The sequence below is a fragment of the Lontra canadensis genome, unplaced genomic scaffold (genome assembly GCF_010015895.1).
Source record: "Lontra canadensis isolate GAN:19392208 unplaced genomic scaffold, GSC_riverotter_1.0 scaffold109, whole genome shotgun sequence".
NCBI classification, from domain to species: Eukaryota; Metazoa; Chordata; class Mammalia; order Carnivora; family Mustelidae; genus Lontra; species Lontra canadensis.
In genome coordinates, this window is record NW_022631103.1 from 1,076,970 (window position 1) to 1,149,058 (window position 72,089).

At 39.3% G+C, this 72,089-nt stretch overlaps 1 long non-coding RNA gene across 1 annotated transcript; it reads right to left on the bottom strand.

Annotated features, from left to right (window-relative positions):
- Positions 1 to 24,719: 24,719 nt before the first annotated feature.
- Positions 24,720 to 41,805, bottom strand: LOC116856391. The gene is made up of 3 exons (XR_004380572.1): positions 41,738 to 41,805; positions 26,850 to 26,916; positions 24,720 to 25,392 (listed from the first exon to the last, which is right to left on the bottom strand). It is a non-coding gene; the product is annotated as an uncharacterized LOC116856391 (long non-coding RNA).
- Positions 41,806 to 72,089: the final 30,284 nt, after the last annotated feature.

Sequence of the window (72,089 nt, forward strand, 5' to 3'; positions counted from 1 at the left end):
CCCACTGAGCCACCCAGGTGCCCCAACTCTGTGTGTATTTTAAAAGTGGGTTTCATGCATCATACCTTCGGTGTGGTTTTTAAAAAGTCATAGCCATCCATACCCAAGGCAACCTAGGATTTCTCCCGGGAGTTTTATAGTTCTGCATTTTACCTTTAGGTCCTGATAGATTTTAAGTAATTTTTGTGAAAGGCATATGGTCTGTGTCTAGAATGTTGGGATTTATTCTGTAATTGGCTAAGGTTACTTTAGAGAAGCTTTATTTTTTCAGGTTTATTTTTGTTTTTTAACTTCGTTAGCATGGGTCTAAGTTATTCTTTTCCTTAGACTTGACTTTGTTCTCGAAGATTTGCCTCTTCTTGGCTAATAAGTAAATGCCAAGGGGATTTACTGCCCCTGTCTCTCCATTCTGGCTGTTTGGTACTTAAAGATAGCTGTATGTGAGCTCGGAGAATCTCTCAGTGTACACACTCCCAGTTGTCCTTTGCCTTTACTCAAGAAATTCATCCTACACACCAGTGGTTTCGTATTGAGAATACAAAGAAAGGAACCCTGGGTGGTTTTCTCTGCGTCTCTGAAGGAGTGTTCCTTCTGCTTAGCTCTCTTCTCTCCGGGACTCTTTTGTGCAACTTGTAATTATCTCTGTTGGATCAGTTCTTTCATAGCTGCTAAATAGAAAACATTTTTTTAAATTATTTTGTTCATTTTTCTGGTTGTTTGCTCTGAGAAAATAAGTCTGTTTCCAGTTACTCCATCGGAGCCAGTAGATACTCAGAAATGCCAAGCTTCTGAATGTTAGACAATCTGGGTGAAAAATACTATCTCCCTGTGGCTTTATTTTGCATTCTCTGATTATTAATGAGATTTTTCTAAGTTTACGGGTCATTGGTGCTGCTTTTACTCATATCTTTGGCATATTTTAAAAATTGGGTTGTCTTTTTTTGTCATTTTATATTAATACTTTGAATATTCTGTGACTGATTCCTTACCAGTTATATCATTGCATATATTGGCTCCTAATAGCTTGTTAATCTTCTTACTTTACAATGTATTTTGTTTAATAGAAATTTTATTTTGGCTTAAATGTTGATAACTATGTGAATTTCTGTTTTTCTTATTTAATAATTCTTTGGTTTCTTCAAAAGTTTTAGAGTTTAACTTCTCATATTTATGGCTTCAATCCACTTATAATAATTTCTGTGGGTATATGGTGTAATGTAAGAAATAAATTTTTTTCCTGTAAATATGTACAATTACATCCTTTCCATTTACTGGGATAATTCTTTTTACTCTATAGATCTACAGTACTATACTTGTCATATATCAGGTTTCCATATGTACATGGTTCTGTTTCTAGGCTCTGTATTCTTTTTTGGGTCTGTTTATGTGGACCTGTGCTAATTCCACATGGTTTTAATACCAAAGTCTTTATATCTGGTAGAGTAGGACTCAGCACTTTGTTTTATTCTTTCAAATTTTTTCTTAGCTATTCTTGGTCCTTTAAGTTCAGGGAAAAGTACTGTTAAGATTTGAATTTTTAAATTAATTATGAAGAATTGGCATCTTTATTGGGCCTATCTAACTAGGATGATGATACTTACCTTCATTTATTTCATTTTTTTACATCCTTCTACAATTCTATATAATTTTCCTAATAAAGGGCATAGGTATCTTTTCATTACCCTTATTTCTATAAAGTTAAAGTTTTAGCTAAAATTTTCTATAAAGTAGGGGCACCTGGGTGGCTCAGTGGGCTAAGCCTCTGCCTTCGGCTCAGGTCATGATCTCAGGGTCCTGGGATCGAGCCCCCATTGGGCTCTCTGCTCAGTGGGGAGCCTGTTTCCCTCTCTTTCTCTCTGCCTGCCTCTCTACCTACTTGTGATCTCTCTCTGTATCAAATAAATAAAATCTTAAAAAAAGTTTTCTATAAAGTTAAATTTCTATAAAGTTAAAGTTTTATTCACTATTTAAATGGGATCTCATCTTTCTATTACATTTTTCTGATGTTACATGTGCATAGACATGTATTGGGGGTGGTTTTCTATGTATCTTTTATCTGCCCACTTTGCTTTATTATTTAATTAGATCTAATAGAGTGTCTATAGCTCTCTTGAGCTTTTTTTCCTAAGATAATTATATGGTCTACAAATAAGGACAGTCATCTCCCTTTCTTTATGATTTCTTTTTATTTTTTTCTTTTTATCTTTAAATCTCACTGTGTAAGACTCTTACTACATCATCGACTGGAAGCAGAAACAGTTCTATTGTTTCATCATCCAGCATGACCCTTGGTAAGTTTTGATAGATACTTCCATCAGATCAAGGAAGTGCCTTCCTAATCAAAGTATTAGGATTTCTTCTCATCTTGAGTAAGTGCTGAACACTTTAAAATGTTTATTCTACACCTATTGAGATGGTTGTGTATTTTTGCTTATATCAGTGTAATATAATATATTGTAGATTTTCTGATGGTGAAAAGTACCTGCTTCCTGAGTAAACATTACTTGCTCATAATATCTTTTAAAAAAAATTAAAACCTCAGCTTAAATTCACACGTGATTATTTATTTAGTGGTTTTGCATCTGGACCTGTTTTTGTTTTATAGTAGGGAGATCATTTTGATTGCAATCCATCTTTCTTTAATAGCTATTGGTTAATTTAGATTTCTATTTTTTCTTGAGTCAATTTTGGTCATTTCTATTTTCCCTGAAATTTAGCTTTCTCAACCAGGCTTGCAAATGTACTCACATAAAATTATTCCTTAAATCACTTTATTCTTTATGCTAAATTATGTTTACCAGAGATAGTTGGGCATTTTTATAGTGGTTCGAGGATACATTGATTCATAAAGGTGGTATTAGACTCCTAACCCTAGGAAACAAACTGAGGGTTGCTGGAAGGGAGGTGGACGGGGAGATGGGTGATGGCATTAAGGAAGGCACTTGATTTAATAAGAACACGGTGTTATATGCAACTGATGAGTCACTAAATTCTACCTCTGAAATAATATACTACATATTAATTAACTGAACTTAAATTTTTTTAAAAGTGATATTAGAAGGAATTTACCACCACCCTTTCCCCACAGCACAGTTGCTAAACCCAGTGACATCTTCACACAGATTGTTACTAAAATTTCCATCCCATGGAAGCATGGCCTCATGATCTAATGGTAGAGAGGTATGCATTATTTTCTCCTTCTAACAGATAAAGAATCTGAGGCTTAAGGAGTTTAAGAGAGCTGCACACTATTTAAAAGATATTTAGTGAGGGAAACTGGGTGGCTCAGTCGGTTAAGCGTCTGCCTTCGGCTCAGGTCATGATCCCAGAGTCCTGGGATCAAGTCCTGCATTGGGCTCCCTGCTCAGCGGGAAACCTGCTTGTCCCTCTCCCACACCCCCTGCTTGTGTTCCCTCTCTCGCTCTCTCTCTGTCAATTAAATAAATAAATAGAATCTTAAAAAAATAGAAGATATTTAGTGAGAAGTTTGGCTTTCTAAAAAGCCACAGTTCAGGCTCTTTGCATTACCGTGTCCTTTCTCAGTGTGTGGTCTGACGGTCCACGTGCCACAGACACTTCAGGCATTAGATTCAAAATTCTCATTCCCAAGCCCCGCTTCAGGTATACTGAAGTCTGGGGCCTTGGGACCTGGCAATCAGTCCTGTAAACACTTTCCATAGATGATTTTGACCCGATAAATTTGGAGAACCTCTGTACCCATAGTGGCTTTCTTATGAAGTCACTTGACAAAGTAGAATCCTTAACAAGTCATTTACAACTGAATTTCCATCCCTCATGGCTGGCTTTCCTGGTTCAGGAAATTATAACCAAACTTCTCATGCACTTACTCCATTTAAAAGAAAAAAAAAATGATACTGCTGACTTCAGTGTAAATATTCAAACAGGGCATGTTGGCAACTGGCTGAGAGCCCCAGATGCACACAGGGCACGAAAGAAAGGAGCTGCACAAACATGGGGTCATGGAAATAGTAGCAAAGGAAGTGAAGCAAGAAAACAGATGTGAGAATGGGACGATTGCAGAGCCCTGTATTACGAGAAATATTATACGAAAGTTCCAAGTAAAAGGTCTTTAAAAGTCTTTCTAGGTTCTTTATCAGCCAAGAGATTTTTCTCTTTTATCTGTGGCTTGGTTTTGGTCTCTCCTTTGCTTGTGTTTTCTTCCTGGGCTCTTGGCCGTTTTTGCATGTGGATTTTCCGGAAAAGGATTAAAGAGCCATCTCTCTTCTTCATTCTTTACCTTTATTGACAACTGCCACCCTCTGTGCTCCTTCAGTTAGTACTGACTCACTATCTCCTTCACCCACTTAGCAAAGAGATACTACATGCTGGCCAGTGTCCTGGGTGCGGTAGGCCTTGCCCTTGGGGACGGAAAAATCTACTGGGGAAAACTTAGAAATTGGCACAATCAAAAGTTGAAAAAGGTGTCTCTCTAGCTGAGAGCACGACATCCTACAAAGGACTGGAGAGAAGAACAGAGGTGAAGAATTTAGACTACGAGGCCGCATGGATAAGAATCATGTCTCTCTCTTTTTTTTTTAAGATTTTATTTATTTATTTGACAGACAAGAGATCACAAGTAGGCAGAGAGAGAGGAGGAAGCAGGCTTCCCACTGAGCAGAGAGCCTGATGCAGGGCTCGATCCCAGGACCCTGGGATCATGACCTGAGCTGAAGGCAGAGGCTTTAACCCACTGAGCCACCCAGGAGCCCCAAGAATCATGTCTCTACCACATCTGTCATGAGATTGGATGAGTGGATATATGTAAAGTACTCTGAGTAGTTCAAGGCCTGCAGTTCTTTATAAAGGTTAGCCGTTGCAGTTGTCATTCTTAGGCAAGGGCTCAAGGAGGGCCTCCTCCAAGCCTTCCCCAAAGAATCACACAAGCAATAGCTCAGAGGCAGGCGCACGAGGGAGTGTGAGGTCCAAGCAGTGACAAACAGTGCTGTGTGATCGCAGTGCGCAGGAGCAGGGAGGGCTCATGGTGTCATGCCTGTGTGTCCATGAATGTGGCCTGGTGCTGAGAAAGGCTCGTACTGGGGTACCATGGTATCAGGATGCTTGGTTGGGGACTGATGGGGCAGGGCCACAAATGACATCTGGAGAGGTAGTGGCTCACAGCAGATTCACAGCACCCACCTGGAACAAGTGGCCTGGGTGTGGATCCCAGCTGTTCCGCTCACAGCTGAGTGGGCTTGGGCAGCTCCTTAGCTCTGAGACTGGCTTCCTTTATCAGGAAAATGTAGAAACTCCTAGAGCACCTCCCACATTGGGCAGTGGCGAGCGAGTGCATTCACAGGGGACAGAAGTCTCTGTCTCTCACATAGAAGGCTGCATTTACAAGTTCATCATCATTATTACAAGTTTGACCCTGAGGACAGAGGCACAAAAAAGAAATCTACAGGGTATTGGAACAGGAGGTAGTCTGACCAGACCTTTTTCTCAGGAATTTTATTCCCAAAATTAATGAAACCATAATAAACAAACTAACATACCAAACATAATAAATGAACAAATAAAATGGCTCTTTTCCTAAAGTGGGAGAGGGAAAAAAAATTACTGAGTCCTCCTAGAGGCCAGAAATGTGCACTCCTGTCACAGAGTCTACTGAGTGTAGAATTTCAGGTCTGCATGTAGTCCCCTGAGGTGACACAAAGGTGCCACACCCGGAGCGGGGAAGGCGGCCGTCCCACAGGCTCTGGCACACTCAGGGACAGGGTTAGTTCTGGGAAGCATACAGGAAGAGGTGGAGACTGCCCAGCTGTCTCAGAGGACAGCATTCTGGCTGGTGAGGAGATTGGAAGCTATTTCACCAGAAGGGCAGCGAGGGAACGGGACGGGATGTAGGACTGAGAGGGGAGGCTGGCGGTAGAGGCTGGTTCTAGGGACATGCTGGCTGCCATAAACTCAGGAAAGGCTGTCCTGGAAAAAAGTGAGTAGACCGGTCTATGTGGTTCCAAGGGATGGGAAATAAACAATGATGGATGACAATGACAGGTTTTTTGTTTGTTTGTTTTCCAGTTCAGTTTAAGTTTTTATTTTAATTCCTGTTAGTTAATTTACAGTGTAATATTAGTTTCGAGTATACAATATAGTGATTCAGTACTGCCACACAACACCTGGTGCTCATCAAGACACATGCCCTCCTTAATCCCCATCACCTGCTTAACCCTCCCACCACTCACCTCCATTCTGGTAACCGCACCTTTTTCTCTATAGTTAACAGTCTGTTTCTTGGTCTGGCTCTATCTCTTATTTTTTCCTTTTCCTTGTTTATTTTGTTTCTTAAATCCCACATATACATAAAATCATAATGGTATTTGTCTTTCTCCGACTGACTTATTTCATTTAGCGTTATATTCTCCGTAAATGGAAGCTAATGTGGCTGGAGAGTGGAAAGTAGTAGATGCCAAAGCCAGAGGGGTCACAAGGGTTTGAGAACATACAGCCTAATGGGGTTATATGCAGTTTATGGGGGTTCTGAGTTCGACTCAGGGAGAAATGGGAGTGACTGGAGGGTCTTGAGCAGAGGAGGACATGATGTGATTCACATTCTTAAAGGACCACTCTGGTGGTAATGTGGAGAATATAGCTGGAAGCCATATATATGCCAGGTCTATCCAAACTATTACATAAATTCCCAACTCCTAGCTCCCTACCAGGGCCACCCTTCCATTTTACATGGTATGGTTTTCTTTTGTCTTGTTTTAAACAAGTTTACCAATGTATAACTGATATAAAATACACCACATGTAAAGTGTACAAACCAGTAAGTTTTGACATGGGTCTATACCTGTGACGCTATCTCCATATTCAAGATAGTGAGATATCCATTACTTCCACAGTTTCTCATATGGTGTGTCTTCATTTTACTCATTGCATGCCCCAGGGACTCTTTCAAAAGTGGGATGGGGTGTAAGGGGTATGGATTAAAAGCAATGGCCATGTGTTCTATATTCCTGGCAAGAACCTGGACACCATCCCACATAACTGTGATGGTGTGGGTCTCCTTCCTCCTGTACGTACTTTAGGAATATCTGAAAGGGCATTTGTAGGGCCAATTTCAACTCTTTCAAAACTTCCATTGCGTTTTGCAAGGTACGGCCACAGTTGTGAGCAGAGAGAGTGACCTGTGTTTTATGTGGCAAATATTTCTTACCAAGACTGTTTGAACGAAGCACACCCAGCCTTTTGTAGCTATTTTGGTCCTGCTATAGGGAAAGTCAGCTATTTGGTTTGGAAATGCCTCTGTTTCTGACAGACAAGTATAAGCCAGATAAATTGGATGAAAAGATGTGGCAGAAAGAGGAACATTTGCCTCTAAGGAATAAAGACATTCCAACTTCTACATCCTCACCCTTGGCTATAGTTCTGCCCTTGAGGCTAATTAAGAAATATGGATGTGTTGTTTTTCACTTCCTTAATTCTACCTTTGATTCTCCTCCCTCTTTACCCCTCATCCCTGAGGAGCAATGTATTTTCTTACTAGGTGAGGGGAAATTCCTGAAGAACTTCATAATATGCCTTGCCAGGATTATCCACCACACCTTGGAATTTCCTGCCACCCTGTGCACTGCCTCTCCACATTCTTTCTCACCCCTGCCAGATAATGGCTTTTTCTCCCCTTACTCTGCACCGAGTGCACAAGACTCTCAGGACTTCCATCATTACCCAAAGAGTTAGACAAGAGTCAATTTCTCAAGTCCAGATCCACCTACCCATCTCTATATTTATTTGTAAATTTTTTGTTCAATAATTATTTACAGAGCATCTCCTGTATCAGGCAGGGTCCCAGGAGAAAACACGGGGCATGTACAAACTGAGTGATCTGAGAAGAATTTAACACGGACGTTCAAAATGTGAGCTAGTGAGTATAGGGAACCTAGGAGAAATCAGCATAGAATTCTGGCTGCAGTAACAACAGGATTCATTACCTCCCCTAGACTTAAAGGGGTAAGAGGGAGAGTTAATAGAACTGAAAAGTGACAGGGAGAGGGGGAGACACACTAGATGGAAACCTTGGCCTCTGATCAAGGGATGACACCAGACTACACCATCCTGGCCAGGAAGTAGCCTGGGAAGGAAACACCCTGACCTGTCTCTCCTCCTTCTCATCTTCTAATCTTCTACCATGTTCACTCTTAACAAAATTCATGCAGAAACAGAGCAAAAGGAAGTCTATTGATACCACTCATACAGGTGGGCCTTCCAGGAGACAGAGCCTGATAGAGAGTAGATCTGGAGGGCAAACTCCTGCACACCTGCTTTGTGACAAATAAAATATACTGAACTGCTTACCAAACAAATATAGTTAGGTGTCTTGCGGGAACAACAAACACAAGTGGTGGAAAATGGAATTGCTTTATTCCCACGAAGTTGCTCTTCTCCTTCTATTACCAATCTTGTTGCCACCATCTGCAGGATCTCTCAAATCAGAAGCGCATGAAATCTGGGCTTCATTCCGTGCACTTCCTTTCTCTCATGCTCCTGCCCTTCCGCCTTTGGTTATATCACTGATTTTACCCCTAAAATATTTTAGACCCATATTCTTCTCTATATCCCTACTATTGTTGTCCCCAAACAGCCTTTTATCTTGTTTATTACACAAGCAACCTACCACTCTCTGCATCTTCCCCCACATTGCCAACACAGTGACTTTTTGAAAACATCATTCTTTTCACTTATTGATCTTGTTTCTCCCACTGCAATATAAGCTCCCCTGGGGTAGGAGTTATATGTTTTTTTTGTTTACTGCTGTGTTCTCAGTGTGTATGTATGGCATTGGGTGGACACTCAAATATTTGCTGAATTTGAATATATGCCATGCTAGTCCTCTGCCCAAAATCTCAGTGACTCTCATTGCATATGGAGTTATACAGTCATTATTAGTATTAGCAATTATTATTTACTGAGTACAGTGACATGGTTAATTCTTGCAACCATGAAGTAGGTACTGTTATTATCTCTAGTTTATATCTGAGGAGACTGAAGATCAGAGGGATTCATGTGGTTAAATAAGGGAAAAATTCAAAGGACCTAGAGGACACCAGACCCATCAGATGGAAAAAGCCTGAATCTCTGAATCACTGTGCAGCGGGGGCTGCCAGCCAAACTCTTTAATTAAATGGTTGCATGAGAAAGAAATGTGCCTACTATACCAAATCTCTCATATTTGACTACTGATTTTTATAATAGTTAATCTATCATGACTCATGTAACTATTATTCAAGAAGGATTTAAGTGTCAAAAATCTATAAGGAAAATAACATTAAGAAAGGTAGCCAACAAGTCTAGCATATGGGGGTCAATTTTCTTTGGTTTAAATAAAAATAACTCAGAGGGATTAATAAGATTTCCAAAGAGGTAAAAGAAGAAATTATATTCATATAAATAATAAAAAATTATTTAAAAAAAACTAGAAAGGTATGCAAGATGGGATATGAAAAGAATTTTGAAATTCATACTTGGAAAATAAAGCTATTGATCCATTAATCTACCCAAGGACACCTTGGCTGCTTCCAAGTTTGGGCACTTATGAATAAAGTTGCTGTGAACATCCATGTGGTTTTTGAGCACATATAAGTTTTCAAATCCTCTGGGTAAAAACCAAGGAGCACAATTATTGGATCATATGGTAAGAATGGGCTTCGTTTTGTAAGATAACTGCCCAGCTGTTTTCCAAATGTCTGTGACAAGTTGCATTTCTACCAGCAGTGAACAAGACTGCCTGTTGCTCCATGTCCTTGTCAGCATTTGGTATTGCCAGTGTTCAAGATTTTGGCTGTTCTAACAGGTGTATAGTGGTATCTCATTGTTAGTTTAATTTACATTTTCCTGATGACATACGAAGTGGAGCATCTTTTTATATGCTTATTTCCCATCTGTACATCTTCTTTAAGGAGACTTCTGTTCGAGTGTTTGGCCCATCTTTAAGTTGAGATGTTTTGTTTTCTTACTGTTGAATATTTAGAGTTCTTGATATATTATGGGTAAACCATTTTTTGTCAGATGTGTCTCCTACAAATATTTTCTCTGTGGTTTGTCTTCTCACTCTCTTGCCAATGTCTTTTGCAGAGCAGAAGTTTTTAATTTTAATCAAGTACAGTTTATTATTTCTGTTAAAAAGTGAAATTCAACTCAGTAAGTTTTAAAATCTTATTGACAACATTCAATGATTCATGAATCAGGTGACATCCAACCTACCAGACAGAAAGAAATTCTAAGATACCGTACAAAACGAAAGACTTTTATAGGCAGAAGCAAGCAGGAAGAAAGAACTTATGTTAGGCAAAGAGTGGCTTGTTTGGGACGCCTGAGTGGCTCAATCCGTTAAGTGTCTGACTCTTGATTTCAGCTCAGGTCATGATCTCAGGGTCGTGGGATGGAGCCTGACATTGGGCTGTATGCTCAGCAGGGAGACTGCTTGAGATTCTCTTCCTCTCCCTTCCCTTGCACTTGCACATTTTTCTCTCTCAAATAAATAAATACATTTTTATTTTAAAAATGTGGATTATTTATTTCAGGATTACTTTTCTTTAAGGGCTGGCAGGGGTCTATTAGGAAGATTACTCATTGGTTGATTCTTGATGGACTAGTTTAAGATTCCATTTCTGGAAGAGCTGAAACTGTTTCAGTTTTGGTTTGCTGATGTGGGGCTTAGCAGAAGTCCTTTTGGGGCCTGTTGTCTTGACTTTAATAATTCTTTCATGGATCATGCCTTTGGTGTTGTATCTAAATATAGCTATTGAAATTGCTTTATAAATCCTCACTAGATGGGTGAAATGTTTCTTTGGACACATTGAATATAGTGATGACAAGTACATTAGGAATATAATTCACAATATAAATATATGAAACTTAGAAACCTGCTTGATATATTGGCAAGTCTTCAATATATCCTATATATGTCTTATAGGAGTATATATGTTCCATAAAAGTCCCAAAAGACGTCACTAAAACAAATCCCGCAGAAAAACACTTAAGATATATTGGAGGAAAAATTTCCACCAAGACCTGAGTCTCATTCTTAAAGTGAGCTCCAATGCTAGTACTATAAATACAAATAGGTCCATACCTAGATGTATCAGAGCTAAAGAAAAAAAATATTTAAAGCTAGCAGAATAAAAGAAATTATCTACAGAAAAGGCAATCATTCTGATGGCAGACTTGTCATCAGCAACAAAGAACGAAGACAACAGAGTACTATGGTCAACTTGCTGAGGGAAAACAATAGTCTTGAAAACAAGGTACACATAAACTACAAAACTATTGTCCAAAAGTAAAGGGGAAAACATAATTTCAGGCATAGGGAGACTAAGGTCCTTACTGAAAGAAGTAGTAAAAAATATAGTTGAGCAAGAGGAAAAGATTTATTCTCAAATAAATGCAAGAATAGCATAACAAGATTGGCAAGATATTTTTTGGAAAACAAAACAAAACAAAGGTGGACACAAAAGAAGTCATGAATTACTGGAGAACTATCATGAAGTCGGCAGTTCTCTCAAAATTAATCTGAAATATATTATTATACTGATTAAAATTTCCATAGCTTTTTGAAAATGAAATTTGACAAGATGACTATAAAATCTACATGGAAGAATGAAAGCAGAGGACAGCCAAGATCATTTGAAGAAGAAGAAGATTGTGTTTGTCCTCTCTGTTCTTAAAAACCTACTTTAAACTGTGGTCATTAAACTAGTGTAGCACGTGCCCAGGAATAGACATGCATGTTCATAGAACAACTGAGAAAGCTCAGAAGCAGATACCATAATCGATGGAGCCACATATGTAACACAGATGGGGCTTCATATCAGCGGGAAAAGAATGTTTGTCTGTTATGCTTTTCTTTGTATATGCATTTGATCCTGGAGAAACGTAATAGGAAGTCTGAGTCTTGTTATAGACCCGGCTGTCCTTTCTTATCAATATTTAACAATAATCTGACATGGATTTCTGCTTCTCTCATTCCTTGTTTCAGCTCGCAGTTGATTGGGAACTCAGAAATGGGAGAAGGAAACTATGATTAAGTACGAATTTAAATCCTATCTGCAAAATGGGGATAATGGTATGACTACTTCAATGAGCGCTGTGAGATTTAAATGAGTTAATACGTGCTAATGCTGAGAGCAGTCTTGGCTTGGAAAATGTTAGCTACCAGCATTACCATCCCACCCTCCCTTGCTTGTCAAAGTACTTTGTTGTAGGTGCAGAGAGTCCTGATCAGATCTCAAGGACCCCAGTCACTGAGCCCCTTAAAAACAATTTAGAAGAAGATGTAAATTCTAATGGAACCCATGTCTTTTCCTACCACCCAATTTACATATTTCGAGACAGATTGCCGGGACTATGTCACCATAACATATCTAGATAGTGTAACAAATTGCACAGCTGGGACACTGTGCTCATTAGGGTCAAAAAGTTTCTTTCCTACACCAAGTTGCATATACTCATGAAACTCTACTGAAGCACTCTCCATCCCTACATAGTGTGTAGACCATCAAAATTTCCTTCCCACATTTGTCACTTCACTGAACTACATGTATTTTACATGTATTTTGATGGTGTTGAGAATAATTTTCATTATTTCACTTATCACGTTACTTCATTTGACGTCATTAGGAATAATGAAGTAACTGAAGCCTTCTGAGAAATCAATCGGAAGAAATTACTTTGACTCTGCCCTTCTCCCTGAAGGTCAGGATTGTTAGGATGGTATCTATTAACTATTATCCTGATGCTTAGGAGCAAGTCTAGGCTTGAGAGCATTATTCAAGTTGATCTACAGCTCACTGCACTACATACTATACAGTGCTTTGTTTCCTTAGTAACATCAATGTTTTGTGTTTTTCAAAAGCAACATATTCAGTATTCCTTAGCAGACTGACTTCTTGGACAGTTTGTTCTCAACAAGTGAACTGATTGGAAATCGATCACAGGGTATATCCAGTTATGTATATTTTTGAATGTCTGAAATATCCATGAAAGAGGTTACGAAGATACATAAGGCCCAGTCTCTGATTTGGGGTGCCACAAAAATCTAGTGAAAGAAAAAGAGAAATGCACTGAAGGGTTAAAATTAATCCAGAGGAGGAAATGATTCCATTTTCAAGAGACATCAGCAAGTCTTCGCAGAGATTTCTGACATGATGACAGGGTTTTAAAGAGTGAATAGAAGTTCATTAACAGACTTAGTAAAAAAAGACATATCAGTAGTATTAAATTATGAAATAATACACTATTTCTGAAAATTAAAAGTGTTCACAAATTCACTATACTAACCATAAATATATCTATGAATATTAAGCATATATATGGTCCATATATTCATTGGAATATTACGCAGCCACCCAAAAGGATGAATACCCAACTTTTATATCAACATGGATGGGACTGGAAGAGATTATGTTAAGTGAAATAAGTCAAACAGAGAGTCAATTATCATATGGTTTCACCTACTTGTGGAGCATAAGGAATAACACAGAGGACATTAGGAGAAGGAAAGGAAAAGTGAATTGAGGGAAACTGGAGGGGGAGATGAAGCATGAGAGACTGTGGACTCTAAGAAACAAACTGAGAGTTTTGGAGGGGAGGGCAGTGGGGGGATGGGTTATCCTAGTGGTGGGTATTAAGGAGGGCATGAATTGCATGGAGCACTGGGTGTGGTGCATAAACAATGAATCTTGGAACACTGAAAAAATAAAATAAAATAAATAAATAAAAATAAAAAATAAAAATAAAAAAATACCGTATCCATAACTTGTACTCATTAACTTGAACAAAAAAATTAGCCAAAATTCAGCAGCTAAAAGCAAGGGTCATTTATTATTGCTTTTGTTTCTGCAAGTCTATTGGAAGTCTGCTGACAACCATCTGGGTTTAGGCAGGGAAATTCTGCTCTCTCTTCATCCTTCTATACCAGTAGGCTGCCTGAACTTGTCCTTCTCATTGTAATGGCAGGCATATAAGAAGGCAAGTGGGAACACTAACGCTTTTTCAAATCTAGGCTCAGCACTGGTACACTCTCATTTCCAGGGTTTGTCATTGTTCCAGGCAGGTTACATGGCAAATCTCAAGTCAAGGGGGAGGGAAGTACACTCCGCCCTTGATGTGGCCATCCCAAGGACGCGCCTGCTGGGATGGGAGTAGAATCAGTGCTATTAGTAGAATCTACTTGATATTTCCATCAGAGATTTGCCCCAGCTTACAACAAAAAGCATGGAAGGGGGGTCTATTACGGAAAGACCCATCTATGGAGAGACCATTTACAATAAAATCCCAGGAAACTGTCCTAATCAGGCATGGCATGAGTTCTGAGATTCCTGACAGTCAAAAAGGAAAAAGAAAAAGGAAAAGGAAAATTTTCTTTGCAAAAGGGCAAAGAAAATGAGACGTCTGAGAAAAGGAAGACCAGCAATTTGCAAGGAAAATGAAATACATGCACTCATATCTAACTCACCAACATATTTACTCTATATGCATGCATGCCCATACATTCTATATGGTTAGAAAATGGACTCTTACGTATCACATGATAAATTCTTCATCTAAGTAATCTGTGCGTGTCCATCATTCATTCTCTTCCTCTCCCCGTATGCTGTGCAACCTTTGTGTGTAATGTCCTTTTTAACTAGGGGACGCAACCGTCCCATTTTACCTCCAAGGAATATCTTATTTTTCAACCAAGAAAGACCAGACAAGATAACCAGGCAGATTTTTTTCCATCTGTGTCCAGTGTCTGACTGGACAACAAAGAAGTCTGGTACTTAAGCCAAATTGTCTGCAACATTTCACTTGCTTTGCTTGCTGTTAGTTGCCAGGTTGAAAAAGTAAAAGCAAAACAAAACAGTCTTTACCAAAATCTGGGCCTTTTATTCCCCCACTTAATAAATATTTGAATCTATCTGTTGCCTCACATCCTGTGTGAGTTGGTAGGAGAACCAGTTTGTCTGTTTTATACAGAAACAAATATTTAGATATGTGCCTTCAGGCGGATGTCCGAAACAATGGGGATGCCTCATACATATACACTGTTTTTAATTTTCTCAGACAAGTGGCAACAAGGTTTTGGGTCTGTGACAGCCTCTGATTGTATTCTAGTTAGTAACTCTGTGTGAACCTGAAACATCAGTTAATATATTTGTTTTTTGTTTTGTTTTGTTTTTAAAGATTTTATTTATTTATTTGACAGACAGAGATCACAAGTAGGCAGAGAAGCAGGCAGTGGGAGTGGGGAAGCAGGATCCCTGCCGAGCAGAGAGCCCAATGCGGGGCTCGATCCCAGGACAGGACCCCAGGACCACGACCCGAGCTGAAGGCAGAGGCTTCAATCCACTGAGCCACCCAGGCGCCCCAGTTAATGTATTTGAATCTCAGTTTCTTCATTTGTAAAAATGATGACAAGTGTATCTGCCTCAAAGCATAGTTATGAGGATTTACACTGAGATAGTGTGTGTGTGTGTCTGTGTGTGTACATGTGCACCAGGTCCAGGGTAGTAGTACATATTAGGTATCCAGTAGATGTTGGAACCCTTTTCCTATGATGTTAGGGGGACTATGCCTGATTCGCTAAGCTCATGTTATACGATGCACCAAACAGATTAAGTTAAATAAATAAGAAAACTGAGCTACAAAGTAATCAGGTGAGTTTCCAGTGGTCACACAGAAGGAAACCAGAAACCACACTTCCTGGGTCTCAATCCCTGGTTTATTCTGTTGTTATACTCTTCCTGCATGCCCCTGCTCATCCATTATTTATTTGCCCCCACTGTATACTGAACACTCTGCTAGGCACTGCACATTTAAATACGTAAAAGAGACTTGCCCTCAACCAGCTTATGGTCTAGAGGGTTTCAAAGAGAGAAAAACAATGATATTACCTTATAAGAGAGCTGATAACAGAGGATATGGTCAAAGATCAAGGAGAAAAGAATTCCAGTGATGTTGAGACAATAACTTCTTTCCTTCCTCGACTCTCCCACAAACTGCATTTTATCATTCAGTCTCAGAGCAGACCCACACCCATACTTGTTACTATATCCCCACTCAGGCCCCTCCTCTGAGCTCCACACACACATATCAATCCACCTTTCTGATGTCTCAAAGCCCTCGAAACTCACACCAAAAAGCCAATCTGTGATCTCTCCCTGTATCTCCTTCCCGGGCTCCCCAGCTCAGTGAGCTCACCCCCGCCCATCCAGGCGTGCAGGTCAGAAACTCAGGAGCCAATCTCGGACATGTTCCCTCCCCCTCGCCCCACATCATGCCCATCCTGCCAGTTGTCTGTCAATTCCACCTCTCATGTGCTCTTCCAGCAACCCATTCTCTTTCTACTCACACTGCCACCAATGGTCCCACTACCTTTATTTCTTGTCTGAAGGATTGTTAGAACTTTACTGTTATTACACTGATATCTGATCTTACCCTGATCCGCTCTGCACACTGCAGTTTGAAAAAACCTTCTGGAAACAGAAATTCGATACAATGCCTCCCTTCTTAGAACATTTGCATGTCTTCCCACTTGTGTTGCCTACGGACTTGATTCCTCATCACAGCCCATGAGACCCTGTGTGATCTGGCCTTTTCCAGACTTCCTAACTGCACCTTCCCACAGTTAGCGTTCCACGCTTCCCATGTTAGTTCTGCTGCTTATCTTTCCGCTTGCTGCTTCTTATTAAAATGATGTATTATGTTATTCGTCTTGGGAACAAGTTTCAGGGAAAAGTGAAAATTAAGACTTTCTGCCTCCCCTCCCTTCCAGGTGTTCTCTCTTTGGCTCCTCAGAAGCTCATTCAGTTGGGGTGGCTCGGGGTGCCAGTGTGGGTACTGGGGGTGACCCAACCTGGCAAGCTTAATGGAGTGTGCACCTTGTGCTGCATTTGTCTACAGAGAGGCAGGTGGCAGGCAGAGGCTTGTTAGAGTAATGTCCAGCTGTTTCTCTTTAAGGAGGATGGCCTTAACCAGCGAAGCTTAATGGCGCAATATCTGTTTGGGTCTGGTCTCAACTCCCCATGTACTACATCAAGCAAACTCTTTGGATCTCTTCCTGAGTTTTTCCTGAATAGGGGACCTAAGACATCTTCATGCTGAGGTACTGATTATCTGTAACAGGGCTCTTTATGTTATTTTAGAGAAAATCCATACCCTTTGCTCATGCTGTTTTTCATGTTTGTTTCAAACACTGAACCGCTAAGGATGCTTTGCTCGCTTCCAAAATGCGAACCGGGGATAGGCAGGTAAAAAGTTACTAACTAGCAAGGCTTGATTCTGAGTGCAGAATCCAACTGACTTTTGGTAGTCTCTGTACTCAAGGCCAGTGGCCTCATTATTTTCCTTTGAGGGCTTAGTGTGTGGTTCTCTGTCTCCCTGTTTTTGGTATGTCAGGAGGAAGCATTTTAAGACTCCTTGAGTCAGGAAGGCTAAGTTCCTGAATGGGGTCCAAGATCAAATCAGTTTCCCCCATTGGGTAGATACCTGCACAGGATTAAATTTCCCATGCAGCAGCATGAACCATCCTCCTGGTTGCCTTGGTTCACCACCTTACTGTTTAACCAGTTCACGCTGACTGTCTCGGGGGTTGCAGCTCTGTCCGACAGCCAAGTTCATATTATTTCCATCATAGCACATTCCATTCTATTCTTCAGGAGGAAGTGCTTTAGGTGATGCCCAGTGAGAATTTAGTAATTGTGTTTCTCCCTGAATCTGCCATGGTTTTAAGGATTGGTTTTTTCCCTCTAGCTAGCAAATTTGGGATCTCTCATTTCCTGCCTTTCCAAATACTATAGAATCTTCATGATCTAGTTCCTTTTTTACAGCTAAATAGGGTCTCTCTGCTATTTTGAAATTTCACAGCCTTTGCAGTTTGTTCATTCCTATGTTACTTTGTTCCAACAAGGAGTTAGTGTCACTTAATCACAACTGTATAATTGTCTAGCTTCTTGGATGGTCGTTTTGGAGGTGTCAATAGTTTCTTTTCATTTAATAAAGTCACAGATTAATGATGACTTCCTTGAATACAGGAACTAGCCCTTTCCTTTTATTGAATCTTCAGGTTATATCCAAAAACCTGGGCATGGAGTTGGTGTTTTATAAAAGTTTGTTGCTTGTTCTCACTTCAAGTGGAAAAACACCCATCAAATCAGAGTCCAAAAACATGCAAAGTAATGCAAGCTGGAAGGAGGCAGAGTGGTTCGTGGTAAGCATGTCTACATGTCTACAAAATGTACAGAGGGGTTAAGAGGGGTTAAGAACATGGATTTTAGAGCTGTACAGACCCAAGTGCAAATCCCGCTTTTGCTACTGGATAATTATGTGATGTGGTAAGTTAATAACATTTCTAAGCCCTTGTCTCTCATCTGTAAAATGCAGAGAATATCTATCTTATTATAGATTGTTGTGAAAACTGAATGAGAGAACACAGGAAGTATAGGCACAATACCTAGTTCATAGCAAATACTCAACAAAGGATACATACCCACTGTTAATTAATAGTAGCAGTGTCAATATCAGTACCATTGGTAGTGTTAAGGTCAATCCTGAAAGAGCATTGCCTTTGACCTCAAGGTCTAATTATGACAGTTATTAGTTATTGTTGTCCAGGTCAGGTAAGGCCCTCTGGGAAGCGGATGACAAAACAGAATGTTCGAGACACTTGCTGGGGAGAATGCTACAAAGGATAAAGATGGAGGGCATAGGAGAGGGTAGGTGAGGCCGGTCTGACACTGTGAAAGGAGAGCGGGAAGGCAGGAGCATCCGGTAGGAAGAGCCTCCGCAGATCTGAGTACAGTTCCGAGGAAACCCTGATCTGGCCAGTGCAGGGCCTTAGAGTAGAAGTTGGAGGAACCTCACGTTGGGCAGGAGGACACAGGCTCTAGTGGCATTGCTGTCCCCAGCCACAGCCTGCGAACAGCCCAGGTGGAGGGTGGCCTCCGCACCAATGCTGGTATCTGTCTGAAGATGCAACGGCATTGTCATTTGTGCTATGTAGAGCGGGTTTTCTGTAACAGAGATCAGGACAGTGCAGCTCCATGCCCTCTGCTTGGTCTCAGACTCATTAGTCCACCTGTTAGAGTCACCTTGTCATCTGTGACATGAAGAACACAATAAATACTCCTGGAGATAGTGCAAGATTTCACTGAGATGATTTACATGGAAGATCTGGACCATAGTCAGGTGTTGTGAAAAGGTCCATTCTTTTCCTTTTGCCCTAGTTTTATCTTCTGACTTTAACTTCCTATCCCTTAAAGATAGATTCCCAATCTTTTCTGACCCCTCCTACGCATCAAGGCTGTAGCTAGTAGCTCCACATTTTAAAATCCTTCCTTTTGTCTCGGTCATCCAATCTTTGGCCAAATATCCTAGAATTAAATTATCTAGATAATGACTCTGGCCATTTTGTTCCATATCTAGATTTTTAAAAATCTCCAAAGGGAGGAAAAAAAAAGAACAGAGAAATGAAAAGCAATTCATATTTAGCATTAAGTTTCTTTTTCCTTGAGGGAATAAAGCTTGCTTTTCTTTGAGATTAAATACTTTATGGGAACACTGTGTCTTGAATGCTTCATCCTATTCAAGTCATCGGGGCATTCCAGAACTAGAATTATTTAGATCAGAGAAGATGAGCTGAGTGGGGAAGATTGCTATCTTGAGACTACTGGAGTTCTCAAAAAGAAACCCTTCTGAATCCTAGCCCACCAATACACCACACAAAGGGGCAGAGGTTGAAATAATTACATATTGCACAGAGAAATTGAAAAACATAAAACATCAATAATGGAGTCCTACAGAGGATTTTTTTATAAGTTGTGGCAAGCGGAGATATAAATACACATAGTTTTTAAATGACTCTTTCTATGCCCAATCTTTTTTGTAAATTGCACTTGGTAAAAAACACATTTTGCTTTTGCTTCTGCTTGATTCCAACAAATCACAAAGGCATGGTGCAGGCTCAAAACCTTTTCATGAAGATCACTCTCCCAGCCTCAAACGCCACCAGTTTAATTTGGTTATTTTCCAAAGATTTCACAATGTTGTATGGTTGTATTTAGGTGCCTTGATATACAATGAAAATAAACAGTTTAATATTATTCTCTCCAATAAAGCACCTTTGTTCCATGTCTGGCTTAGCGAGACCAACCTTGTCTGTACCTGTTCATTCTGGATTTTTATTTGAATCAAGGGGTATTGAGATCCATTCTGTGATAAGGAAGAGAACACCTAGCTTTCTGTGATGGCATGGTGAGGCTCTAAATGGTCAGATTTCCTGTTAAAGACCTTCAAAAGTGACACACTGCTTACCAAAAAAGTCAGGGTTTTTTGGCATAGGCTTCTATTCTAAATAGTGATATATTTCAAGATCCTAAAAATGGTAATAAATAATCTAATAATCATCCATGTATCTACAACTGAGCCTTGCAAAATCTTAACATTTTCCTATAATTGCATCAAATATTTTAAAAATTGACACTGAAAGTTAGATCTAGGCACTTAGACCCTGCCCCCTTACAGCCCTTCAAAGGAACTAGAGTCCTGATTTTGATGTACATGGTTTCCACATATGTTTTCTATACTTCTGCTATATATGAAATATATCTAGAAACAATTCATGGCATTTCTCAGGTTTTAAAATGCATATAAATGTTATCTTTTATATATCCAGCTGAAATCAATGTTTGCATGTGGCATGAGAGAGATACACTTGTGATTTTTTCTTTCCAAATGAATAGCTAACATTCCTGTCCTTCTCCATGTATGTGCTACAATTCATCCTATCTCCTTCTACCAATTTGTTCAGGTTTTTTGTTTTTGTTTTTATTTCTTCTTGGGCCAGTTGCAGTACGTTATACTCATGTAGGAAATCATCCATTTCTTCTAAGTTTTCAAATTCTTTGATGTAAAGTTTTCTGGAATTGCTTTAATATTTTTTATGTCTCTCTTACTTTCGTAGTTCAGGTCATTTCTTAACTCTTAAAGACTGTTATGAACATTGCCTGCATCTTTTCTTTCATAAACAGCTTCTCTGGAGGTTTTTCTCTTAAATTCATGTTTTAAAATTGAGTAACAGTTTTAACAATCCTCTATAATATAGCTTTGTTTTCTATGCATTTAACTTTTTGTTTTTACATGGCTCATTTCTACCTTTGGGTTTTAAAATTTTTTTAATTTTCTGATTTGTTAGGTTTAAGTTTAGCATTCTAATATTCAGGCTGATTTTATAACATAGCATTTAATGTTATGAATTTTTCTGCAATTACTGCATTAGCCAATTTTCATCAGTGTTGATATTATCAATCACAAAGTTTATATTCTTGGATTGGGTAGTAGAAGATGGGGGACAGAAAGAAATGAATCAATACGTAAAATACATTTTGTAAGAGATCAGTGTTGTGGAGAAAAATGAGTAAGAAATGGGAATGAGGAATGGTAGGGAGGGGACTTTGTGATTTTAAATGGAATTATTAAGCTAGGCCTCACATACAAGGTGATATCTATGCAAAGATCCAAGGGAGGGGAAGGAGGGACCTAGGCAGATATCTATGGGAAGAGCATCCAACCAGAGGAGATGGCAAGGTCAAGAGTTCTGGGGGCAGAAGGGGCAGTTGACCAAAGCCTTTGAAGAGGAGCTTGGACAAAGGTCCAGCTGGAGCAGAGCAGACAGAGCAGAGGGTCAAAGGGGGACATGTTCAAACAGTGAACAGGGCATGTGAAACCGGGTTGTACGGTCCTTGTACGTACTTTCACCATTAATGGGACTGGAAGACAGGGGAAGGTTTTAAGCAGAGGATTGAGATGGTCTGATCCAGCTTCTACTTTTTCAGGTTCAGATGTTGACAGCAGACCAGGCACAGGCAGCAGCAGGAAGGTCGGGCAGGAGGCTATTGAAATAATCCTGGTGAAGGATGAGAGTGAGTTGGATTGTGGTGGTAGAGGTGAGTGAAATTAGGAGGAAACACCAAACAATTGTAACTATAAGTTTCCAACTATAACCTCTGCTTGCCATTTCTGTTTCTGTTATTAGTTTGCATTCCATCTGCCATGACTCTTATTAAATTTCTTCAGTGTATCTCTCTCCATATGATGTCCTTAATCATTTCTTTGGGTCTATCTTCCAATTCACTAATTTTTCTTCAGCTTATTCTAGGCTACTATTTATACTACATGTGGATTTTAATATCAGTTAACTATATTTTTAACTTACAAATTCTTTCTCAGATACATTTTCAACGATGTCTTACTCTTCTCCATATCTGCAGTTTCTTTTTTTTAATGTTTTTAATCATCTTAAATATACTTATTTCATAGTTCCTATTATCTGAAGTTCTTGAAGGTCTACTTCTGTTGTTTATTGGTCTACTACCTCTCCCTATGGATTACTCCATGAATTATGTAATTTTTCCTTGTGAGCTAATCTTCAGTGGGGCTTCAGCTTGGAAAAATATTTTGTAAACTTGTTCTGCCAGAATGGTTTTGTGCTTGCTCTCCCCAGAACTACCAAAATAATAGCTGTCAGGAATCCCTTTTCTGTTAATTTCTCAGCTTGTAATTTTCCAGATCTCTCCTGGAGTATCTATTTAACCTCCAAACTCAAGCATGGCGGGTATTTGGTAAGAAATCACCAGAGATGATGATTTTGTTTTATGTTCAGGATGATGCACAGATCTTATTTGTGAATTCCTCTCACAGTAGATAGATTCCTTTAAGCCCTATACTTTATTTCCATAGTCCTTGGGAGGCTCTTACTTTGTAGTGGATATCAGGTATACAACCATCTTTCCACAGTGCTCCAGGGCTAATGCCTCATTCATTGTTTGCTTAAGCACATCAAAGTCAAGACCTTTGTTAGAAACAGGGTCAGCTATGAGCTTTCTGGTGAATTTTGCAGTTTTAGGGTTCTTACAGATTTCCCTTCTTGTCAACTCAGTTATTTATTTAAACAATGTTGGTTGTCCAATGTGACACATTGGCAAAAATGAAGTCTGGTCCTCCATAATCTGTTATTAGTTTACATTTCTGGGTTCACATTCCGTGTATCACCCACAGTAGCTACTTAAGTTAGTTACTTTGCTTCTTCTCTCTTCTCTCTTCTTCTCCTGGATTTCTTCCCTTGTTAATCTCTTATGTCCATATATGACTCATACATTAAAGCCCTGCTTGAATGTCACTTCCTTAAGGAAGCCTTCCCTCATCTGCCAGAGGAAAGTTATCTTCTCTCCCACAGGTTCTTATCTGGGTCTCTTATTTAGCACCTGTTGACTCCCACATCTATTGTGCCTATTACTATACTCTTACTTTTCCCCCACCCTGAGTAATGAACTGGAAACTTTTGATCCAGGATAAGATGTGTGGTTAATCCATTTTGTATATATCCCAGATGCAGCACTATAGTCTTTCAGAGTTTGAGTGCTTATTAAACAAAATTAAATTTAAGCAGAGTCTCAAACAGAAGCTATAATGTAAACATTCTAGGATGGGATTAGTATACACCGAGTGAATGCATATTAGGTATCTGTAAATCCATTATAATCTTAAGACCTAATAAAAGTAAAAATAGTCTAAATGGTTGAATCTGTCACATTTCAGGCACTTTGTTAGTGTTTTAGTTATACGGTCTCTAATTCTTATGATAATTCTGAAAAACAGATGAGGTTAAGGTAGTTCCTCAAGATCACAGATGGAGAATTGAGGTTTGGATATAGATCTATCTGGTTTCCAAAGACAACAAAAGGCAAATGCACATAAATACTAACATAGAAAAGCTATTTGCTTTACTGAAGATAAAGGATTGTTTATTCTGTGTAGATGACCAGAAATCATGGGCTGATGTTGGTGGAATTGGGACAACACTCATTGTGAAAGCCCACCTCTGGGATCACCTCCTCCAGGAAGCACTGGCTCCCCATACTTGCTTAGTTTCCTCCTACTGAGCTTCCACAGTCCTCCATGTATTTATCTTAATTGTTATGCTTTAATTAGTTGGTTTCAACAGTCTGTTTATGGGACTGTGTCCCCATTAGGCAATGACTGACTTGAAAACGGGAAATTTATTTTTTTTACTCTGTTTTTCTAATTTATTCCCGTAAGATATGAATAGTGTTCTTACCAAATTTTTTACATGCCCTATCCTAGTCTTGGAGGCTCACAATACAAATTAATAAAGGGTTTTTAAGAAGTTCCACAGAAAAGAGATTCATTTAGCCTTAACTAAAGAAGCATTTCCCAACCTCACTTGACCACAAGATCTTTTTTCTCGGAACACTCATCAATTTATTATGCGTCTAATGCTCCAGAAAATAAATCTTGAGGAATAGTGTTCTTCCCTGACTTTCTTGAATGTTCCCTTTCTCCTCATTTTTGGGATGACAGGTAGATAATGACAGTGACAGATACTGGAACCCACTAATTTTATTATATAAGAGAAATCCCCCTCATACCAATTGCTAAAAGAAAGTATGCTATGTAAACATGGGGATGTTAAAGAAAACTCAACTGTTAGCAAGAGAATGGACTTGGCATTTCTGCCTTGGAGGGAACCATACTCATTCCAGGGATGTGGGAGGGGGCCTTTCCTTAAACCCAAATCTGCTCTTTGCTTTTATTTCTCCTTTAGAACAGAAGTCCATGCTTCTGTTCCTTCAGAAGCATGGACTTCTTTGTCCATTCTTTCTGTTGGAGCACATAAATCCGAGTGGCAGCTCTAATATTGAGAAATACAAAACAAGGGAAAGAGTTCAACAGTTTTCTCAGTGCTAATGACAGCCAAGGGCTGAGCCCTGTGTGTTATAAATGACAGGGCTGTCCAGGGGGTGGGAAGAAAATCCTGTGTAGGCAGTTTTTATCCCTTTTTATATTTTTTGGTTTTAAGGAGTAGAATCTTTTGGTAGCAGAAGCAGTTGCAATCAGCCTCACCTGTTTTTTTGGATCTCACAGCTCCTTGGGGACAAAGGGAAGGGAAGATGACCTGGAGAAGCAGAGGGGCAGTGATGCCAAGTCCTCAGCAGCCTTGCTTTCCAAAAGATGTACTGTGCAGAGGTGCCTTACTTTTTATAACCACTTTGGTGTCTCTCGCCCCATGAAATGACTCCTGAAAAGTCTCTTTTTCTGTGGCCATAAATGCCTCTACTATGATCCTCAGGAAAACACTCGTAAAACACACTCATGTGAGGAATTCAACCTTATTTGTCTCCTGGGTCCCTGGTATACTACAGACACAGGCACAGACCTATATTTATTACCAAGACATTTGGGTGTAGTGGCCTCCCAAGATTCTCGGTGCTCACTGCAATTATAAAACACTTGCTAAGGTAGAGGAATGAAGATGTTTTTATTCCTTGAAGCTGTTGTTTCTGTCTTGCTGACTCTGCTTGGTAAGTGGGTAGATTCCTAAATCAAAAATGAAAGTTAATTCTAAAATATTGCTGGTGAACATTTTCATAAAGGAGCATGACTATTGCTAAGGACCTGTCATGGAGCAGCATTATGTCTTTTTGTTCCGCTAAATTCTCATGATGCCCCATAAGGTAGTAGTTATTCCTTTTTTACATATTAGAAAAATAGATATCAGAGATCAGGAGGTCACAGAGCTCCAGAATAATGGAGCTGACCCTTGAAACCAGGTCTGCAATATCTCCGACAGTATAATAGGAAGTATGGGAGAGGTGGGGCAGTTTTAGGTCATTGCCTTGGAGGTAACACCTGCATAAAGATGTGAAGGACAGGAGCTCATGGTCTGTGTGGGAAGGTGCTACCAAAGGACATGGGATCAGGGAGGCATGAAAATCTGGGGCCATTAATGCAACTCATCTCCTATACTGAGCCTATAAGCAAGGACTGAGGGAAGAGAAGCAGACTAGGGGAGGAGGCAGGGTCCAGACAACACAGGGCCTTGGGGGGCATGCTAACATGGTCTTGTATCATTTTAAGGCCAAGAAGAAAGCCCTGACAGGTGAATTGGACTAGCTGGTACCAGTGGAAGTGGAGACCAATGGGCAGAGTTGAGATATGTGTCTGTTGAACAGACAGAAGGATGTGCTGATGTTTTAGATGTGGGGACTCAAGGATCATGGCTGGGTCTCTGAGTTTATGGTGAATGATAGTACCCTTCCCAGAGAGAGTGAGAAGAATGGGGAGAACAGGGCCTTCAGGGGCAGGAATCACGAGTACTATCTGGAGAACTGACTTAGCAGTGTCCACATGAGGAAAGCAGAAACTACTAACTTTTCACCCAAAGAGGAATTTGTTGCTGGAAAATGGTTGCATTATAATGAGGTGCTTTTGCTTTTTGTGGGCTCTTTCCTCCATTCATTTTTTTCTTTCTGATTAAAAGATAATAATTAAAATATCTCCAGGACCCCTAAAACTGTTGTGCGCTCAAGGTACTGTGCCTACCATGACCATGGGGTAAGTTGATTGTGCTAATGGTCCTGAAGGGACTGGAGAGCAAAAGGGAATGGGATAGTGCATAGAGATGGGGAAGCTGTTGCCCCCAGCGGGTGGGAACTCACCAGCCACTCACCCACTAACTGTGAGGGAACCACCAGCTTCTGATGCCTCGCAAGGGCCCTCATTACTCTCCTAAATGCTACAGCAACCTCTACTATTGATGGTGTGTAAACCATCCTTACAGAAACTGTTGGGATCATGGCAGCTGCCACTAAGCGGAAGACATCAAGGTGGCCATGGCCAGAGGTGCTGCCAGGAGTGCAAGTGTTTTTCATTGCTTTCCCTTCCTCATTGCATTGGAGGCTTCAGAGTCTGGGAGTTGTCACTTGCAGGCCTCCAGTCCTCGCAGGACAGGAGAACATAAGAGAGCAAACGCACGGTCAGTAATCAACAAATACCTGGCGCGTGCCTGCGAAGTCTGAGATGTCTGCGGAACATTCTACCGGAACTGTCAAGTGAGATCACCTGGAAGGGAGCGTAGAGAAAGAAGAGTCAGCGAACTGAGTCTAAGAATAAGATCACCATTTCCATCAGACCAGGAACGAGACACAGACAAACTGGAAGGGTAGAAAAGGCAGAGGATCAGCTGTGTTAAATCCTGGTAACGGGGGGGGGGGGGGGGGGGGGGGGAGGAGGGCGAATGCATCAAGGTGCCACTGGAATTCACATCACGAGCATCATGGGTAACCTTGACGAAGGTAGTTTCAACGAAATGCTGTGCAAGGACACCAAAAGAACTTTGTGTGTCCTGATTATTTTATGAAAACCCTCATGATGTGTGGATGATTACCCCACATATCCCCTGAGCCCTGGGATAAAATTCCAAACTCAGGTTTCTGACAAGGCCAGTTAGTTCTCTTTCTACTATTTCAAAAATTCATAAAATAATCACCCTCCTTCCTTTGCAAACAATGACATGGCAAAACAGAATGTTCTGATCCTCTCTTGCAGAAATTCTGGCCACGTGCAACTTGGCCCACATGGAGTCTCAAATTAAAAAACATACTTGGATACAAAATTCCACAGCCACTAGGAGTTCTCCTCGAGAGGCACTGTGAGTGTGTGCAGATGGAAACCAGAAGTGGGTATGGTCTTCTCATTACCACCTCCCCCAACACTTATTTTATCATCCTTCCTTTAAAGACCAGGGAAGATTTTGTGTTCTGATCCCTTTATTTTCAGGCAACTGCAGGGAACTTTAGATCACATCTGTCAGCTAAAAATTCCAAGAAAGCTGCCTGTATGCTAGTCAGGCTTCAGAAGATGAAAGGTCAAGTAATAACTGGTGAGGGAGAGGAGCTGCAAAAGAAGAAAATGAAAATCTGCTGAAAAACGGGGAGTTACTGTAGAAGGCTACGGAGCTGAGAAGGGCCCAGGAGAACGTTCCCAGCTGATTCCAAAATGTCCGTGAAATCACTGCCGGGAATGAGCAGCACCAGCAGAAATATTAAGAGAGAGAGAGGAAGATTCCAAGGAAGAATGACGTTCTGAGGCTTTCAGTTATCTGGGGGGAAAACCAGGTACATTCCTTCTGCCAGGTCCTAAATGTGTCTGTGGCCTGGGTTTTGCAAACGGTCTCCTAATTCATCTCCCTGCTTGAGGCACAGGGCCTCCCCCTCCCCCGCAGGACTCTGCACAAGAATAAATGTGGGGCCCTTTCGCATGGGAATCATCAGGCCTTGTGGGAGGGAGGAGAAGGAAAGGAAGGGGCTGATCGAGGCTTCACTACATAGACGCGGTAAACTATGTTAGGGTTCTGCCATCAGAGTCCTCGTACTCCTAACCTGGGTCCTCCACCCCTCACTGGCCGGGTGCCTTGGAAGAAGTTGCTGACCTTTCTGCACACCCGTTTTTCTCATCTGAAGACAATGTGATAAAGAGCGGCAACCTCTGGAGGTCGGTGTGATTTTTAGAAAAGCTACTGTGGGTAAAGTATCTGGACTTGTACCTGGTACATGGGGTATGCGCCAGCAAGGGTAAACAAACAGTGAAAGGTAACAATGCTTTGAAGCACAGTCCAAACCACGTGTGTCCAGCCTCTCTGTTGAGAGCCCGCATTGGGAATTTTACCAACGTCCCACTTTGATAGATCGATATATGTATTTCATGTATTTGCACAACGCACACCCACACCCCCCCCACACACATATATAACCACATGCAACATGTGCATGGGCAGTCTATTTAGAAGCTTAATGAAGGTAAGATACTACTAAAGGGAGTTTGTTACAGTTACATGGAAACAGCCAAAGGCCTATGCTCCCTTCCCTGTCTCCCCTGATTATTCTGGTTGGAGAAGGGACGTGTTTTGTCCTCTTCACTGAGGACTTCTCTGCGGGAAGGAGCTGAGGCATGCCTAGCAGGAATTTGGAGCAGAGGCCACGCATGGAGGCTGCACCCCAAGCTGGAACGTGCAGCTTCATCTCCTAGAGAGGCAGAAAAATGCATCGCATCATCCAGTAAGGATGGAGATGACTTGCTTTGGGATCCACAGTTGCTGAATGGCAAAGCCTGCACTAAGACAGTGGTCGTCTGCCTCTGAGGCAAAGTGGCATTCTGATGACGGCCCGAGCTTCCACTGATCTCTTCAGGGTCTCCTTCTCCTCTCACTTCTCCCACCTTCACGACTGGCTTCTTCATTTCATCTCTCATTTTGTGGTTGATCCTTTCTCTTCTAGGTTGTGATAAGATGAAAGTTTTGTGGCTGAGATCAAGATGTCTGCAAGTGCAGTTTCTCCCAAGGGGCCGCCCTCCTCGGCTTATGGATGGTTACCTTCTTGCTGGGTCCCCTTCTATGGCCTTCCCTCTGTGCACCTGCATCCCTCCTGTCCCTCTCTGTGCCCCAGTTTTCTCCTCCTATAAGGACACTGGTCATATTGGGTCAGGATCTATTCTGTTGACCTCTTTTTAAACTTAATCACTTCGTTAAAGATGTTATTTCCAAACACAGTCACATTGTGAGGTACAAGAGGTTGGGGCTTCAACAAATGAGTTTGTTGTCCCATAATACTGACTCATGGGGTTTGTGTGCCTACTGGGCATTGTACCCTTTGCCAAACCTTAGAATCCTACTGGACACCGCAATGCTGACATCAGTTTTGGGGCATTACAAGCTTGACAACAGAGGAACTGCTGAGAATGCATTTTCAAAGAGATAGGACGTGGTCAATGTAGCAAAACGTTGAGACTGTGACCTACCTCAGGCTAGTACTTTGGAGTCCAACAGATGACAAGTAGCACTGTGCTTTCTTTGAATATTTACGATAACCTGAGATGCCCTTAGGACTGCTCTGGCACCCAGGGTAACCAGGAATCCAGTTTGAGAACTCTATCACATTTGGTCTTCCCAATAATTCAGAGTTACATATAACTCGATTGTACTATTTGTGAAAAGAGGAAATGGGTGCTAAGACTAGATCTGTAATTTCACTAAGGAAACACAGATAATAAATAGGAAACCTAGGTCCATCTGCCTCCAAAGCTCAGTTTTCTCTCTATTGCTGGGACAGGTAGAGTTGATCAGCATATGACATCCGGTCCCACCTCCTTTCAACCACCATACTTCCCCTGTGCTGCTGAAAGCTCAATGAAAAACCACTCTTTCCAGATTCCCTTGTGGCAAAGGTTCAAGACGTAAAGTAGGGCTTGCAAATCAAATGTGTTCACAAGAAATTTTAAGAGGGGAGTAAAACAGAGGTCATCACCAGGGCTGAGACGTGGGCACTTTCTCCTCTGGTATCAATCCAGCAACTTGTCTCTAGGCTTGACCATCAAGATCATTAAAGCATTGAGCAGACTCAGAGTCCTTTTGCTCAACTGCCACATTTCTGGAGGTCAAGGTGGTGACAGCAATGGGAGCTTCCTTGGACTGCAGCCACTGAGACATGCTCTTGAACTCAGTTGTTTCAGTAGCTAGCCTCAAATTCCTCACTCTTTGATTGGACAGTAATAGCAGCTCTGGGGTGTGGGGGAAGAGGTGTGATTCTTGTGATGCTCTGGGGCATTCCTAGATATACAGCTACTGTCCACACTTCCAGCCTTTTTAATACTTTAGAAAGCCCTGAATTCCCTGTTAAAAGGTCTTTAAAAATCCTTGAGTGATATATGTTTCCTACACATATGTCTGAGTGATATCATTGTATTGCACTATGTTAATAACTTATAGAGAAAAGCCACTATGTTTGTACTAAAAAAAATAGAAAGCATAAAAGAGCATTCCAGCCATCATGGCCTGTATGCTTAGAAGGCTCAGATGGGAGGAAATTTAGGAACACCTCAAAAAGTTAGGAAATTAAATTCTATGTAAAATCCAGTGGTTATAAAAGAACATTGCTAGGAAATTGATGGGCTACCACTTATGCTTTTAGGATTCATTCAGTTTAAATAGATAGTTTCAAGAATAAACTTTGCCATATTCACACCACGAGCTTTGTGTGTGTGTGTGGTTGGGGGGGGTGATACACAGATGCAAACATCAGACACGCACACTCATATACATACATATACCCAGATGGTGGAGTCTGTCTTTGAAACTTATGTTACCAAGAAATAGAGGCTCCATTTCAACACAAATAAAATAGATTAATAAATCAAATTTGGCTGAGTATCAAGAGAATGCATTCGTCCCAATAATCCCAAAGTCAGAGAACTCCCCGAGGTTCTATATGGACTTGAATTTGGGAAGTTATCCTTCCTATGCAACTGTTCCCAACAAAATGAATTGGGTTGTGTCTTGGTAATTGCTCCCACCAAAGAATGGGGCAGCCTCTCTTTAATATCCGATCTAAATGTCATTCAACCTAAGTTTGCCTTGTAAATCAGAGAAGGGAGGCAGGGACCTGTCTGCTCTGGGTCAATGGTGTCAGTTGGGGCCTTGGCAGGAAAATGGAAAGCACACTCAAAGGGGTAATTGAAGAGAGTTTAATGAAAGGCCTATTTACAGTTAAGGTCAGGGTTAAGGGAACCAATGTGGGCTGGAGTTCCCTTAACTGGAGTAGTAATTAGCTGTAGCTTCTGCTAGCGTACCCTCTCTCCCTGCCCATCCAGAGCTAAAGGCCATCACCCACTCTAGGTCCTGGAAGGACAGGGGAGAAAACAATTACTGGGCTACAGAGAGAGTCATGGGCTACAGCCATAGGAAGAGAAAAGTGACTACTGATAAGCCAGCAGGGCAATGGAACTGGCAAAGATAAATATGAACAAATGTCCCCAAAGCCCATTCTACATGGGAAAAGTTTCAGGTTTTGTAGTAAACAAACAAACAAAACTAACAAAACAGGATTCAAGATGACATACTCATCAAATGTTCTGGGTCATGTTACTTAAAATTCCAAAATTGTCATCGCAGCTTAAAATAGGAATAATAATACCAAGGGTGTCCTAAGGATCAAAAGGAAGAACAGAGCTTAAAGTGATGTAAAAACTATAAAACACAATAAAGCCTACTTATTTTTATCACCATTACCATCCTGATCATCTTCAGAAGACGCTCAGTGATTTCAGAAGAATATCTGAACAAGCCATCTTAGGACAAAGATACGATATTCCTTCATTCCAGAATATTTCATAGTTTGGTCTCTGTGGGCCACCCCTATTTAAATATCAGGGACACAAGGAACTAAGTACAGTGAGGACATTTTCAGAGAATAAATAGAACACTTTACCCTTAAAAGAACTTAAGGAAACATAAGTGACACGGCTTTTTAGTCTTCGCTTTCAGTAGCTTCACGCAGAAACTTGGAAAGATGTGTATTCAGAGGGTCTTTCTGTCTAAGGTGGCAGCAAACCAGCCACCACTCTCCACTCAGGTACCCATGACAGACATTGCAAAACCCAGATATAACATTAGAGTACAGAGCAAACATCAGAACCTTCTTCAGCATAGCATGCCAGGCGGCCACTAGTAAAGAAGTGGTCGGAGGTAGCCCATAGATGCATCACATTCACTATCACTGAACATTCAACTGGTCAGCAGTGTGTTGAAATCAAGTGAACACCCAGGTATTGGTTCATACCTCTCAACTTATAAAGGATTCCAGTAAATAAAAGAAAGTTCAGAAGAGAGCAGTTGATTTAGCAGAAGGACTCAGGAATGTTTTCCTGAAATTGAGAAGACTTAGAGGGGCCAAGAGGAAACTTTTCATTTATCTGCAAGATTTGTATTAAAAAGGGGCAGCTAGGTTCCTGGGGCTCAGAGGAAAGAACTAGAGCCAATGGGGAGAAGCATCTGAGAGGAGTGTCTATCAGCTATTTAGCATTCAGAGCTAACCAATGATGGTGTGACCTTTAAGTTCAGTTGAACTTGGGTGAACCTGTATTAGGTGGTTTTCAAATAAAGTAATTCTTGATTTAGGAGAGTGGGTAGGCTAGAGGACTACTAATATCCATTCCAGGTGTAGATTTCCAGAGGTCTAGGCCATTCCGGGTGTTTGGTGGTGCACACCAGCTCTCAGAGGGCAGCTTAAAGGAGAGCTATACTCACTCGCTTGGGACTCTTCTGATGGGTATAGCATTGGCAAAGCCCCATACAGTCCATTTGCCAGCTTTATTTTATAACGTGTCAGCCAGAACTCTCCTAGCCAATATTTTGTGCCCCCAAAAGGAAATCTCATGATGCAGTAAATTATTGATGATGCTGCCAAAAAGGAATTTCACTCTCGGATCAAATTTGGATTAAACGTAGTAAATCCACAGCATTAGTTTTTAATAACCAAAAAGTTCTGTCGATGTGTGTGAAGAGAATAAAATTCCCCCTTTTAAAGGTTTAAAGGTTTGATGTAACACTTGAAAGCTGAGATGCAATCAATCATTAACAATGTTTAATATTCTCTACCTTCTAGAAATACAATACGGTCAAGGTGCTGAGGTGTGAAAACTGGCCAAAGTTCAAATCTCATATTAGATGAAAATCACTTTTGAAGTATCATTTTCTTGCCCACATTTCAGTTTAGCTATTTCTTCACTATATCACCTTTATTCATCGCTACTTAGTTAAATGAAAAGACCTCGCCTGATCCTTGGGTCTCTAGGCACAAGCAGGGGGAAAGAGGACACGGTGAAACACATACAAGAAAAGAAAGATTAGAGCTCCCACTTTCTGTATAAAATGACCCAACAGAAAAATGGGATTAAGAGGTCTCCATACGGAAGGACTAGTTATCTAGTTATCTATGTAAATATGAGCAAACAAATTTCTGCAATGCTGCCACCTTTTTTGGGACAAGCTTGAGGCCCTGGATTCTGTCTTATTTATCTGTTTTCTTAACTCAGCCCAGGGCTCAGAACATAATGGGGATCAATAGATAACACAGTGAATTGCATAAAATACAAACTCCCAAATCCTCCCTTCTCTGTGCTCCCAGAGTATTCAACGTATGGGATGTGTCTTGTTCATTTTTCTTCTTTCTTATGTGTGTGTCTCCTGTGACCACCTGTGAGGTTCTTGACAGCCCAAAGCATGACACCTTATGTCATTGTTTCCCAGTGTCTCATTCAGTGCCTGCTGGGCACTCCTTTAATATTTGTTTCCTCGGTGAGATCACACATATATACTCAAATAGGCTTTACCAAAGAACAGAAGTGTATGACAAAGAATAATGGATTTCAAAGAGGCCGGGGTCCTACATTGGCCATTTATGAACTCCAGAAACATGGATAACTATTTATCTTCATTTATAAAAGAGGGAGAATAGTCATTTAAATATATGATGCTGGGCGCCTGGGTCGCTCAGTGGGTTAAAGCCTCTGCCTTCGGCTCAGGTCATGATCCCAGGGTCCTGGGATGGATCCCCGCATCGGTGTGGGGGAGGGGGAGGGGTCTCTGCTCAGCAGGGAACCTGCTTCCTCCTCTCTCTCTGCCTGGCTCTCTGCCCACTTGTCATCTCTGTCTGTCAAATAAATAAATAAAATCTTTTTAAAAATATATGATGCTTGTCATTTACAAAGTACTTTCATACATACGTTAATTCTATTTAGTGTTTATCTTGCCAGGTATACCCAAATGTATAACAGCAACAATTAAGAGTGCCACACACTCTTACATTGAAAATATCACTTAATCTTTTCTGCCCCATCCTGATGGCCATATACTTGCTAGCACACCTTTCCTGCAGATGTGGGAACTGTTGTGGCCCATCGTCCTTTCAGAGCAGACCTAATGCCAGACTTGACCTTCTCCTCTCACCCGCCTCACACTTTGTAGATCTTTTCTCTCATTAGTTGTCAGTTTTATCTATCCTATCTGCCTGAACCTCCCACCTCCATTTCCTTGCCATGACCCATTGGCTCATTGATGGAATTTCAGACCTCTCAAATGGGTTATGATCTAGCTTTCCCCTAAGTTACTCCTTTCATGATCTGTTGATAGACTCCACTTGTAGAAATTATAAGCAAGAGGTGCCTCTCCAAACTTCTGGGACATTGAGATTTCCTTAGAAGCATGGTGAGGTGGGCATCATTGCCCCGTTCTTCCAATGAGGAAACCAAGGCTTGGGACAGTAAAGCACCTTGTTCAAAGACACAGAGCTAGTGAGTGGCAGATCCAGAATTGGAACCCAGGTGCTCTGAGATCAAATCCTGTGCCATTTCCCAAGTACATGTTTCTTGCTCATATAGTGAACTGTGTTACTGTGTTCTATGCATTTAGTACTTCAGTAGTAAAAACAATGCATCATCCTGGTAACTTAGTGGTGGTAAAAGTTCTTTTCTGTACTACATTCTCATTTCTAAATGTGCCAGAATGAAGTGAACTCTTATTTCTCAGGAAGAGCACAGGAGAATTCATCTCCCTACACTATGGAGGCAGCGTGATATGTATAGAGAGAAAAGGCTTAAGAAGCAGACCAGACAAATCACAGTATACTAGCTTGATGACCTTGAGCAAGTTATTAACTCCCTGGGGGCATTTTCTTATGTAGAAAATGAGAATAATATGCGTCCAATTATATGTCGTAGTTCTCTGGGTGGTAAGGAATGAAAACCATATTTTTAAACACCTTGGCAAATCAACAAATCTAACTCACGATCTTTTCTGTTTCCTAAATGACTATCTCCTTCTACCGCCAATAAAGAATACTTTTAAAGAAAGAACTGACTCTGCCATAAAGTCCTAAATCTTTCAATTACAGAGTTCCAAAGAAGACAGAATTCTGCTTTGTTTGGGGGTTGACACCTTCATTAAGATGACATTTTTTGGGAAGAGTTGAGATGAAATCAAGGACCAGTCTAATTCCTTTTTGTGGATTCATTATTCAAGGAAGAGTAGAATCCACTAGCTGCCAAAGCCCTGAGTAGAAGCATAATTTCAAAAGCTAAACCGTCTTACCACATAAGAGCAATACAATTGTAACCTCAGAGTTATTCAACCTCAGATGGAGAGAAATGACATAGAAATATGAGTTACATAAGTGAGGAACCCAAGCCAGCTTGCAATATTTTCCAAGAATTTCTTTATAAAAGCCATGGAAAATATATTGAACAGCTATTTTGGCCTTAACAGTGTGTGTGGCAGAGTACCTCACAAAATCTTCTGACGAGTTTTTGCTGCTATGTTATTGTAAGATCTGTGTTTTATAAATTTTTCATAGTCAATTGATTCAGAAAGACCCTCCGACATGATCCTAGGCAATACCCCACTCAGCTCAAGCACCTCATCCTCAGTCCCTATGGGCTGCTTGAGGAAGACAAGGAGGGGGGAAAGAATGGTGGTGGACAGTTCTGGAACATTCTACCTCACAGGGTCCTAGTAATATTGAATGAGTTTACACTAGAACTCTTTATTCACCCAAATGTTAACTTCTCCAGGAAAACCAGCATTGAATTCAGTTACAGTATCACCTGTCGAGGTTGTGTTTCTTTGTAAGTTCTTTCTCCTCTGCCTATCTGTGAGTCTGTGTCTTTGGACTGGACACCACCCTGCCCCTTTTCTCCCCTCATTCTTCTTTACAAGCCATTCATAGTCACTGTTTCAGCCTTCAACTCTCCTTAGATAATTTTTAAATCTGCAGCTCAGGGGTGCCTGGGTGGCTCAGTCTATTAAGCATCTGACTCTTCATTTCGGCTCAGGTCATGATCTCAGGGTTGTGAGATCAAGCCCCACAATAGGCTGACACTGGGCATGGAACCTGCTTAAAATTCTCTATCTTGGGACACCTGGGTGGCTCAGTCAGTTACATGTCTGCCTTTGGCTCAAGTCATGATCCTGGGGTCCTGGGATTGAGTTCCAATTCGAGGTCCCTGCTCAGCCAGGAGCCTGCTTCTCCCTCTGCCTGCTGCTCTCCCTGCTGGATTTAAGATTTAAATAATCTTAAAAAAAAAAAAAAAGATTCTCTCCCTTTCCTCTGCCCCATCTCCTCTCTCAAATAAATAAATAGATAGATAGATAGATAATGAATAAGTAAAGTAAATCTGCAGTTCAGAACTCTCGAGTGCCCAATGTCATAGATCGGATTTCTGAACATGTCCTCCTGACACTGAACAGAAAACTTCAAAAACTGAATCCAAAACTGAACTCCTCAATTTACCACCAACTCTTTTCTCCCCTTGACAATTAGTCAAATAAAAATATAATAAACCACTAATGTTTACTTACAGTATTTTTTAAACACACCTCAGTTAGGGTCAAAAGTAGAGATTTAAAATGTAATTTAAGTTAATAAGAATTCTCAAAAAGTATCTGTACTACACTCAAAATCAGAACAATTTACAGCATGATTGTTTTCCTTTTTTTAAACATAAACTTTGGGAAGTATAACTTCTGTGCAAGTGGCCTCCTTTCCCAGAATGTAATGGAATAACAAGGCACCTAGTTATTCTCCTCTCTTTGATGACCTGAGATCTAGGAGAGAATAAGTGTGAAAAATTGGTATTCACGCACTGGATGGTAGAGCGCACAGGACAGAGAGAAGGGAAACAAACCTGTGAATGTGCAGCTTACCACCTAGAGTTGAAGTGCAAGTGGGGAAAGCTCAAATAGGTCAGAAAATGGCACACAAGGTAGCTATAATTTGAGGGACACAGCACCAGGGTGAAGAAAGGTACACCCAGAGACAGCTTCAGAGAGCTGCAGAGAGGTCCTTTGAATTCTTGGCTGAGTACCATTGTACGCATGCACAAAAGGAAATTACCCAGAGTCAGGAAAGAATCATACAGAGGACCGACATAGTGTATGGGCCAACCAAACAGAAATGGAAAGGCATTATAATAATTGGGGTACCAGATCAAGTTCTCAGAAGGGTGGGGTGCCTGGGTGGCTCAGTGGGTTAAAGCCTCTGCCTTCAGCTCATGTCATGATCCCAGGGTCCTGGGATTGAGCCCCATGTTGGGCTCTCTGCTCAGCAGGGAGCTTGCTTCCTCCTCTCTCTCTGCCTGCTTCTCTGCCTACTTGTGATCTCTGTCAAATAAATAAGTAAAATAAAAAAAAAAAGTTCTCAGAAGGGTATCACCACAGCAGTGGGGCTGAACTAGCCCTACACATAAAGCTACTCTGGACATGTTTTAACAAAGCTTAAAAGCAAACACTGAAAGGATTCAGTTGTTCCAAATAACTGCATGCAAGAAAAAATCCAACACTACAGCAAGAAATGTAACAAAACTCAGCACCTAACAACGTAAAATCACAGTCTGGCATCCAATATCATATTAACAGAATAGTAGAAACCATAATCAGGGGGCAATTAATCAATAGAGACAGACCCTTACATGACAGAGATCATGAAACCAGCAGACAATAATATTAAACATGTTCCATATTGTCAAGAAGACAGCAAACCCATAAACAGGATGATAAGAAAAAATACAAGATATAAGAATAAGACTCAAATGGAATTTCTAGAAATAAAATCATATACCTAATTTTTAAAAAATAGATTATATCCTAAAGAAGAATTAATGTGAAGATATAACAATTACAATTGCCTAAAATTTGGGACACCTGGGTGGTTCCGTCCATTGAGCAGCAGACTTTTAATTTAGGCTCAGGTCACAATTTCAGGGTCCTGGGATCAAGCCCCACATTGGGTTCTGCACTCAGTGGGGAGTCTGCTTGAGATTCTCTTTCTCCCTCTTCCTTCACCCTCTTCCTCTGCTCACAAACTCTCTCTTTCTTAACTAAATAAAGCTTTTTTTAAAAATGCCCAAAATGAAGAGGAAAAATAAATGACCAGAGCATCAAGAGAGAACAAAGAAAATAACCTTTAAAATGAAAGATATTGCCGGAATGTTTCAAACTAACAAAGCAGTGTGAAATTCATTTCCAGCAGATCTGCACTGTAAGATATGTTAAAAAGATATTCTTGAGGCAGAAGGAAAATGTTACTAGATAGAGATTCAGACCTAAATTTTAAAAAATGAGCCCCAGAAATCATAAATATATAAGACCGTTTTTTCCTGTTTGTTAATGTCTTATAAACAATTAACTTTATAAAATTTTTAAAAAAGCATTAAATAGTGTTATTTAGAGCATAGGTAAAGTAAAATGTATGACCATTCTAGCCCAAAGTAGAGGAAGGGGAAATTGAAGTATGCTGCTCTAAGTTTCTTACAGAGCACATAAAATGGCATAATAATAATCTGAAGGTGAACTGTAGTAAGTTAGACAAGAATGCATCAAGAAGAAATATCAGCGCCCCCCCCAAAAATGCATGCATATAACAACAGAGCTTTGAAATATATGAAGCAAAAACAGAATTGAAAGTAGGAACATAAGAATCCACAAGTGCAGTTGAGAGTTTCAAAACTCTGCTCTCAGCGTGATAGAACACATAGATAGAAAATCACCAGGGAATAAGAATTTAAAAAAAGAAAGAAAGTCACCAAGCCTATGAAAGACTTGAACAACACTCTCAACCCACTTGACCTCAGTGAAATTTATTGGACACTCCACCCCAACAGCAGAACGCAAGTTCTGCAACAAGATTGATCATATCCTGGGCTACATATCAAGTCTTAATAAATTTAATCAAACATATGTTATCTGACCACAGGAATTTAAACTAGAGACAAATGTCAAGAAGATATTGAAGAATCTCCAAATATGTAGAAATTAAATAACCCACTTCTAAATAATCCATGAATGAATGAAGAGATTCAAAGTCAAATTAGAAACTATGTTGAACTGAATGAAAATAAAGACACAACACATCAAAATTTGAATACAGATAAAGCAGTTCTTAGAGGAAATTTATAGCACTAAATACACTATAAAATAGGGGTCTCAAAATGATGTAAGGTTCTATTTAAGAAGCTAGAAGAACAAATTAAATTACATGCCATTAAATGCACTCATTTTAAATGTACAGCTCAGTAATTTATAATAAAGGTATATAATCCATGTATAGACCACCATAATCACCCCCAAAGTATCCTTGAAGTTAGATTATCACTACTACCAGCATCACTAATACCATCTGCTCTCAGTCATTATAGATGACATTTCCCTATTGTGGAATTTCATAAAGTGCATTAATATGGTATGTACCTCTTGTATTTCTGGTTTCTTTTTTTTTTTTTAGCAAGTTTTTGAGATTCAACCTTGCTGTTGTGTTCCAGTGATTTGTTCCCTTTTACTGCTGAGTGATTTCCCATTATGGGACTATATCACATGTGTTTATCTATTCGCCTATTGATGTGTATTTTGATTGTTAGACTGCAGATTTTGATTACTACAGCTAAAACTGCTAAGAACATTTGGGAACAAATGAGTCTGGGACTTCATCTGAAACTATACATTTGCTTGGCTTCCCCTCCTTCCTTATCCTGGTTCTTCTGTTCCTTTACTGGTATCTTCAGGGATACTTTATTAATTAATCATTTGTGCCAGCATCCTTGGCACAGAAGCTACTTTTTTTTTTAATTTCTTTTCAGCGTAACAGTATTCATTGTTTTTGCACCACACCCAGTGCAGAATCTACTTCTGAAAGAACCTAAGCTAAGACATCACCTGAGGCAAATGTATTTCCGTATGATGCTTGTCTTAAGAACCTCCCTGCCACTCCTCATCGCCTCCAGACTGATAAGAGATCAAGTCGCTTGCACAGTCCAAGCAGGGAATTACAGTCTTTGCTCCAGGAAATAGCTTCTTGCTACTAACATTCACAGGAACCAGGGAGCATGCATAGAGGAGGACCTTGAGGTTTGGGATCTGAGAAAGTAGACTATAAAACCGGATAGGTGAGAATTTATTGACTCAAGACTCAACATTCTTGCAAGAATATATGGAGTTGCTCCCAGTTCACTGGCTTGAACCTGACAAAGGACAATAATGAGATGGAGATGCAAGAATTGCTTTAGCATACCATAAGGAAAATGATCAGGCAGTAAGGGAGTTGAGAATATTAAAATGGATTTATTAGGTGAGAACAGAATTTCTACTATCTGTGTTCCCAAGGAGGGCCCCAAGGACATTCCCCTTACTAAGACAATCTACACTATACAAAAGCTATTGGCATTTTTTTAGAAGCTCAGTGGCGACTACCTACTATAGGCCAGAGTAGACAGGGGAGGTGCTTCTGGAATGGTAGAGGCCAGGAAACTGTATTTAACCATCAGAGATGAAGTGACCATAATTACCAAAATGGACAGCAAGCCTAGAGTTGCCAGTAGGATGCTCTGGCTTACAAAGATCCGGAGCAATAGATAATACATCTTGAAATTCCTAAGGGTGAAATAGGCAAACAACAGACCAGGATGATGCTCAAATTGTATAATTAAAAAAAAAAAAAAAAAAAGAGGCTGGAAAGCGAAAATCTGATTTCATTTGCTGCTGTGGGAAATTATGGTCCCCGACCTCATTTCCAGATCTAAGATAGTTCACAGAACCAGCCCCTATTGACAGAAGAGATCCTCTACAAATCACAAATATATATATATAGACCACCATATATATATATATATGACAAATAGTCTGGTGATTTGTTCATAAACATGTGCCATTTTTTCTGGATAGAGGGTATTGAGAAAGGAGAATACCTAGAACATTCAAGGGATATTGGGTCAGAGGTCAGAGGTGACACACCTGGATAGCAGGTAGCCTCGATTTTCCCAAAAAGCAGGGCTTGAGACAGGGATTGCTTATATGTAGTTTACTGGCAGAAGAAATATCAAAAAATCAGAGTAGGGTCAATGGGAATAATGGAGCAGAAAAGGAGGGGAAAAAAACAATCCAATGGTATGTTAACAAGTTGGTCCCTAATGGGGGCAACTATGGCTTGATCTTGCTAGAGATCCTCTGAAGAATAATTTAGGATGAATCTCCAAACTGTCCACTGAAGAATGAAAGAGGAATATTTACCTGCCAGTTCTCCTCCCCCATTTGTCAAGGGTCACCTTACTGCTTTAGTCCCCCAACACTTCCTTGTTTGTTCTTTGCATCAGAATGGCTGGTGCCCTTTTATCTGCAAGTATCCCAAAAGGCAGGTCTGAGAATCCCCTGGGCAGAAAGCAAGAGATACTCAGTGCTGCTTTAGCAGTAGGGACTAAACCTTGTTTCATTAACTCTCTTTCAAAGCCTCAGAGATTGTGGCTGGCTACCTTTCTGAAGGAGACTCCATAAAAGAATGGATTTGCATTTCCTCTGTCTTGGGGATGAAATGAAGGCATTACTGGCCTCCATATTGCAGAATATGGGAGGCAGATATAAGGCAGGCAGTAGTGGATCTTATTTACAAGGGGGGGACCATATCAGACATCTCTGATATACTACTTCAAATCCCCTTGACCTTGTTTATCTCTTATTCCAGTAAGCACTGTTCTGGGTAATCTCAGACTGACTTATTGCCAGTGCAATCTGACAGAGCCTCATGTCAAATCTGCACCACACACCCCTCCTTCTCTGAAGTTTCCCTCTTGATCCTGAGGCATGAAATGTGCTGGGGCTAAGCACAGAATCCACATAGGCAAAACCCAGAAGTGAGGCAAAGTTAACACTTCTCAGGGTGAAACTTGAGCAAACTGCAGAGAGAGAGGTGGATAAATTCTTCTCCTTCTCTCTCCATATTGTGGGTAATATGGAAATGCATCACATATGATCCTCAATCAGTCCTGTGGGATCAAACAATTAATAACCCCTAGCTGTGACCCACCCAATAACACATCTTTTGGTTATCTCTCTCTGCTTTTCTTCCCAGTGTGAAAGAGCTGTTCCTACCAAATCACTCATATATAAGCCACCATATCTTAAGCTCTGAATGTTAGGGAATCCAGGTTAATCAAGGGGGTGACAAAATCATCATTATTTCAAGACAATGATTATCTATCCAGAAAACCAAAGAGACACAACAATGAAAAAACTCTAGTAACAGGACTCAGTACTTTGGCTCACAATAAAAATACACAAAAATGAACAGCTGTTCTATCTGTGCATAATAACTTTAAAAAATTGAAGAGGAAATTTACTAAACCAAATGAGGACACAATGACTACATTCTGATCCATAAAAGATATGAATTATTGAAAAGACATGCAATGTTCTAAGATGGAAAGACTTAAAAGATATAAATATGTCAATTCTCCACAAACTATTCTGTACATTTAATGAAATTCCAATGAAAATTCTCATTCTTTAGCCTAACAACTTAAAAAATAGCCAAAAGATAGCTGAGAGAATAAAATCATGAAAATAGCCAGAGATATTTTTAAGAAGAATAGTAAGAGATGCCTAACTCTAATTGATATGCAAGTTTGCTATAATGCTATGATTTTAAAATTGTGCATAACAACTTTAGATAGTCCAGGAAACTGGCTCCAGTTGAGACAGATGTAATATATGTTAAAAGTGGCATAACGTATCAGTGAGGATATGTTAGGATATTAGTGGATAGTTTGTAATAATAATAGCACAATTGGTTAGTCACTTGGGAAAAAAATTACATCTTCCCCTCCTTCATAGAGAAATAAGTTCCAGATGGAAGAACAAAATCTTAGTTTGGTGTGTGTTCCTCCATAAATTTTTGACATTTGCTTATTTATTTGTCTATTTTACATTAAGGATTCCTTGTCTATAATGTTCTGCAGTGTGCTTTCTTCATTTTTTATTAGTTACCTCTAGTGTTTGGAGAAGGGGATGGGTTTGAGAGTGAAGATAAAAGGAAAGTTGATATAAGTTAATTGGTTCATTTAAGAAACAGCGGAGGACTTGCCTCATGCCAGGCACTGTCCCTGGTGCTGAGGATACAGCCGCGAACATCCACCTTAACTCTGCCCTCATGGAGCATACCTTCTAGTGGTGACGAGCAAGGCCATAAACAAAATACATGAGTAAAATATAGGTCACATGGTAGAAAATGCTGCAGAGGAAAATAAAGCAGAAGAAGGGACAAAGAAGGAAGACTTTGCTGAGCATGTGACCTTTGAGAAAAGATGTGACAGAGGCAAGGGAAAGTGCCATGTGGATATGGGGAATATTCCCAGGCAGTGGAACAGTGAGCACAAGTCCTGAGGAGGGAGTGGGCCTGGCTTGTTCAGTGCCCTGGCTTGGGTGCTGTTCCTTGGAGAAAGTGTAGCAGAGAATAAGGTCAGCAAGATAAGGCATACCTTGCAGGGCCTTATAGGGCATTTGAGGACTGTGGTGTTTCCTCTAAATGACAGAGCAAGCTGTTGGAAGGTTTAAAGGGCATGACATGACCTAACTTAGTTTTCTTAACAAGATGACTCTGTGGTTACTAAGCCAAGAATAGCAGGAAGGGAAACCACAGAGGGGACTCCTACAAACCAGGATGGAGATGATGGTGTTTGGGACCAGCATGGTGGCAGGGCAGGTAGCATAAAGCAGTTGGCTTCTGGATATATTTTGAAGGAAGAGCAGAAAGATTTGTTGATTAGTTCAACAAGGACTATACAGACAAGAGCATCACTAAGGCTCTGAGGGCTTCATTATGAGCAGTGTGCAAGGTGGATTTGCCTTTACCTGAAATGGGGAGGCTGATAGGAGAGGTGGGTGGTAGCAGAGATGGCAGGGCCTAGTTTTGGGTGTGGTTACATTTGAGATGCTTGTTAGATGTCCAGATAGATATCAAATAATCAGATGGATGTATGACCCTGGAATCTGAGAAACAGGTCAGGAATGGACATAAGAATTTGGAAGTCATCGGGTCACATTTTAAGCCATGAGACTGAATGAGATAACCGAGGGAATGAGAGCATGTTTCAGTGATTCTGATCATAAATATTCAAATTTTTACAATAAAATTATATTATATATTTGTATAATTGTTCAAAACTGGTAAAGCACTGAAAGAAAATAAATGCAAAAATTTATACAACTGACTGTAGAGTAAAACATTGAGTTTGATACCAAAGACAGATCATGAAAGAAATCATTAACAGATATGAGTACAATGATCATTTTTTCAATGTTCTAGCTATCACACATGGTATATGTAAAAATAAGAAACCAACAGGTTATCAGCAAAATCAGTGCCAATATGTATGATGTACAAATTACTAATCCTAATATGTAAATATTTTCTTGCAAATCAGTAAGAATAAGATAAATACTCCAATGGGGAAAAATAAGTATAGATCTGAACACAAAATTCATAAAAGGGGAAAAAAAAAACAGAAGCCATCAGCAAGTATACAGGAAACATATAAACTAAAATAACATTTTCAACTAAATTGGCCAAAAAGAATTTTTATGCACTCCCACCTACTTTGGGCAGGGGAGCTAAGATGTGTGTGTTCTTTATACTTTTACTGTAAATTGATATTAAATTTCGTGAGACTAACGTGGCAGTCTCAAAGACCCTTACTACACACATTCTCTGACTAGAGTGTCTACCTCTTGCAATTTATCCGAAAGAAATGGTCTTGTTTATGGGTCATGATTCATATAAAAAGAAGTGAACTGTGATATTTTAAAATAGTAAAATGGCAAATCATAGAAACTTAGATGACTAATATTAGATATAACTAAGTAAATGTTATTACATCCATGTGATGTACTCTCATAGACATGAAAAACATGTTGTAGAATGATTACAAAAATATTCGCATGAGTACATTTTATTTGTCCAATAAACAGATAGCAAAATAAAGGGCAGAGTAACTTTCAACCTTAAAATATATATACGTATATTCTCAAGAGAACAATCCAAAAGAAGATATTTGAAAATACCACATTCAGTTTTGTCTGGGTAGTGGAATCACAAGTGATTTTATTTTTTCCTTTCTGCTTTATTGTATTTTCTCGATGTTTTACCAAAATAAATGTTTTCCTAACTTTGTGTGGTTGAAAAATGAAATCTATATAAGGAATAAAAGACGGTCCAACAGTCCTGGTTGCCATCCAATATTATATAATCCTGGAGTGCTTCAAAACCACCCAGTTCCGTGCTGACAGCTTGTCCAGATGTCTGGGATGAGAGTCACAGGACATCTTTGTCCTAGCGAATCCGATGGCTGGGCACACAAACCACCTGCTCTTTATTTTATTTATCTGTACTTTGACAAGGCAATTTTCCCTGTCATCGTCCTTATGCTTTTCTGTTATGAATTCAAGGCACTCTACTACGTACTTAACATGCTTTATGACATCCATGCAAATATCCTCCAAGTTGAGTGTTAATATTTCATTTGACTAATGAGGAAACCAAAGTACAAAGACTTTGAGTAAGTTGCTCAGTGTAATTGGCAAGTAGGGAGCAGAGCCAAATTTCGAAGGCTGATGTCTCTACCTCCAAAACGTCACACTATCTACTAAAATTTTTATTCTACAGAGTGAGTGGACTGAAAAACGATTTAAGCGATAAAAGGACATCAATTAAAACACAATGAGTCTTGTCATGAAACAGTTTGTCCCTTTTCAATTATATTCCTAACCTCGTTACATCAAGAAAACGTGCTCAGTTTTCTAAGAGCCTATCCACAAAACCTATTTAACATTTGCTGATTCTCCTTTGTCTAATACTAAGAGAGCAGATCTACTGCTTGGAGCCTAGTCAGAATTTAATAATATTGTTTTGTCTTACTGCATTTAGTTCTACTTCTTTTTAGAACAAGAATGCTGCTTTTTCCATTTAGAGTTGTAATACAAATTTTCTTTTTTAAATAAATTTAAATTATTCATAAGTAGATTTAAAGAAAATATTCAGTCATTACCCATACGAATACAGCTTGGAAAATAATTGAAACACTATGTGCTGCCTCTTGCCACAACTGTAGAAGTTTGAAAAAGGATATAGTTAACTTCTTTCCAACCCTTATCATGATGGCTTGGTATCTTCTGCATGATTCCACTTAATCCTCACCATTGTTCCGTGAGATTGGCATTAATACACCCAGCTTACCAATTTGGAAATGGAGGCATTGCGTGGTGATGTAGTTCAAGGACCCAGCTAATAAGTGGTGAACCTGAAATTTGAACTCTATGTTTTGTGTCTGCAAGGACTCAGTTTTAGACAATATCATCCAGAGGGAGCTAGCTAATTGGTCTGCTCTTTGCAATTCGGATACAAGTGGTAAGCCAGGAGCATGCAGTAAATCCAAGAGAAGTTCGGTGTAGGGGAGACTGCTGTGGTCTGGTGTTGACAATAAAGCTCTGCCAAGTGGATATGGCTGATATGTGCTTCCAAGAACAGGCTGGGCCCTGGGAAGAGATTCAGGTGCATTTCAGATGGAGCAACTGAGGTGACTTCTCTACCACTAAGGCTAATGTCTGAAACACAGTGCCTGACCACCCTACTGCTTTGTCCCTGCAAATGCCCAGGGAGGGGAAACATTTGAAGCTTCTGTCAATATTTCACATCTTACTGTGATTTTTCCATATTTTGCTGAAAGTAGGTTGGAATAACAGAAAACATTCCAAGATCTGGGAGGTCCTCAAAGCATAAACACCACCAAATCAGCAGTGTGGAAGCAATGAAGCTGATGTTCGAATTTGTTCCCATTTTGGTAACTGTCAATTCCAAACCTGTGTGCCTATGTAAAGGGCTTTTTTTTTTCTTTCTTTCTTTCTTTTCTTTTTTTAACCATGGTTGCCCAGATATCAATTATACTCTCTGCAAAAGATCAGGGCAGTGGTCTGGCTCATAGAAATCTCCTCATACAGTTCTCACTGGGCTAATTATCAAAAAGGAGTCTAAAGACTTATAGGACTTGACAAAACCCATGGTTCAAACTTCTGGCCAAGTTTTCTAGCCTGTGAGCATATAAAATTCTAGTCAGGAAAACAATGACCATCGTGGGCCTCTGCTGGCCAAGACTCCATGTTTATTACTGGGAGGATCGCTTACAGCCCCGGGGAGGTCACCGTGTTGACCTGACTGCTTCCCATCCCATCTCTTCTTTAGCCGGTCATTCAAACCATTTAAACCTGACCCATCAGATCCTTTCGTCCTGAAAACCAGATGTGCTCAGCAGGAGGGAGAAAAGGTCTCCTCTGTGCTGAACAGAATCCAAAATCTGTGGTGAAGAAGGCCAGACGGACAAGCAGGCTGAGGGTTTGTCTTTTCCGCCCTCTCCCTGGCCTGTGCCTCCTTCTAATTCCCATCCCAGCCCTGGTAGTCTACCCAGGAGGAGGGCCCTGTTTCCTCACATCCTCGGGTCTCAGTAGTGCCCCCAGCCCATCTGCTTTATCTCTGAGGTGTTTACTGAATATGCCCCCTCCTCTACCCCACCAGGGCCCCCGACCTCACCCACACTCTCACCATCGCTGCCATGGATTAGGGAAGAATTTCTCAACTGATCTCCCATCTCTCTCCCTCGAAGACAATTCTCTGCATTCTAACAAGGTTTATCAAAACAATAACGAGCACAAAGATGGCAGTGACCATTGCTGAGCGTCTGCTGTCACTGAGCTTCCCGTGGGCATTGTACACACATCCTTTCTCCTGTCTTCCCTTCCCCCTGCACCCACAGCACACCCTCCCCCACAGCGACCCCAGGCTGCTCCCATTTCTTCTGGATGCTTTTAACATCTGCCTACGGGACTCCCAGCAAGTCACCATCCCCACTTGAGACCCCATGTCTTCTGGTGTAAAACGAGACTCCATCACATTTAATGTTAAGTCCTGTGGATTTAAAATTGCTGAGTTTTCTTTCTCTTCCTTATTGGTCTCTGTGCACTTCCAAGATGGGAGAGGAGAACACTGGTTAGACATTCCCTGCTAACCCCAATTTATCCAGCTCCAGGAATATCTTGTTTTTCAAACCTGACTCCCCGGACACCTGCCTTTCACTGTGGAGTCTCCAGCTCTGACTGCATTAGATCCACAGCTGCAATAATCCTGTGGGTCCACATGATTTTATATTTGTTCCCCTGGCCTCATGCAGCTCAGGTTTGTGTCCCTGTGTCCTTCCGGGTTAGTGATACAGGCCTTATACTGTTTTTTACAGAGACTCTCAGCAGCCGTTACAACAGTAGGGAAAGGTAGATGGAGACTCACATTTATAACATCACAATTGAGAGAAGGAGCACTGTAGCCTGATGGCTTGGGTTTCTTTCATATCCTGATCCTGCCATTTACTGGCTGTGTGCCCTTGGACAAGTTACTCAATCTCTCTGGCCTCAATTCCCTTCTCTGTATAATGGAGAAAATAGCAGCGACTTCACAGGTTGTCATGGGGATTACGGTAATTAATTTAAGTCAAATGCTTAAACTAATGCCTAGCACACAGCTCTTATCTCTATATTTGCTGTTATTAGCTATTATGAACTAATTCTAAGAATTATGATAGAATCACAAGTCACAATGATAATAAAAATAACAGACCCTAATTACTGAGTGCTTAAGATGCTACCATTTTTTATATGATGTATCCTAATTCCTGACAGCGATGTGTTTCATTTTGCAGGTAATAAAACTGACACAGAGACTGTCTCAGTGCCTTGCTCAGAAGAAGAATATGCTTTTGAAGCCAAGACTAAGATCCAGGTCACTCTTGATTCCCAAACTCATATTGTTTCTACTGTATCTGCTATGCCATGACCACTCCTCCTCTAATTGCTTTCGGTTCTAATGTTCTGCTGAGCTGTGCAGAGAAGCTGAAGCTTACGGTCCGGGACTCTCCACTGTGCCGGGCAGCCATACATGTACTACTGTTCGTGGATTATGCTCCAGACGCTGCCCCTACTGCACATTCCAGAGCTTGTAGACATGGCAGTGCAAGGTGAGAAACCGAGCATGTCTAATAAAGCCCTTACCCTGAAGGGTTTACTTTTTTTGTAGTTATGTCACAGATTATAAGGGACAGTTACATAAAACATGTTCCTTCTTTGACATGACAGTTAACTTGGGTATGCTCAGCCTTTAGAGAGGCCCTTTGAAATGGGGTAAGGGAGAACAGAGGTAGCAGGCTGCCCAGGGAAGTGTGGCTTCCCCACCTTCATCCAGTGCTGCCCATAAAGGGGGGATGGCACTATTGCAAGGGGGAGTGTGGCCTAGGAGTTTCAGGTGGAGGCCATTTCCAAATGAGCAGAGGCTTCAGGTGGTGGGGAGGAGAGTGGGGCAACCCTGAGAAGCAAACAAAGCGGCACATGTGAGGCTAATCACTTTTGTTCAAGGACGCTGAGGAAGATGCCCCTTGACGTGGGAGAAGCTTGCAAGGCTATTGCTTCCAGAATGGCATATTCAGGTAGAGTCCAGGTGAACCCTATAAACATACTCCTCTTACCTTACAGAATGCTTCCTTGGGAGGGAGGAATAAGAGATGCTGTGCACAGCTTGAAGATCAAGACCCTGTTGTCTTCACTCCTTTGTTTCATATCTTTGCACTCAGGGGATGAAAGAGTTAATGAACTAAGATATGCCGGGTAGAAGCTGGATCACCTACAAGTCTGTCTGAATTTAGGAAAGGAAAGAACCAAATTCTGAACTTCTCCTTTGAAGAAGAGTTCAGTCCCCACAGTTGTAATTTGATCTTTAAAATGGATTGTTCCAGTGACGAAGATGATTCCTAATAAAACACATTTGATCATAATGATTGAAGTCATTTTTTGGCCATCCATGCAAAGGCAGAAGTTACTGTGATAGAAGAATTCCACCTGCAAACAGAGATGGATGACCAGAACTACCACTTGCTACTAATGTCATCTGAGGCATGATCTGCAATTGCCTGAGCCTAACTTTGGTTGAAGAGTGGTGGGGACCATTAGTTATACTGCTGCCCATGGACTTTTGCACTGTCCTAAAAATGGGGTCAAAATCACCGTCATTTCTTCCTGACAAAGGAGTTTTGTGACTCCATGAAGTTTTAAATGTAATATTAGTAGCATATGGGCCGTTTATTTGAGCTGGTATGAGTAATTAGAGAAGACTTGGGGGTTTCGTTGAAATAGCAAAGGCTGTGGACTCAGGCAGGTTCTAAGTTCTGATTTCCACACTGTCAGCTGTGTGTGTCCAGGCAGATTATCTAAATTCTCTCATCTCATTTCTATCACCTATTTAAAAATACTTTTTTTACTGGATTAGAAAGTTTAAAAAGACAGTATATTTTTATGTAACCAAAGACCTGGTTTCCATCTACTCTCTCTTCCTGATCAACTCCTCCTTCTGATCAATATCTCTTTCAATTTAATAAAGAGATCTAGGGAGTGTGTTTTCAGCGATTTTTACGAAAGACATTTATTAGGCCATAAAAAACGATGTTAACATTTTTATCCACTTGTTGGGACATGAAGTTCTACAATCTCTTTTTATGGGTAAGCTTGTTTTTCTTCATTTTTTTTTTTTCCAATCCTGAACTCAAAGTCGGCCCAAATATGGTAACAGTAAATCATTCAGACTGGGTTAATACAGGGTGTTATAGGTTTAGATACCTCTCGTTCTCCTTGCTCATCTCTAAGACAGAGAAGTTAGCAAACCTTCATTAGAATGGTTGTTTTGTGCATTAAACCCTTGGGTACCACGTAATGTGATCTCTATTTTCCTTACCTTTCAAATTTCTGGCTTCAGAGAAACCATAGATCTGCTGGCTTCTGTGGAACAGACCACAGCAATGTTTTTTAACTCTACTTAATTTCCCTTCCATCTGTTCTTTCCTCAGAAAACACTTGTTACTTCTCTGTCTCCCTTCAATGAATGCCAAGTGCAATAGGTTTGTTTCTTCCCTTCTTCAATCAAGCCACAGTGCCTCCTCTGCTTTGGCCTGTCTTCATGGGCTCGTCTTTATGGGCTCATCTTCCTGGACTCAGGGCTATAACACTCTCTTAGTGTCTCTGAAGTTTTTAAATTTCATTTCTGGTCATGTGGGGGCCTTCCAAGTGATGAAAACCCACTTTTTAAAGTCAGCTTTGAAAAACGTTCCATCTTGAGCTAAATTTTGTAAAATGCTGTAAGTACTGAGATTTCAAGTTGACAAATCCTTTCTCTTTCATGCCTGCCTCACCGATGGGAGGCTACATTAGACCCTATCTGGAATAATTCTTTTAAAAGAAGCAACCTGAACTGCCACATACTCTCTTGGCACCATAATCTTGAATACAAATGGTTGTTGGATCAGTATCAAGAGAAATTCCCAAATGGAGATCTCTCAGTTGATGGAAGTAGTGGGGCATTGTTCAGGGGCCCCCTCATCAGGGCACATTTGATGCCAATAGCATACAGAATAGCTTCAGGTGGTCCACAGCAGTAAATAACATTGAATCCCATGGTGGGAAAACTATTTCTTTCTTCAACACCTATCTGAATTTCCTTATCCCTCATTTTATAGGGAGATAATAAGCATCAAACTCAGAACTTCAACAGAAAACAGCATGTAGCTAGAATTTCAGAATGTTTCTTTAATTGTAAGTTGTATGGTTTCCATTTGCCTTTTATGATTGCCTTTATATTTACACTTTCTATTCATGACAGTAATATAAACTGCCCTTACAAAATATATTTGAGCTGAGGAAAAGATGATCCAATTCAAACGAAAATATTTTTTAAATACTAGTGTAAATGATACACCTATGTAGTAAAATCCATGACAGTGATATGCAAATGACTAAAGTTAGAAAAATGTCAGTGTAATTGAATAAACATGAATCTTGGTAAGCAACCAGATACTCTAATTTTTTTTAAGACTTATTTATTTATTTGAGAGAGAGAGAGAGAGAGCACAGCACAGAGGGAGGGGGAGAAGAAGAGAGAGAATCTTAAGAAGACTCCCTGCTAAGCACAAAGACAGATGTAGGGCTCAATCTCATGATCCTGAGATCAAGACACTGAGATCAGGACCTGAGCTGAAGCCAAGAATCTGACGCTTAATCAACTTCACCACCAAGGTGCCCCCACAGACTTGGTTTTAAGTCCTCCCTCTCCCTTATTTATTACCTGTATTTGTAATATAGTAATATTAGTAAATAATTTACTAATTTACTCTGAGCCCTTGTTTCCTCCACTTTAAAATGGTGGAAAGATCTACTCTATACATCATTTAAAAATAAAATAATATATTTAATATGTACCTAGTATAGTAACTGATAGTACAGAGTAGAAACTCAATAACTGGTATCTCTCTTCTCCCTTTTATTCTTATTTTATACTTGTAACTTTAAAACGAAATTAAAGTATTGGCTAAGGATAATAGAACTATGTACCATTTCCTAGACTGTTAATATATATTTAATGAGTTACAAAAATATGTAGCTATCGTTGCAACATGGACCATTGGTTTACTACTAATTATACCTCCCAAGAGCACCACGTTGTTTTCCGGCTGTCTAGGGCAGTGTCTATATCTCTATATCTAGACTTGCCTTTATCACTTCTTAACCCATGGCTTAGCACAGTGCGAGGGTTCTTCTACCCGCCTTGCATGAGAAGGTATGGAATAAAGGCTTATTGAAATGAAAGAGTGTTCTTTTTAACTTATCATATCATATATACACACAAAATATATTTTTTAGTTCTGAAAGTAAAGATTTTGCTATCTTATTCTAGAAGGAAATTGAACCAAAAAATGCAGGACATCTAATACATCCATTTGTATTATTGTACTGTATGCCCAATGTCTTTCCAAAAGTAATTTTATAACTAAAGGAAACTATTGTTCTGGAAAATATAGTAAGATATTACACTAATAGACAATTGCCACAATTAAAGACATCTCTTACCTTTCTACAAACCAATATTAAAAAAAAACTTATATGCATTATAAACAGTGATAATTTTTCTGTAATGATTGTAAAAGAAATTTTTAATTTATTTATTCATTTCTAAATATTTACAAATAATGAACTTATGTTAGAAACTACTTCATAGTATGGGCATAAAGATGAATAGTTTTTGGACCTACTTTCCAGAGATTAAAGTTCATATCTTTTTTATAAGGACACTCACGATGAGGTATCTGCTCGTGCTTAGAAAAATGCCACACTTCGGAGTCTGTGCATGAACCCGGTGGAGCTATTTATTTACTCAGAGATCAGATTTCTATTCTATAAGCTTGTCAGTCAAGCCACAAGTCAAAGTAATTCCAGAGCAGCAAGTGGGCCGAGCCAGCAATTTTGAAAATACCCACTTTCAATCACAGCAGTGGGTGTAGTTTGAAAATGGGTTTCTAGGAAGGTTGGTCTGAACCACAGGTCAAGCAGAGTGACCTGTGATCATTTATATATAGGCACTATGATCATTTGTCATTATTTCACACCACCTGGCAAAGATTGAGTCCCAAATAGCCCACCTGTTAGACATTATATTTTGATCAAAAATCAGATCACATAGACTGATACTTGACTGGAAAATTTACCCATGAGTCTGCAAAAATGGGAGTATGGTTAAAGCTATTTTCTGTGTTTGTAAAACACAGACCTTCCTTTTCTGTAGCTTGGCAGAACACAAACTTAATGGAAAGTTCTCGTGGGAAACTCTCAGATTTGTTAAGCATTTGATGTTAGCTAAAAGCACTCTGCGTCAATTGAGAGGAGCCGAAACTGCCCAAATTAGAATTTCTGGTGTAATTAGGAACAATGGCAAGGTTATTTTAGGGAAGATGGTCTGTAAGGTTTCCTGATTATTTTGTCAGCACATCACTCCAGCCTCAGGGTTGGATTAATTAAGGCCCTCCATGTACACTCACCCTCCCATCCTGAGAAAGATGCTAAAGGTCATAGCCACTAAAACCACAGAGGCCTCAATGACATCCTATTTTAGTGTTAGAATTCCAAGAAGGCTTTTGTTAAAATAAACACCAAGAGATTTTAAATAAACTAAGCTGATTATTAGCTGACAGGCTTTTTTCTTTCCCTTAAGAGTGATCCACTGAAACTCGATTCATATATATCCATTCATTTGACAAATATTTACTGAGCACCTACTACGTGGCAGGCACTCTATTTGGGGCTAGAGATTCAATAAGAAATTTGGACAAGTTCAGGGCACTTAAGAAGCTTACATCTTACCAGGCACATACCCTAACCCTAACCTTACCCTCCCCCCCCAAAAGAAGAAGAAGCAGCAGCTTACAACCTAGAGCAGTCATGCACTTATTTAGTCATTCATTACCTATTTGGGAAATGTCTGCTATGTTCCAGCCATTGTTCAGCCAATTAGAATGTATCACTGAACAAAATATAACAAGTCCTTATAAAGCCTATGTTCTAATAGGAAGAGTCAGACAATAAATAATAAATGTAATTAGTAACTAAAATATATAGTATGTTAGAAGATGACAAGTGCCATGGAATTAAAACATGGTGGTCAGGAGAATGATACTGAATAAAGTAGTCAAGGTTGGGCTCATTAAACATATATCATCTGAGCAAAGACTAGTAGGAGTTGGGGGCGTGGGCCATGCTGACAAGTAGCAGAGAGCATTCCAAGCAATGGGAATTGCCAGTGGAAAGGTCCTATGACAGAAGCAATCCCTCTATATTTGAGGAGAAGCAAGGCGGCCAGGGTGGCCAGAGTGGAGCGAGCAAGGCAGGAAGTGGTAGGAAATGGGATTAGAAAGTGATCAGGGCCAGGTAGAAGATTGAAAGGGGAGGTTGTAGTTCATTAAAGTGTATAAGCCACTGAAAAGAATGGGGACTTTTATTTTGCATGAAATGGAAGACCGAGGAGGGTTTCATCTGATTTCTACTTTTAAAGGATATATCTAGCTTCCATGTTGGGAATAGATGTTAAGGGCTATCAAGGATCAAGGCATAGAGAACTATTAGGAAACTGTTAGGGGAAATCTTAACTAGGCACCCGGATAGTTTAGACCAGAATGGTAGCAGTGAAGGTGGTGAGAAATAATCAGGTTCTAGAAATATTTTGAAGGTAGAGCCAACAGATTTCCTGATGGATTGAATGTGAGATGGGAAATAAAGACACAGGCCTTCATTCATTCAACCACTCTTTCATTCCTTGATGTATTCTTTCACTCACCTACTAATTTACTAAAAAAAAAAAAAAAAAATGCAACTGAACACTTGTGTGCCAACTACCGATGAACTGAAGAGGATGTAGACTCAATCTCCACTCTCAAGACATTCACATTTTAATAGAGAGGCTTATAAATAAAATATGCTATAATAGACATATGGAACCAAAGAGAGAATGATTATTTCTGCTTAGGAGAATTTTGAGACAAAGGAAGAGACATTGGAGTCAGGTCTTAAAGAAGCAGGGGGCATTTGCCAGTTGGTTGATTTGGGAAAGCCATCCCAGGCAGAGGGAACTACAGACACAGAGACAGGAGACAATTTCACAAATTTTTAAAACTAAAAGTTTGGAGTGGCTGGTACACAAGGGGCAAAGGTGAGGATGTTGAGCACAAAGGCTGGAGAGGGACAAGTTATCTGATTTCAAATGATCGCAGACTCAGACTGAGTATGGTGGCCATTTTCTTCTTTGTGATAAGAAGTCAGTAGGGGTTTAAGAAATGGAATGACATAGCCAGATTTGTGTTTTAGCAAAAATACTAATTCAGTAGGACAAATGCTTTGGAGATGTTTGTAGAAAGTTATTGACAGCATAGAAAGGATAGTAATTTTGTGGGCCCTGGTTTGGAAAAAATACAGGATCACAAAACTTCATAACTCCATGTATTAAGGCTTTCCAGAGAAACAGAGCCAATAGGAGATAGATGAGAGACAGATACAAAAATAGATGATAGATCAATATTATATGTCTATACCCATATCTATAGATAGATATATATACACACACACACATGTAATGGGCTATAATAGACATATGGAACCATATGGTTTAAATGAGACAACTTCTGGCAAGATTTACTACAGTGCCTAAAACTTACTGTGTACTTGATAAATATTAATTACAATCAAGTAACTAAAATACAGGGCTGAATATGGTTAGTATAGTAATGTATATAATATATATATGAAATATATTAATATTTATATATTAATATATTTCATATATAAATATTATAATATATAATATAATATTTATATGTGTGTATGTATGTATATGTGTGTGTGTGTGTGTGTGTATAAAATACAATAACACAAATGTAATTGTAGAAATGAGGGAAGGTTGAAGAGATACCAAAGAAAATAACAATCTTTGTTCAAGCTCCTCTTGTCTACCATATCTTTCCCCACTTCCAGTGCTATGAATATCTTCTAATTTGACACCAAACCCAGATACTTTCTTCTAGCAACCCTTTCACCCAGGCTGAGCAGGGCCCACCTCTCCTAAGCCACCATTTCACCCTGCCATTGCATTGCCCCATACAATGAGGGGGTCAGGATGGTGCACCTTTGTCATGTGGATATGCTCTGCCCACGTCTGACTCTTCATCTAGACTGGAGCTCCTCAAGAATAGGACGTGAGTTATCTCTTCATCTATCCTCAGGGCCTATCACATGTTTGATATGAGCCTAGAAACCCTTAAATATCTGTTGACCTGAACTGACATCAAACTTCATCATAGGCCTGATTGTTTCTAAAATTCTGAAATGAAGGCTGGGTGACAGGGCATTCCAAATAGGCTCTGGCGATGAACCAAAGTGTGGCAGAGGAATGGGTAGTGTGTGTGGAGGAAGGAGTGCAGAAAGATGGTTCTAGTGGTGTGTAGTCAGAGTATAACATGTGTAACAGGGTGGCCTACAAAATAAGGGTGGGTGGAGGTGATGGTTAAGAAGTTATACCTTATAGACAATGATCATGTATTGCAGGGTTGGACCAAAGAGTGGCATGATCCAAGTTGTGTTTGGAGAAGAACCTGGAGGACTGGAATGAGAGTGGCCACAGGGAGATGAGTTGCAGAAAAAGCTGCCCAAGCAGAAATAAGAGACACCTGTTAAAGTACATCAACAAACATCAGATCTGGTACAAATTAGCTGGCCCTTTCTCAAAAATTGTTGTAAGAGCTATAAGGGCAGACTGAGAATGTTTCTTGGAGCCTCATTCATTTTGTTCCATCAAGTTTTGCAATTGTCACTGTTTACTGTCCTCTTCTAAAAACAGCCAGTGCGGCATAGATGAGACCACTGGATTTTTCTCATTCTGTTTAATAACTGTTTGCCATGTAATCCTGAGGCTACATCTGAAAGACCAGAAATTATTCCTGTGTTTTTTCTTACTCTTTTCCAAAAGGACAAAGACAATACTCTGTTTTTAGTCATCAGAGAAAGCCCTGCTGCTATTAGTCTGTGCAAACAATTTATTAAAGCTTGGAATTCAGTGCTCAGGGAATTGTTTAAATGATCTTGGGGCATCACATCTTCCCCTGGTGTCTTGCCAAAGGAAAGAATTCAAGAAATATTTGTTGAAAGAATAAGTTAACAGTTCATTGCAACCTTCACTGCAGTAATTTCTGACTGGATTTTGACTTAAAAGTCCTGTTTTCCATGGCTCCCTATTTACATGTTGGGGTCTACCATCTAGACTCTATGGCTTCTGGCCCAGTTCTGACCTTGAACCTGTCTCTTTCCATTTTCTGTGCTGAGCCAGAAAGGAGGGGAACTGGATCATGCCCAAGATGGGACTATACATGGAGGCAATGCCCAGGAACTGGGAATGGTTGTTAGGGCTGAAAGGCTGCTCTTTGTGATTGTTTTCATGAGGGGCCATTCATATTACAGACTGTGTGATTACAACTGTATGGTCACCATTCCAGTATTTGATAGATCAAAGTAACACAAATCAATAGAGATAGAGTAGATCTGAACAAAATGAACAAGCTGATCTTTATCTATAGTGGATCCAACAATGTGAAAAATTATATTCTGTCCACAAGAAGCATTTAGGAAATACAGCAACCAAAAGGTTATAAACCGTTTCACAACAAATGTCAACAAATAACAAACATTTATATCACTTATGTTTTCCAACTACAATGTGATTACATTATAAGTATAGAATGAAAATGAAGACAAACATGACATGTATTATTTTCATTTTTTATTTGACAAGTGGACATTAAGTATTTTTTAAATCTCCATAGAGGTCAACAATAAGCATTAGTAGAAAGTACAAATAATTAGTTTCAAATTTTTAGTGTTTAATTGTGGTACACATATATTTTGAGATATGTTAATAACTTAAATATTAGAAAATACCAAAAATTCAATAATAACGATAGTATTATGTATTAATATAACAAGAGAGTGGAGAGATTATACGGAGTGAGTGGAGATATTTGTACTACGTAAAACCAGTATGACCAGAACTCTTGCCTCTGACTTTGAGGGAATGATAGGTTCCAGAATTACCCTTCTACTGTCAACAAAGAGAAAATGAACACAGTACAGGAAATAATGATTTTCAGGCAATTATTTATGATCCCCAAGAGAAAATAAATAAATCAAATGAGCTCTATGGTCATTCTGGCTTTTAGCTTGGAGGCAATTTCTGGATGAGGGTGTGGGAAGAGAACCAAGAGAGAGACCAACATAGATGTTATGTTGAAAAGGCCAAAATTTCTTTTGGGGAAAACTTTAACAGCTAGGCTTTGTGGGTTAGAATATAAAAAGAGAGAGCTAGGCAGAGAAAGAGCTCTAGAAATCTGCATATGAGTCCTTTTATGTCTTTGGCTAAATACCAATCCACATGCATAGGGAAAAACTCTATGACTGGGAAAAGTACATCTTTAGGAGAAAGTAGAATTACTGGAGACTTAGAAGCCAAACAATTTCCAGGGCTCACAGAACATAAGTAATCATTGGAATTCTCAGCAGGTAGAGAAACCTCACTGAATACACAGGGGATTTAGAGTCATGCTTTATTAGTCATTAGTCATGTTTTATTAAACTAGCCAAAGAGGAAAGACTATTCTAGATTTGTCTTGGAAAAACATAATAAAACAAAACAAAACAAAACAAACTTAAAAATAAGCTTCAGAATAATCAAGCCATTTACCAAGTAACATGACTCTCTGTCAAAGTCAGTCAAATATTCCTTAGAGAAATAGAGCAAAATCCAGAATTCAACAATGTAAAGTTTAAAATATCTAGCATCTAATCAAAGTAATTAGGTAATAGGGCCAGAGAAAAATCTGTTAATAGAAATAAACTCAGAAATAACACAGATGATAGAACTAGCAAACATGAATATTAAAAGAGGTCTTATGAATTATGTTCAATATGGTCAAAGCATTGAAGAAAAACATGAACACTAGAGGAAAGATATTTTTTAAAAGAACCAAATGTAACTTCTAGAGATACAAAATTTAACATCCAAGGGGACGCCTGGGTGGCTCAGTTGGTTGGGCCGCTGCCTTCAGCTCGGGTCATGGTCCCAGGGTCCTGGGATTGAGTCCCGCATCGGGCTCCTTGCTCGGTGGGGAGCCTGCTTCTCTCTCTGCCTCTGCCTGCAGCTCTGCCTGCTTGTGTTCTCTCGCTGGCATGCTCTCTCTCTCTCTCTCTCTCTCTGACAAATAAATAAATAAATAAAATCTTAAAAAAAAAAAATTTAACATCCAAAATAGAATTTTCACTGGATAGGTTTAGCAGAAAGTTAATTTTGTATTTCAGCATAATAAAACATTGTCAATTCTCAAGATTATTTGTCATCATGAGATAACATTACAATAGCTAAAATTTAAAAAGACTAATAATACCAAGTGTTGGTGAGAATGTGTAATAATTAGAACTCTCTTAAATTAATACTATTACTATAAAATGGTACAATGCTTTGGAAAAAATTTTGGTGGTTCCTTAAATACCTAAACATATTGTTACCATACAATATAGTAATTCCACTAAGGTATTTATCCATGAAAAATAAACATATTTGTCATAAAGACTTGTATATAATCACTCAGAAACTTCTCTTCATAGCCCAAAATCTAGGTTGGGGGGATGTTACTAAAGATGCAAATACATAAACAAATTTTGGTGTATCCATAAAATGGAATACTAATTAGCAGTACAAAGTAATGAACAATGATAGAGGCAATAATATAGATGAATATCAAAAATATTATATTGAGTAAAAGAAGCCAGACACAAGATTTATACAAAACTCTACAAACAAGCAAACTATTCCATAGTGACAGAAAGCAAGTCAGTGATTGCCAAAGGTTAGGTAAATGTGGGAAACTGAATGGGAGAGTATTGCAGGGGGTGATAGAAATATTTTATATCCCAATTGTTGCAGTGGTTACATGAGTGTGATTAAAACAAAGAAAATTATGTTGTTATACATCCAAGTTTATTTGGGACAGTCCCCGTATAATTATTACTAATGTATATTTTTATTCTCAAGGTTATGACCTTAATATAACTGACAAAGGACCTCTAAGCATAATAAATAAAGACATGCAGCCAATAGAAAAGTAGGCAGGAGATGTGAAGAGGTATTTCATGGTCAATAAGCATAGGAAAAGTAATCAAGGAAGTGTTCATTAATATCCCAATAAAATTCCATTGCATCATCAATATGGCTAAAATTAAAAAGACTGATAAGAGAAAATACTGCTGAAGTTATGCAGAAACTAAAACTCTCATGTACTGCTTGTAGATCAGTAAATTAAGGCAACTATTTTGAAATCCTGATACTACCTATTCAAACTGAACAGAAACATAGTCTATGACCCATCAATTCCATTCTAGTCATACGTAAATCTGAAATGCAAGGGTACATTAAAATTATTTGTGTAAGAATGTTTATCAAAACATTATTCATAATTGCCCCAAACTAGAAACAATCAAATGCCATAAACAGTCTAATGGGAACATAAATTGTGGCTTATTCACATAGTGGAACATATTGTTTAGTAATGGTATGGGAAGCCAGGACAGGGATCATCTTTAGAAAGGTGGGAGGAGGAAAAAAAGAGAGAAAGAAAGAAAGGAGGGAGGGGAAGTAACTGGGAAGAGGTATAGGGGTACTTCTAGGATAGAGATAACATTCTATTCCTTGACCTGGGTTGTGCTTACATAGATATGTTCAGCTTACGGTGATTAGTTGAACATTACATTTAAATCTGTGTACCTTCTTCATGCATATTTTATACTCATGTAAAAATTAAATTTAAAAACAGCATATCAGCATTAATACCCTTTATTTCTAATTGGGTTTGTTTGCTGTAAGTCTCTGTTCTTCTAGACCATATCATAAACCACAAAAATAATTCTCATCAGAAAAAGTCCTATTTAAATCAGTTTCTGACATTATGTCTGGTTACCTGAAACAATCTTTATGATAAAGACAACTAGCAAAGTTGAATTAAATATGGATAAATATATTTTAAATGCTTTGTTGATACTTCTACATTTGTGTAGAATTGAATTACTTGGAGCTTTTACTAAGAACAATTATACAAGCTAAATAAATATAAAAATTAGCTCTTAAAAAGGCATCAGAAAACCCCTGAAAGTTTTGAAGACTTTGGAGGCCAAAATCATGGAACAGGAAAACCACAGAGGAGTGGGGTGGTATCCTCCATCTGATTTTCCTCTGAGGACATTCTCCAATTCTGGTTTGAGGGTAGGAGGCTGAAGATGTGGGTAAAACACCTTTGAAGGGCCAGAAGAACCGGCAGAACTTTGGGGAAACTCATTTTCAGTTTTTCTCTTGAGATATCTACCAAATTCTGAGACTAAGCAAAAAACCCTTGAAAAGCAGAATGGAATCACAGGCCATTTTTCCTTATTGAAAAGACCAAGAACAGAATTTAAGACCCACCAGGAAGAGAGACACTGGAGGAGGCACTAGGATTTTAGTTGAAAGTTCCAGGGAGATACGCCACAGGAACACAAGCCAACAGAAGTAGTTGTGCACTTTCCAAAATGGCACCCCAGTCTTGACTCAGATCCTGAGTCTGGATTCCTGACTGGATATTGGTAATCATTCCCTACTCTCTTTGCCTAGTACACAAATGGGGAACTATCTCTGGGAAAAAAAATATATTATCATTTGGAGCTTGCATAGTGTGTTATGCACAATGTCTGGCATTCAGTGAAAACTTATTAGACATGCTGTCAGATAGAACACTGGGTATGAAAACCAGGGCTGGAAACAAAACAAGTAAATAAAACCCAAGACTCAGATGCATAGGTGATCCAGATACTGGAGTCAATCAGGCAAGGACATGAACTCTAACCAAACATATCCAAAATTACATAAAAAGATAAGTTCTGTGATAGAGAATTTTACCAAGACTCAAGTTCTGTAAATAGACCTCTGAGCTGCCAAAATTAAGGAATGTGAAGGTGTCAAACATGAAGGGAAAGGCACAGTCACGCTAAATATGGCTATCATTATGGATAAAAGGTTTGGGCAACATTCTGGTGGCATTAACTTTCCATTTTAACAATTATCTAATGGGTAAGATCAAGAGATTAAAGTTTGGGATATACTATGGACTGACTTGTATCCCCCTAAATTCTTATGTTGAAGCCATGTCCCCTCAGTGTGACCATATTTGGAGGTAGGGCTTTTAGGAGGAAATGGAGGTTCAGTGAGGTCATAGGAAGAGGGCCCCAAACTGATAAAATTGGTAGCCTTATAAGAATAGGAAAAGAGAGTTCATTCTCTCTCCCTTATGTGCGGCCAAGATGAGAAGGCAGTCTCATTCTTTCCTATAAGCCAGGAAGAATGTTTTCACCAGAAATCAGCCCTCAATTCACAATCAGAATTGTGAGAAAATAAATTTCTGTTGTTTAAACCTACCCAGTCTGTGGCATTTTGCTATAGTATGAAAGAGAAAGCTAATAGAAGGTATAGGCAAATTTGGAAATTTAATGGAAATCCACACTAAATCTAGGTCATCTAAGAACCATACGGTCAGTGGAGGAATATCAAAGAAGGGTAATGAAGAATAAATAAAATTGCTAGTAAAGAAAAGAAAGAAAAAAAAAAAGAAAGAAGAGAAAAGCAAGGAAACTCTCCTGTGTTGATTTGATTCATAAACCAAAGGGAAAAAAGTCTTTCTAGAGACTGCAAATACAAGTCAATCTTCATATAGATTTTTCAGCCCAAATTTTAGCTACTTTGTAGTATAAAACACCTCATGAAGATAATTTAGTTTGAAATTGCCCTGAGTCATAGGGAACTAAAAACAATTAGCAGAACCACATCCAAATCCTCTCAGAAAAAATAAAACTTCATTCCATGCCACTAAGTACTCCTACAGAAAAAGTTCCAAGGAAAATGTACTTTAAGTAAAAGGTAACAAAAACACAAGGAAACAAAGTACCAAGAATGAAAGTCAACACAAAAAGTAGGTAGAAGAATAGGAGCTGTAACAACTTCATGTATTGATTGGAACTATTCAATATTTATATAAAATAAGAATATTTAATATTTTCCCCAAAATTAAAAAAGAGGTTTAAATATGAACTAGGGATAAGAAAATTGGGGTAAAAATGACCAAGCATATTTGGAAAAACACCAAAAATAACTCACAGAAATGGAAAATATAATTACTAAAATTAAACTTTCAATGACTGGTTAAAAGTCACATTATACACAACTGAGGAAATAATTAGTGGACTAGATGACAGAGCCAGAAACTTCCAAAATATGACCCAGAGAGGCAAAAAAATAAATACAAAAGGAAAAAATATGAGGGATTATGTACACAGACTATATACTGAAAGGTCTGACATATGAATAATCAAAGTTCCAGACAGAAACAACAGAAAGAAAAGATGCAATTTATATAATGGCTGAGCATTTTTGAGAACTGTGGAGGAATCAGCCAATATATTTTTGGTAGAACTATAAATTTTGGCATGCCTTTGGTATAACCTAATAAAGTTAAACATTATTATTCTTTACAACTCACTAACTTTCTTCAATGGTGTATACCTTAGACAACTTCTTGCACATGTACCCTGGGAGACCTGTAGACAGACTACTGCTCATGGGGGGGGCACTGTTTATAATCATGTGTGATATATATTCATACAACAGAATACCATGCAACAGGAAAAATAAATGTATCATCAGTGATTAATCTTGAAACATTAGAAAGCAACTCAAAAGAATACATACCATGTTATTCCATTTTGTAAAATGCAAAACCATAATCTTTACAGATATCTGATACAAGATGGTCCCACAGAGAGACAATGCTCTATTATTATGGTATATCTACCCAATATTTGTTCCATAAACATATATACACACTCACTACACACCATATACTATATACCCACAGAGAATTGTTCAAAAGCTTGAGATGATACTATGTTTACATAGAGTAAAAAAAAAAAAAAAATATATATATATATATATATATATATACACACTATATGTAATATATATGTATATATGTATCTGCTTGCTTGGGCACCTGGGTGGCTCAGTTGGTTAAGTAACTGCCTTCAGCTCAGGTCATGATTGCGGAGTCCCAGGATCGAATCCCACATAGGTCTCTCAGCTCCATGGGGAGTCTGCTTCTCCCTCTGACCTTCTACCTTCTCATGCGCTCTCCTACTGTCACTCTCTCAAATAAATAAATAAAATCTTTAAAAAAATAATCTGCTTTCTTCCCTTAGAATAAACTATAAACAGTTTCTCATGTCAAAAAAGTCTGCGAATGGTTTTATTGTCCACACAAAATCTAGCATATGGATGTAACAAACTTAACTGACCCTCTATTATTGAACATTTAATTAATTCAAACATTCTTTCATAATAAGTAGTATGCAATAACGCACACCTTACCCCTAAATCTTTATGTTATATCACCATTTATTTCAATATATATTGAAATAGCAGAATGGTTTGTTGAATGGTTATTATACTATAACTGCCACCAGAGAAATAAGGGTAATCATGTCTCTACTAGCCTTTCTAGATACTAAAACTCTATTTAATGTTCTACCCATTTGATAGGTGAAAAATGGTATTGAGTTGTCTTAATGTATTCTCCTTTTCTTTCTAAGTAGGATTGAACTTTTCAGGTCTGTATGGGTTTTTCCTATTAGTTATTTTGTAAAGAGCTTGTGTTATTTGTTTTGCCTGTTTGTGTATGTTACTTGTATATTTATCTTCTCTATTTTTCTTCTGGAAAGACTGCTTTTCAAAAAAAAAATCTGTGAAATCTGGGTGTGTATGTGTGCAGTTGCTATAACTATTGTGCAACAGACTATTTTTTTCCAGCATTGCATTTGGCCAGGCCTCCATGCCAGGCAGATCATGGAACTGTCACTAGTCTTGTTGGTGCTGCTGCCTCCCCAGGGGCTCTCAACGCTTGCTAAGCTATTCCATATGCCCCAGAGCCACTAAGCCCAGATGCTTTCTCCTGTTATAGGCCAGGGGTTGCCAGACTGCAAAAGGTGAGCCTAATCTTGCCTGTCACCTATTTTTGTAAGACCTGAAAATATTTTAAGAAATTTTGTATGACCTAAGGAAACATTTTATTTTATTTTTTGAAAAGACTTATTTAGTTAGTTAGTTAGTTAGTTAGTTATTTGCCATAGAGAGAGAGAGGGAGACAAAGAATGCGTGAGTATGCAGGAGGAGAGGGGCAGAGGGAGAGAGAAACTTTAGCAGACTCTCCATTGAGCATGGAGCCCTACATGTGGCTCTGGGACCCTGAGATCATGACCTGAGTGGAAACCAAGAATCTGTGCCACCCAGGCACCCCTAACAGAACACTTTAAATGCCTGGGGGGAAAAAAACCAAAAGAAGACTATTTCATGACATGAAAATTATATGTAATTCAAATCTCAGTATCCATAAATAAAATGTTATTGGAACACAGCTATGCACATTCATTTGCATATCAGCTATGGCTGCTTTCTGCTACAAGGGCAGAGGTGAGTTATTGGTACAGAGACCAACAGTCAGCAAAGCCTACCATTTTTATTATCTGGCCCTTTACAGAAAAAGTTTGCTGGCTGTTATTGTAAAATTGTAGCTTTGAAATGCATTTCATACTCTAACTTGTCTATTCCCCACTGATAGCTCTGACCTAAGTTAGGGCTGTTACTGGGACTTTGTCAGAATCTCTTTTCCTTACTGTAATGTTGGACATCTTTATCAGGGAGGATGGATTTGAGCATGTCTTCTTTTACTCCAACTCCAGAAATCCCTTGAGGTATCTAGAACATGAAAAGCATCCTCCTTTATTTTGACTTTAATGCAAATTTTCATCCATTTTAAATTTCTCTGCCCATTTTAATAGTGGTTTGGGAGAAATAAATCTTTTTTTGTGTGTGTGGTTTAACATATATTATTTTTTTTGACCCCCCAAATGGATTATTCATTTTATAATATTTTTTTCTTTGCAGATTTTTTTTTCAGCATAACAGTATTTCTTGTTTTTGCACCACACCCAGTGCTCCATGCAATCTGTGCCCTCTCTAATACCCACCACCTGGTTCCCCCAACCTCCCACCCCCCGCCGCTTCAAACCCCTCAGATTGTTTTTCAGAGTCCATAGTCTCTCATGGTTCACCTCCCCTTCCAATTTCCCCCAACTCCCTTCTCCTCTCTAACTTCCCTTGTCCTCCATGCTATTTGTTATGCTCCACAAATAAGTGAAACCATATGATAATTGACTCTCTCTGCTTGACTTATTTCACTCAGCATAATCTCTTCCAGTCCCGTCCATGTTGCTACAAAAGTTGGGTATTCATCCTTTCTGATGGAGAATACTCCATAGTGTATATGGACCACATCCTCCTTATCCATTCGTCCGTTGAAGGGCATCTTGGTTCTTTCCACAGTTTGGCGACCGTGGCCATTGCTGCTATAAACATTGGGGTACAGATGGCCCTTCTTTTCACTACATCTGTATCTTTGGGGTAAATACCCAGTAGTGCAATGGCATGGTCATAGGGAAGCTCTATTTTTAATTTCTTGAGGAATCTCCACACTGTTCTCCAAAGTGGCTGCACCAACTTACATTCCCACCAACAGTGTAAGAGGGTTCCCCTTTCTCCACATCCCCTCCAACACATGTTGTTTCCTGTCTTGCTAATTTTGGCCATTCTACATGGTGTAAGGTGATATCTCAATGTGGTTTTAATTTGAATCTCCCTGATGGCTAGTGATGATGAACATTTTTTCATGTGTCTGACAGCCATTTGTATGTCTTCACTGGAGAAGTGTCTGTTCATATCTTCTGCCCATTTTTTGATATGATTATCTGTTTTGTGTGTGTTGAGTTTGAGGAGTTCTTTATAGATCCTGGATATCAACCTTTTGTCTGTACTGTCATTTGCAAGTATCTTCTCCCATTCTGTGGGTTGCCTCTTTGTTTTCTTGACTGTTTCCTTTGCTGTGCAGAAGCTTTTGATTTTGATGAAGTCCCAAAAGTTCATTTTCGCTTTTGTTTCCTTTGCCTTTGGAGACATATCTTGAAAGAAGTTGCTGTGGCTGATATCGAAGAGGTTACTGCTTTTGTTCTCCTCTAGGATTCTGATGGATTCTTGTCTCACGTTGAGGTCTTTGATCCATTTTGAGTTTATCTTTGTGTACGGTGTAAGAGAATGGTCGAGTTTCATTCTTCTACATATAGCTGTCCAGTTTTCCCAGCACCATTTATTGAAGAGACTGTCTTTTTTCCACTGTATATTTTTTCCTGTTTTGTCGAAGATTATTTGACCATAGAGTTGAGGGTCCATATCTGGGCTCTCTACTCTGTTCCACTGGTCTATATGTCTGTTTTTATGCCAGTACCATGCTGTCTTGGTGATCACAACTTTGTAGTAAAGCTTGAAATCAGGTAATGTGATGCCCCCAGTTTTATTTTTGTTTTTCAACATTTCCTTAGTGATTCGGGGTCTCTTCTGGTTCCATACAAATTTCTGGATTATTTGCTCCAGCTCTTTGAAAAATACCGGTGGAATTTTGATCAGAATGGCATTAAAAGTATAGATTGCTCTAGGCAGTATAGACATTTTAACAATGTTTATTCTTCTGATCCAAGAGCATGAAATGGTCTTCCATCTTTTTGTGTCTTCTTCAATTTCTTTCATGAGTGTTCTGTAGTTCCTCGAGTACAGATCCTTTACCTCTTTGGTTAGGTTTATTCCCAGGTATCTTATGGTTCTTGGTGCTATAGTAAATGGAATCGATTCTCTAATTTCCCTTTCTGTATTTTCATTGTTAGTGTATAAGAAAGCCACTGATTTCTGTACATTGACTTTGTATCCTGCCACGTTACTGAATTGCTGTATGAGTCTTTACCCAAATTATCTTCTTAGTCCAACTCATGGACTTTGAATGGGATTATAACCAGGGTTCATACCCCATATGATTGACATGGATCCCCTCCCATCCCATGATAATCACTATTGTTTGAGAATTTGTTTGGGAATGGAAAACAATTTAGGAATCAATAATCTAAAATTTAAGTGAAAAAAATATATAGTTGATATCCTGTTTTTTCCCCAAGTTGATCTCACTATTTCACAAGGGAGAAAGAAAAACATTTTAAAATCATTGGCTAGTAATTGTTTTCATTTCATTGCTAAATCCAATGATCAGCCTAAGTAAAAAAGAAACATTATGTTCTTGGTCCATGGCACTGACTTCCCACTGACTTCAGTAAAATGCAAGTTCTATAGATAGAGTAGTTTGTTCAAGGCAGAACCGGATCAAGGATCATGCCACACTGAGGCTACCTGGCTTAACAATCTATAAGGAACACTAAAACAAGAACAAGAAAGAAACAAGATGGAGAAAACTGATTCCAAAAGGGTTCATCTCAAAGAAAGCACTTAATGTACCTTAAGGGAATAATTTGATAAGCAATCTGGATCATTCTTGAGTAACAAAACATGGTTACTAAACTTTCTTCTAAGGGTAATGGGTCCAGTTTGCATCTGGGCTATTGTTTTGCCAAGAGTTAGGAGAATGAATAGCTATAATACTCTTTCTCACCTTTCTCCTTTGCAGCTTTAAAGAGCTGTCTTTAAAATAGATACTTATATCTATTTGAGTGGGCAACAACTGTTGACCATACACCATTCCAGTCTAGGGAAAGGAGATCTCCATACAAGTCTACTGAATTATGTGTCAGGGGCTTTAACAATGGGGGAAAGGGTTTGATGTACTACTGTACCCCATAAGACTATCATACAAAATACTTAAAAGGTAATATTGCTCTGGAGGGATATTTAACAGTGTTACATGAGAAGAATCATGACAGGACATGGCCCAATGGGAAATCAATTTTCATTTTCACCCCTTTCTGCAAAATCAATATCTTTAATAGCAAGGAGATCATTGGCAGGAAGGAGGTTACCTGCCAGGCAGATATACATTTAGAGAGACAGACAAAAAATGGATTCCAGGATGTAATATGTAAATCACGAACCCAGCATTTTGAAAAACATGTGGAAGTGAAATTAAAAATGAAGCTTAAAGTCAATCAAGTGCTGCTACAGGGAGTAGAAACTGTCACCATGTATGTGTATGTGTGTTCATAGATACATACACAGATAGATAAAGAGATACACATATAGACATAGTTATTTCATAATAAACTAAAATCTAGCAAGATCTATAGATATGAAGAGGATGAGGATCACAAAAACAAGAACCCCACAAAAAAATAGCATCCATATTGGACTGGAACGAGGACTAATTTTTTAGTCAAACTGGTTAATCCTAATCAATTAAGTGTGCAGAAAAAACAGAAATTGGTTTCAGAATTCCACTGAAAAGAGACAGAGATCTGAAAAAAAAAAAAAAAAAAGAGGCAGAGGTGGGGTACCTGGGTGGCTCAGTGGGTTAAAGCCTCTGCCTTCGGCTCAGGTCGTGATCCCAGGGTTCTGGGATCGAGCCCCACATCGGGCTCTCTGCTCAGCAGGGAGCCTGCTTTCTCCTCTTTCTCTCTGCCTGCCTCTCTGCCTACTTGTGATCTCTGTCTGTAAAATAAATAAATAAAATCTTAAAAAAAAAAGAGGTAGAGGCATTTAGAGTAAGAGATATAGCTTTAGATTTGAGTTCATTGGTGGTACATTTTTTAAAAGTTTCATTCAAGTTTGATCAGTTATCTTTTAAAAAATATTTTCATTATCTTCATTATGTCCTAGGTTGAAAGATTCTTTAGAAAACAAGTGTCACTTATTGGGTATTATTTAAACAAAGCTTGGTACATCTAGAGTCTAGATTCTCAATGTTTTGATGCTAGACCCTTTTTATGTGATTTCTGAGTGGACATGTCACATGTTTTACTGTGATATTATTGAGATTTAGCATTGTATGTCCAAAATAATCACTATATACTTAGGAGAAAAAACACCTTTAAAAAAATGGTTTTTTCTCTTATGACTTAACACTTTGACTCTACTTAATATTCCATATCATTTTCTACCTACCTCCATGTTTTGATCCAAAATCAGTTTCCACATTTCCACAGGTTCTAATGGGGTAATACATTTGTTAATACTAAGATTACCACATAAGCCAACTGGACTGTGAAAATCTTGGTTATCTTGATTGCAAAAATATTTGGATCTTACTTCACATCCGCTGTTAATATTTGGATAGATTCTCATGACAGACCATGAAGACCCAACTCCATGAAGACATCAGACTCTGATATTTACAAGTTAGGGAACTCTAGGAAAGTTACTTGACATCTTGAATCTCAGTTTCTCCATCTGTAACATACCTAGCTCAAAGGATGGTAATGAGGATTAAACTAGATCTTCTCTGTGTGATACCTACCACATGCCCACCTGTTCACTGATATTTCTTGCTAACTCACTCCCTAAAAAGACTGCTTCTTCGAATCCCTGAAACAGGGATCTATCAAGCAAGTGGCTGCTGCACAATAAGTATTTACTGACTAAGTAAGAGCCATTTTCACCTTATTAATGGACGTTCCATGGCTGTTGATGCCTACTGGGCCTAGCATGCATTCTCTATGCCCCTTGAAACACTAAATATTAAATTACTGACCTACTCTCTCAGAGACTAGTGCTAGAGCCAGATTAGTTTTCCAAAATTCATCCAACTCTTTCTGTGGCCAATTCTACCCTCTTTCCTCTTCTCATTGACCCCATGTTGCTAAAGCTACACATAGCTTTTTTTTTTTTTAAGATTTTTTTATTCATTTATTTGACAGACAGAAATCAAAAGTAGGCAGAGAAGCAGGCATATAGAGAGAGGGGAAAGCAGGCTCCCCACTGAGCAGAGAGCCCGATGCGAGGCTCCACCCCAGGACCCTGAGATCATGATCTAAACTGAAGGCAGAGGCTTAACCCATTGAGCCACCCAGGCGCCCCCACACATATCTTTAAATTGAGTTTATTTCCCCTTTTTTTTTTTTAAGACTTTATTTATTTGAGAGAGAGAGCAAGCATGAGCAAGGGAAGGGGCAGAGAGAGGAAGAAGCAGACTCCCCATTGAGC